The sequence below is a fragment of the Lontra canadensis genome, unplaced genomic scaffold (genome assembly GCF_010015895.1).
Source record: "Lontra canadensis isolate GAN:19392208 unplaced genomic scaffold, GSC_riverotter_1.0 scaffold14, whole genome shotgun sequence".
NCBI lineage: Eukaryota > Metazoa > Chordata > Mammalia > Carnivora > Mustelidae > Lontra > Lontra canadensis.
The window spans coordinates 5,684,922-5,745,869 of record NW_022631008.1 but is presented as its reverse complement, the minus strand read 5'-3'; the positions used below and the strand labels follow the sequence as shown (position 1 = coordinate 5,745,869).

The 60,948-nt window shown below is 40.0% G+C and overlaps 2 protein-coding genes across 3 annotated transcripts; both read right to left on the bottom strand.

Annotated features, from left to right (window-relative positions):
- Positions 1-3,561: 3,561 nt before the first annotated feature.
- Positions 3,562-31,221, bottom strand: CUNH6orf163 (chromosome unknown C6orf163 homolog). 2 transcript variants are annotated; one of them, XM_032858077.1, is made up of 5 exons: positions 30,173-31,221; positions 19,490-19,584; positions 17,999-18,106; positions 11,610-11,812; positions 3,564-4,586 (listed from the first exon to the last, which is right to left on the bottom strand). In XM_032858077.1, the coding sequence occupies exons 1-5, from the start codon at positions 30,318-30,320 to the stop codon at positions 4,151-4,153; spliced, it is 990 nt and encodes a 329-aa protein (XP_032713968.1). In that variant the 5' UTR covers positions 30,321-31,221; the 3' UTR covers positions 3,564-4,150. The 2 variants fall into 2 exon arrangements, with proteins under 2 accessions (XP_032713969.1, XP_032713968.1); XM_032858078.1 differs by lacking the exon at positions 17,999-18,106 and having other exon boundaries at positions 3,562-4,586.
- A 2,603-nt stretch (positions 31,222-33,824) lies between these two features.
- On the bottom strand, positions 33,825-44,232 carry SMIM8 (small integral membrane protein 8). Its single transcript, XM_032858076.1, has 3 exons — positions 44,140-44,232; positions 36,272-36,432; positions 33,825-34,410 (listed from the first exon to the last, which is right to left on the bottom strand). Exons 2-3 carry the CDS (start codon positions 36,404-36,406, stop codon positions 34,252-34,254), a joined length of 294 nt encoding a protein of 97 aa, XP_032713967.1. The 5' UTR covers positions 36,407-36,432; positions 44,140-44,232; the 3' UTR covers positions 33,825-34,251.
- Positions 44,233-60,948: the final 16,716 nt, after the last annotated feature.

Sequence of the window (60,948 nt, the reverse complement as noted above, 5' to 3'; positions counted from 1 at the left end):
TTCACCATCTTTCTATCCATTTGGCTGACCTCTCCAAGATTAAAGACTACCACCTAAGTCATGAACCAAGAACCCAAGCCTCTAACATAGTACCTGGCATCTAGTAGGTTGCTTCCTGATGCATGCTGAATAAACAAAGTAATAATTACTATCCCATTGTCTCTATACGTGTCCCATAAATTTCTAGAGATTGTAGTCTCTACATTGTAGAGATTCTAGAAATATGATATTTTTAATTGAGATTCATAACTCTGTAATTCTATTATGTAATTAAGTGATACTCCTTCAGATGCACAAGTGATAAAATAGCCCTGCTTGGGAACCTGGAGTTGGGAATGAGGGGACAAGAAATACTGGCGCCGTATAAAGTGACAGGTCAAGGATACTGCTTGGCTCTGGAGTTTGTTATGAGAGCTCAGCAGAGAGTCCTCTATGGTCTTTGGTCCAGCGGTGGGAAATAGACACTCAAATAGGTAAGAAGGAAATAGAGCTATGAAAATAGGAAATATCATATATTGTCAAGAATTTTTAAAAAGCAGATTGACAGACTTAGACCCTCAGAAATTTTAAGATCTAACAGGCAGTTGCTATACACAAAGAGGTAATTTTAACTTCATTCAACTCAATAGTAAAGTGTTCATATTGGAACCTAACTAGAGTAAAACCCATTTATTTTCAATCTTGCAATTTGGAATCAGATAGCAATTGGTTGAATGCATCCCAACTTCTCAAATAGGTGACCTTATACAGAATGCCTAACCTCAAAGTGCCTGAAATTCTTCATCCTGTTGCTGTGAGGCAGAAGTGGAATAATGCAGATGAAACACTCACTCACTGCCTGACTTATAATAACTGGACAACAGATGGTGATGTTTCCTCTCCTTTCCTCTTCTGAGTGATCTCAGCCAAGCAAGAAGAGTTTGGTCAAACTCCTCTGATCTGTAAGTGAACCTAAGTTTTGCCAAATAATGTCTACCTGGTGTCCATGTAAATCAGGCCCCCCAAACTAAATACATTTAAACAAACTTTAAATAGGTCGAGTGGAATCCAAGTTAGAGTGACTTCTTTGTAACATCAAGGTCCACTGATCACTAACTAGCCCAACTCCTGTGCTTTGTGACTAAACTGACTGGGGGTTTCTCCACCTCTCCTAGGGGTATTGTACATCTGTTTTCCAGCCTACAGATCTATTTTCTCCAAAAGCAAGATTCTTTTTTTTCTTTCTTTCTTTCTTTTTTTTTTTTTGTGAAATGACTTCTAGAAAATTAAACTGAAGTTACTTCTTAGGATCCCCAGATTAAGTTCCCAGGTGGCCTTCATGAATTAATATATCTTCCTAAATAGCAGAGAACATGGGAATTGCATGCACTTCTTTTTTTTTTTAAGATTTTTTTTTAATTTATTTTATTTGACAGATAGAGATCACAAGTAGGCAGAGAGGCAGGCAGAGAGAGAGAGAGGAGGAGGAAGCAGGCTCCCTGGCAAGCAGAGAGCCCGATGCGGGGCTCAATCCCAGGACCCTGGGATCATGACCTGAGCCGAAGGCAGAGGCTCCAACCCACTGAGCCACCCAGGAGCCCCATGCATGCACTTCTATTGTACAGGTAACATCTAAGACAACTAAGAAAAATGCACTCTTTAATTTCTCCTTAAAAGAATTCTCCAACACTTTTACAATTTCAGTAACTCACATGGGGCTTAGTATCTGAGGTCTATAATGGTCTCTTTAGGGATTGTACTTGAAGTAAATGATACCAGGAGAGTTAAGTGTTCTCAAGTTAAGTTATGCTAAAAAAAAAAAAAAAATTGGTTCACTCAAAGAATCTTTCTTTTTGGAAATAACCCAATTTAGTCTCAATCAAGTTTCCCTAGAAAACCTTGGAGTAAGGCTCCCACTGAGATTTCAAAAACATATCTCACTTCTAATTTTCACTTGACTTGTAGAGTGTCACCTTTGAGCTACGGGCAATTGATCTCTGTCCAGAACCCTAAGGGGAATCTGTCCTTCTTGACTTTGGAATGGTGGGAGGGAGTATGCCCCTCCATAAATTCACCCTTGGGGCTAGTTATCTAGGAAAGCTCATTGAGCACGTTTGGGGAAAGTTGTCCAGTTCTGCTCCCCTTCACTCTTGGCTCCCAAGCATAGCCACTGGAACAGTCAGGGTTCTGCAAAATAATTCAGAATTGCCCTGCTACAATTCAATGTATTTTGAAAGCAACGCATGACTGGTAGCTACTTAGTGTTTCCACAGGCACTAAATTAGGCTGATGTGCTATAATTATGAAAAACACAGAAAAACAATTTTGTGATCTTCAGCAAATGACTTTGTTTCTCTGAGTCGCAGGCTCCTCATTTTCAAAATTGAGGTCCTCATAGGTATCTAACAGAGTTGCTGTGAGATTTCAATAAGACAATGTTTAGTAAGGAGCCTAGTGCACTGTCTGGTGCATAGTGCATGCTCAGAAATGGCTATTGCTATATTTTCCATTGTGTCATTTTTTAATCCATCAGGATCATCCTTATCAGTGTCATAGAAACAAGAGACTACTGAGGGGTCCCACTGAATGTGGCACTACATATATGAGTTACATCTCATTTTTAGTCTGCCATCAGCCTTTCCTTCTTTTTAGGGGAAATTATGCAACCACTTGAACTCTAATTCTCAGGGCTATATTATCTGGGAAACATTCAAACCTGGAAAGAACTATGGGTTGAGCTGATCAAATCAGGTGAAAGATTTAGGAAAGAGCGAAGATGATGTTCCCCCAGTGTGACTCTGGGAGAGGTAAAGCTGAGTGAGAACAAGGGAAGTGAAAGAAGAGCCTCCTGCCATGGTTGGTGCTGACTCCAGACTCTAAAGTAAGTGGCAAATGGGGGCCTGGGATCAGGCAGTCTGTCCTGATAGGATCCCCTGTGATTACTCCTATGACAAGAGGATGATTAGCACTTTGGGGAGTGGAGAGGTAAGTTCTCTGGTGGGTCCAAATTGCTTTAAAAACTCTAAGGAAGCTGTTGTTTGGGATTGGGTTAGGAGAAGGGACAGCAATATTGACAAGGAAAATACTAAAAACACAGCTAATTTAATGTCTTCCAATCTGGTTGAAGACTGAGAAGGTAGGTTCCTTTTTTCAAACCAAAAATACATTGTTGGCTTTCTTTTCATGTTACTCACTACGTCACTGATGCCAAAGTTGTCATGCTGAACTGTGGCCGAAAATCCTTCAGAAGGATCCTTCAGAAGACAGTTTCCTTCTGTTCCCTTATGGTATATACTCAGATTTGAATCTGGTGGGTGACTCCAATAACTCAGATACCACAATCAGGTATAACATCCTTCGACTTCCAGGACACAAAAATGATGCCAGACAGAGAGAACAGACCACGTTCTTCTTGTCCTCATCATAGAATCCACCCAGACACACACTTGCAGAGTACCAACCAGGCATGAAGGCCTTGATGTTCAGGCTGAACAAAATAATGACTAAAAGCGTGGACTCAAGACCCATGCTCTCCAGTTGTGATCATTACAAGCTGTATGACTTTGAGAAAGTGACTTAACCTATCTGTGACTGCGTTACTGGTTTGTACCTTTCACACACTGCTGTGAAAATGAGTTTTAAGTCCTCTTGTGTACCATGTTCAGCGTGCCAGCCCTCTCTGAATTAGCTTGCATAGGGTTCCCAGAATTTAAATTTTATCCTATTGAATTTGAAGGAAATTGCTTTTTTCCCTACAATGCTATTGACTTCACCAAATAACGGTCTTTACTGGAAATTAGCACACCTCCCCACAATAGCAACAATCTAAAAACATATCCCTTTACTTGTTTTTAACTGCAACAAACACTAAAATAGCTACATGTCTGATGTAGGCAAGAATAAAGCCAATTATAGAAATTTATTTGGACTTCTTCCAAGAAACTTTCCCCCTTCTAATTAGTTTTGATCCCTTTCACTGTTTTCTCTCCTCAAAAAGACTTAGAACTCAATGTAGCCTGGCGTGTGCTTTTTGAGTATTTTGGTTTTCCATCAAAATGCCAGCAGCCCAATGGTACCCTCCATATAACTGGGGATCAATAAGTGGTTTTTTAGTTGATTTATTTAGTCTTTGGAACATTGACTTTTGTAGCGAAATTTCAGTCAAAGACTTCTAATCGAGAGTTGTTTCATTCTCCTGAATAACAAGACTGGAAGGTGTTTTCTTTCTTTCTGGTAGAATAAAATCTGCATGTCCTGGGGAAAGCTTAGGAAATGTATAATTGATGTATTTTTGAAATGCTTCCCTTGTTTCCTGTAATTCCTCCTCCAGGAAATCTTTCCAGTTTGTCATAATGCCTAGTTGTTTCGCTATGGACAGCAGCTCCCCCTGAGTGTCAATGAGTTTATCCATCACATTTCCAAGCGTGGTCTTATGTGTCTTCTCTGCTTCTTGAAGCACTTCCTGGACCTCTTCTTGCTTCTGTCTCTGAGCCATGCAATAGTACACGTTCATCTCATGTTCTTTTTCTTTTATCATTTGGTTCAAACTCTTGCTCTGATCTTTTATAGCTGTTATACCAGTATTCAAAATTTCCTCCATGGCTTTTCTAGAAAAGATAGGGATTTAGAAGTTAGATGGGTTAACCACTAAAAACAAAGCGACATCTTTTGCTTCAGATGTATGAGAAATTGTGGCAGTGTTCAGATGAGCCATCAGTCTGAGACAGGTGGGTAGAGATGAGCTTTTGGATTACACTAGCTGTTAGCAATCCAAAAACCTTTTTTACGAAGGGAGATCGCCCACTGTCTTCCCTGCCACGGACTAGGGTGAGGTCTACTAGCCTAGTGTCTGATGGTAATTTTAGGGACCTGAGTCCTTTGTGGCCAGAAAAACATGAATGCAATGTGATTAAAAATGAAGAAATTGGGTCAGAGTTCTAAACCACTAGAGAAAGTATTTCTATCAATCCAGCTACTTCCCTTTAGCCAAAGGGGAGGAAATTATACTCACAGTTTTATCTGAACAATTCTCTACGATAGCCACCTCAGACCTTTTGGTCTCAAAACCTTTCCACTCTTAAAATGACCAAGAAACCCAAACAACTTTTGTTTGTATGGGTGATACCTGGCAAAACTGACAGTATTAGAATTAGAATTAAAAGTGAGACATCAAAAAATATTTACACATTTATGTAAGATATGATTAAATCTATTAAATGTTAAATGTAATTAATTTACCTTTTTATGAAAAATATACTTTCCAAAGTGTATTTCTCACCAAAATTAAGAAAAGTGGCATAATTTCATATTTTTTGCAAAACTCTGCTTGTCTGGCTTAATAGAAAAAAAGATGGATTTTTCATATTGTTTCAATCTGTTGTTATATCACACGTCATAAAATCCTGGAAAATGCTATTCTGTACTCATGAGCTAATGAGAATGAAAAGGCAAATAATATCTTTGTATTATTAAGAAAATAGATTTGAACTCGGGGACCCCCTGATGGTCTCAGGGACACTGAGCATTCTTTGGACCACTCTTGGAGAACCACCACTAATGAGTTCACAGGCCTCTGGTTGTAATGTATGTAACTATATGTAATTCATAGCAGCCAACTGTGTTGAATTTTTACCATGTCCCAGGCAAGTAAGCGGATGAGCAACCCATGCATACATTAGCTCGTTTCCTCAAAACGAGTCCATGAGGTGGGTCTATGAGTCCGCCTGTTTTACTGATGAGGAGACTGAGGCTCGCAAAGGTTAAGTGACTTGCCCTATTTCATTTAATCAGTACAAGGGGCAAAATGAGCAACCCAGGCAGTCTAAGTCCAGGTCAAAAGCTTTTAGCCATTGCATGCATTTTTGGTGGACATCTCTGCTTAACCTAGTTTCAGAAGAACCTTCCAAGATTTGAGAATAAAATAACTTACAAATGTTGATTCAAATATGTACGATTGTTCCTGAAAATCCTCACCCTCTGCCTCTGAGTCTAATACAATCTTCCCAAGACTTAGCACCTTCCCCATCTCCTAACTTCTAACCTCCAAGATGCAATTCTCTCATTGTCTCTGATTCTTTCAACTTGACTTTCAAACGTGACAGACCTCCCCAATCGTGAGGTAAATATCAGTTGTCCTCAGCCTTTGTGGCTGCTATGCACTATTTCTCTCCTCCCTTTTCTCACCAGTTAGGCTACATCTATGATTAATAACAAGGGTTAATATTTACTGAATATGTACTGTGTCCAAGGGACTATGTTAAGCATTTGGCATCCATTACATCTCTTAATTTTCATAATAACTGAAGATTGTACAATTTTTATTTATTACCTCTAATTATTCCCATGTAAGAGGGGAGGAAATTGAGGCTTAAGGAGATTTAGTTATTGTTCAGTGACACAACTGAGCAAGTGGGAGAGCTCCTGCCCTTAATCATGACCTGCTGCAATAGTGTGAGAGAGAATTATAAATTTTTTATCAGGAGGACAACACAAGGAAAGTAACATTTTAGAATTATTATTCTGGTAATAGTGTTTAAACTGAAAAGTAATGGGGTGAAGTAGAGAGATGAACTGGTACTATATTTTGCAACATTCTGGGTGTGCAATGATTAGGGTCTGAATTAATGATAAAAAAGAAAGGGGCAGGAAGAGGGAGAGAAAAGGATAAGTCCAAGAAATATTACAAAGCCGTAAGTGCCAGAGTTTGTGTTGGCAAGGATACAGGGGAGGCAGAAAGAAGAAAAATCCAGACAAACTTCCCGATTCTTAGCCTGGGTCACAGGAGAATGGAGGTGCCATCAAAAGAAGTCACACTGTGGCCAGAGCCAGGAGGGAGCCTCTACACACACCCTGATGATTTAGTCTGATGTTTCATAGAATCTTCAGGATTTTGGAGACGCTATAAAGGTGGCAACTAGGGACCCTGGGGCTTTGATTAGGAAGAACTGGTAGGACGCTTCCTTGAGCCAGGTTCAAATCTCCACAGAGGAAGTGGTATTCCTCAGGAACCACAGCTCTGTCCCATCCAGGTGCGAGCTTCCTGCTGGCTTTGCCTGGTTTTCTCCCGGCCCACACAGGGGATGTATTCATCTATGGGGCCAACTAGAAGGTGCCACCAGAGCTGGTCCTAGGTAAAACTGCTCAAATAAAGTGCATCTTAGATGACTCCAGCTCCCACCCTCCATAGTACCCACCTCACCCCACCCCACCCCACCACCGCCACCCTGGCCTAAAACACCTTGCTCTAGAGATCTCTTCTCACTAAAACGATCTGGTATTTTTTTAAATGTCCTTTCCAACTTCTCTCAGCTTATGTCAGAGCTTGAATTTCTGATCCGGTGGGATTCACTCCTTTTGGTTTAAGGTCAGAGTATCTCTGATCTTAATTCTGATAATTTCCTTGAAAGAATTGAAGCCAGGAGGAAAGTGGGTGCAGGGCATGGAGAGATGGTCTGGAGCACCCATTCAGCTTTCTATCTCCCCTGTCTGGCATGGTGTCTGGTGTGTATACAACAGGTAACCAATAAATGAGTGAAAGAATGGGTAGTATAGACGTAGTTCTCCCCAAAACATATTTTATGCCAAACAATTAATTTAAAAACAGCTAAATTAGAGCATTATTAAAGCTTGAAATAATTCATGCTTAAAAAGGTTTCTTAGCATAAGTAAAATATTCATCATAAAAAGTCAATTCTTGTGGTTTATCTAAAATATTTTTTGATTTATACAAATTACCCACAACATTTTTTTTTTCTCAAAAGAGGGCCTAGAAATCATATTATATGGGGAAGGAGTAAAGGAACTGGCTTAGTACTCTTTGTTTTTTTTTTTTTCTTTTCTCCTCCAAACGAATGCTTGGACAGCCTTTCTCTCTTCTGAAATATCTGGAGGATCACTATGCATTGGGGAGAGGCAGAATTAGAAGCCAAGTGTGGATGTGAGGATGAGACCCAGCACATTCTGGATCCACATTAGGAAGCACATGACAAGTAAGGCATTCAGCATTTTAATCAACCACTTCAACCAACTGTAAAATTCCTGGGACAAAAGGAATCAGGAGGCTCACCAGTGCCTAGTAGGCATCCAGCGGAAGGAATGGCAAGTTCAACTGGATGACCTCCAATGACCCTCCTGACATGACATGAATGTTTATCCTTCTTTCTCTAAGTGGTGAGGTCTATCTGCCTTCTCTCACTTTATGAGGCTCTAATCTTGGGATTTCAAAATGATACACAGTATTTACATGCAGTGCTGGCTAGAAATTGAATAATTTTAGTGTGTGTTCATATATATCTATAGGATTCAGACTGATATTTTATAAAATGGGTTCTCAGAGAAGAAAACTAGATTAGTAAATAAAAATAGAATCTAATATATAATAATCCAACCTCATTAGACTCTTGAGGAAAAAATAAAGCATGGGAAAAACCATACTAGCAGCTGACTTGTGTTTTGCTCTATTTAGGGACTCTCTTAGCTTTCTCTCTGTGTGTTTGGGAGGTTATTGAAATGGTACAAATTATATTGCTCACAGGTTTAAAGAATAATATCAGGCTGTTCCTTCCCTTCTACCTATTAAGTGAAGTTTTCATTTTCCCTATATGTTGCTAAAAGCACTTTTCAATCTCCTCTCTATGTCCATCAGTAAAAGTCTTGGTTCTTAAGACAATAAGGACCAATGTTTCATTTCTCCATTTCTTCAATTCCTAAATTATAAAGGGATTTGTTCCCAAAATTCATTTGTACATCAAGTATTTAGAGTGATACTGAACATTTGCCTGATGAACCCACAACAAACTATTAACCCATTTTTTCACTTGAACTATAGCACGGTTAGCACTATTTTAATCAGTTATAACCATGTGTTTGGAGGAAAATATATTCTAACTTTCCACCTGGGAACTTACTGCACCCTGGTCTTGCAGGAGGACTAGTGATTTCCCCAACCTGAGGTGACAGGCATTGCATAGGTTTAGTGGGGGGACATCTCCAGAGGCCACCCCTTAGTGGCACATCTATTATCTCAGGATTATTCTTAACCTTCCCTTGGTTCTGCCTCATTACACTATCTACCTTCCCTCTACATGTTTGTTGGTGCTGCTCTCACTCTCTCCAGTCTTTCAAAAATGGGATCTCCTTCCCCTTTCTAAGGCCCAACCCAAGACTAACTGCCTCCAACAAAGCTAGCTTACCACATAGCCAACACACTTGATCTTTTCAGGACTTTCCCAGCATTTATGTGTTCTTTCTACCCATCCATCTAGCCTTGGTCTATGGGGTAGCCATGCTTTAGTCACTACACATTTTGAGGAAACACCCTTATTTCCTTGCAGCAGAACTCAGGACCACATCCATAGAAGGCACTTTATAAGCTCTAGTGAAATGAGCAGGGCAGTGTAATGGAAGGTCATAAACTTTGGTATGGGATAGACCAGGGTTCACAACGGGCCCCGTCACCTCTTCTCTATTGACATTTGGCAGGTTGCTCACTCACTCTCTTAAGACTCAGGGACTTCATCTGAAGATATAGAGGATGACAGAATGCCTTGGGAAGGGATATGAGAATTCAGTGAGAAGCACACAAAGGGCCTTGCATGTGCTGCATGTTAACTAAGGGTAGCTATCATTAGCAATTATAGACATGAACACAAAAATTCCTGAGCAGTCCCTTCATTCATGCCTTTGTCCTGGGCTAGAAAACACTTAGAACCTTTCTAAGCAAAACTTGCCTGCTTGCTCTCTTCTCTCCCTCCCTTCTCCTTCCTTCCTTCTTTCCTTCCTTCCTTGATAATCACCGCAGTCCACAAAAAAAGTTTTCTGTGAATTTAGCATATTTATCATAATATGTAAATGTTCTGAATCCTTAATTCTTCAGTGGAAGTTTATAGTCAAATAAAAGATCTACAGTCAAATTCTAAACAGTGGTCCTTCTCCATATATTCATTTCTGCAAATGCTCTAAAGAACACTGGAATCCAGCAATGTCTAGAAATAAGATCTGATGTGCTGCAGAGTGGGTTCAGCTAATTGGAACAAATTCGAAGCTTTGTTTAATAAATATTTAATGCATGTATAGCATGTGCCAGGCTCTCTTCCAGGCATTTGGAATACATCGATGGAAAAAATGGACATTCTAGTTGGATATTCTTAAACAACAGACATGGCCATTCCCTAATTTTAGTCAACTTACTTAATAAAAGGCAGCCATCGAAAATCTTCTATTCAACCCTCACAGAGGAAAGGGCCAGAGGTTGGCAGGGCGGGGGTGGGGGGGGTAGGATGGTGAAAGCAGCAAAGTGGAAGGAGCAGACACTGCAGGTGTGTGAGGAGTAGACCCAGGAGGAATAGACCTTCTACAGGAGAGACAGAGTTCCTGCAGATGGAGGGTGGGGAGAAGGGAGAGGAGGATACAATCTTTCACTGCACTGGACCACAACTCATTTGGGCACCACCACCTTCTCTAACTTTCTCCCAGAATCCTCTTTCACCTTCGTTTTCCATCTCAACAATGATTTATAGCCTGTGCATGAAGGAAGGTACCACTGAAACAGTCACAGCTGCAGCCTTCACTCTTATTTATCTGCAAAATAAACATTCTATAGGATTTGACCTTTGGCCCTATTCTAAACAGTTCTAACAAAGATTTTACCCATTAATCACAGATTTGTTCCTTAAGTCAAAGAGCAAAGCAAAACAGACAAGTCCTAGAATACAAGGCCAAACACAGAGATTTCAGTCTTGGTTCTGTTGCTGAAGCTGCATGATCTTAGGCAGGTCACTTAGTAGCTGCAAACTGTGTTTTTTCTCTTGGTCCCAATAATCACTAGGGATCCTGACTGCTGTTCTGTTGAAAGTGTCCAATTCCATTAAATGTTCGTTGCACACATAAAAATGGTTACTTTGGTATTCTTTAAAAAAAGCGATCTGATTTATGTAGAAATTATTTCTGATTATGTACAAATATAAAGACGTAATGTCAAAAGGGCACAGAAAGACCTGGGCCCCATTATTTAAAATGAATGTCCCTGGGAGACAGGGAGGGTAGTTAAGCAGTGAGTCAGGACTTAGCATGTTTTGCCCTATATATTTCTAAGTGTCAATTCCATTTACAGCATGTATTACTTGTGTAGTAAGGAAAAGACCAAAAGTAACACAATACATGCTGGCATATGATATCAGCTAACAAATGTAAAGATTGACTTTTATGTGTTTATGGGGAAATAGTTCTTGATTCCTCTCCTCAGCCTCTTAAAACTGGAGATACAGAATGCAAAGCACATTATTTAGGATGGTAGTGATCTCTTGAGTGGGGGGAGAGGAAGGAAATGTGATTGAGGAAGAACACATGGGAGCGCCAGAAGTGTTTGCAATTTTCAGTCTCTTCAGAGGAGTGGTATGTCCTTGAATATTCATGCTATTTTTCTTTAAACTACACACACACACACACACACACACACACACATTCTACAATATATTACGTATTGTTCTCTATGTTTGAAATACTCCATAATAAAAATGTTAAAACACAGAACCTGGGAAATATCCACCTATGTGTCTCAACCTAATAGCCCTTGCTCCGAGCTGTTTTGGCCGGAGTAAGATACTGATTTGCAAATGTGTTCTCTGGAATACCTTTTCTGGGCCTGCATTGCTTCTTGGGCCATCTGTCTCTCTTCAGCCCTAGCCTTCTCCACAGCCTGGACCTTCTCCCTGTGGCACTCCATCATAATCCTCTGGATTCTATGCACCATGCGTTGTTCTGCAGCCAAGTGTTCTCTCTGTAGTGTGTCTTCCATGTTTTGGTGCTCCTCTATCTTGGTTTTGGCTGCCATTTCCTTAAGCAACAGTTAAATAGGTTGAGATGTTACAGCTTTGATTTATTTTTATTTTTACTTATTTTTTTAATATTTTTTTTGGTTTTGTTTTAAGTGGGCTCCACAAGAGCCCAATGTGGGGCTTGAACTTATAACCCTGAGATCAAGGGTCGGATGCTTAACTGACTGAGCCACCCAGGTGTCCCTAAAGCTTTGATGTTTAAAAATACACACTATGGGCGCCTGGGTGGCTCAGTGGGTTAAACCGCTGCCTTCGGCTCAGGTCATGATCTCAGGGTCCTGGGATCGAGTCCCGTATCGGGCTCTCTGCTCGGCAGGGAGCCTGCTTCCCTCTCTCTCTCTCTCTGCCTGCCTGTCTACTTGTGATCTCTCTCTGTCAAATAAATAAATAAAATCTTTAAAAAAAAAAATAAAAAATAAAAATACACACTAAAAGGTTATTCAAATCATAGTTCATCAACCTGATGGAATATGCTCCTGTGAACACTGATGATTTAAAAGACTGCAGGGGGCGCCTGGGTGGTTCAGTCGGCTAAGTATCCAACTCTTGATTTCAGCTCAGGTCATGATCGCTCGGTCATGAGATCAAGCCCCGCCTTGGGCTCCACGTTGGGCACAGACTCTCTCTCTCTCCCTCATGCTTTCTCTCACTCTCAAATAAATAAATAAATAAATAGAAGACTGTGTATAATATGGAAACTTTCATTTACACAATGTTAATACCAGAAATGTTGCAAACCATAAAACATAAATATTTTTATAAGTAATATTGGAATATTCCCTAATATGCAAAAAGGAAAATAGATCTTTTTTTCTTTGATTGTCCAAATATAATATCATGTTAGGGATATATAATATGATTCTCCTTTAGGAAGTCAATCCTGGAAAATGACAGAAATAATTACTATGTCTCCCAAGTGTCTCCTGGGTACGAGGGAACCTGAGGGTCAAGCAGCTAACAGTTGCCCATTACTGTAGTCACAGAAGCTTGTCTGCTGGTCCTCTTGCCATCTGAGCATTCTAGCTCATTAGCATTGAGGGGCCCTTTCTCTTTCACCAAGGGAACAGGAACAAGAGCTTCATTGCTCCAGAGTAGAAGGACCTGATGCCTTTGCACAAGTAAAGACAGGAAGCACTAGTCAAACCAGGACTCAAGAAAAACAGATTCTCAAGGAAAACCTTGTAACCATTTTGGAAATGGCTACTAACTGCACTGTATGCCAGGCACTGTGCTAGGCCCATATAGTACAAACACAAGAAGACTGGGATCCTCCTCCTTGAGGACTCCGTGTCTAATGCAGATCTAGAGGAAACCAGCAACTTAATCATGCAGAGTGTTTTAGTAGAAATGCAAGAAAGGAGGAGCAATGAATTCTGTCTAGAGTTTTCAAACTTTCACTTAAAAGTAAATTTTTATCTCTATTTTAAGGATAACGAGAGGGCATAAAGAAGTTATTTCACAGAACTAGGAACAGAAACAGGATTCTCAATGACAATTTCTTGCTTTATTGCTGGCTGTGATGCTAGGGTCTTCCAAGAGATTCATCAATTTATTTTCATTCCAGAAACCCTGTACAATCTTCTAATCACAGTGAGGATGTCTGCTTTCTTTCTTTCTTTTGAACTCTGTGTCTCAATGGAAACTGTAACTACTTTAGCTTTTTAGAAAAAAAGTGTTTCAACAAAATATTTGTTAGATTTTTTTTTAAGATTTCATTTATTTATTTGACAGAGACACAGCAAGAGAGGGAACATAAGCAGGGGGAGTGGGAGAGGGAGAAGCAGGTTTCCTGTTGAGCCAAGAGCCCAATGCAGAGCTCTACCGCTCCCAGGACCCTGGGATCATGACCCGAGCTGGAGGTAGTCACTTAACCAACTGAGCCACCCAGGTGCCCCAAGACTTCAGTTTTTTCAAGAGAAGGAATGTTTTCAACCTCCCACTTTGGCTACTCCAAGGGAGACAATTTTAAAAAAGGAATAAAACAACAAAACAATTTTAAGAATCTCTCCATGGCCTCAGCTCATGGATTTACAAAGAAATGTTAAAGAAAACATTGGCTATTTAGAAATGCCAGCTAGGTTTTCCATATGCAGAAGGCTTTGTCTCTGAGAAGACTAGAACTTTTTGATGATAAAACATTTTACGTGGAAATACTTCTAAATGTCTTTAACATTTATCTTACTTCATAAAAAAGAATATAGTGAACATATTTTAACCCTTCTTGATGACCCAGGCTGGTAGATAAAAGAGAACAACTGTATTGAGCTAAATACTTTATACTATACTTAGTAATTGTTCAAGTTATTGGGCTACTTGTCTCTGTTAGAAATGGTCCCAGACTGCTTTGCTTTTTGAGATCTGATATCTGATTTTTGTAATTTTTTCTTATTCTTCACAGGTTTGTGCTGAGGACCCTCTTTTCATTGCTGTCTGTGAGCTCCTTTTTGTCATTTCTGGTTTTAATCTATTTTGGATTTGTGACACTGAGCAGCCACATCTGCTGGGTTCAGGCTGTCAGGTTAAATGTAAATAACATTTGAGTGGGGAATGGAGAGGTTCTGCTATGAGTAATAAGCCTGAGTTTCTGTCTTGTAGTCGGAGGCTTTATTTAAATTCCTCAGGGATATTTTAAATTATTTCTGGGTTTTCAAGTATATTCTCAGTAATTGAGATTGCTGAATGGTTGAGTTTTAGAGAGATGAAAGAGTACCATAAATTATTTCTATTTGAATCACTGAATTTTAAAATGACACTCCAGCCCTTAATTTTGGCTGTGTTCTGAACTGGGATTCAAAGAATTAAACGAATCCTTCTTTTATGTAATGGTGTATTAAAAGCGAAATCATTTTACTGCCTCACAAAGTATGTGGAATATATATTTAAGGTTACAAAAATAATTCAATGACTGACTGTCTGGCAGTGTTCATATTCAATGGAAAGTCTCCCAGTTAAATTACTTTTACTGAAATGCATTTTGAATAAATCAGCTCATATATTGAGATATTTGTAAGTAACAGCTTCATGAAATCCATCATATTTGCTGCGCTGATGTGTGACAGACATTTATGACACGATGTCTCCCTTAGGAGAAGTTTCTCTCAGCTATCACGTGTAGGAATATCTGGGCCTCTCTGAGTATCTGATTTGGTTTTGCCTAATGGACATGGTGATTCATGGCACTTTCCTCTTTGCACTGACTGCCAGAAAGTTCAAGGCCCAAATAGTAATAATTGCACAGGAACTGATGCATATATACACTTTTAAGTTTTTAATTCACTCCTGACTTCATTATATTTTCTACTCTAATTTTCCCTTAGCTTCCATGTTATCATTTCGTTTTCAATATCATTGTATTTGGAAAACGTTAATATAAACGTCTTTGCAAAGTACTACCTACCTGTCATCCATTGGATAAGATCTTGAAATTTTGTTTAACAGCAAGCACCGAGACTTATGCCAAATTCTTTTTTTTTTTTAAGATTTTATTTATTTATTTGTCAGAGAGAGTGAGCATAGGCAGACAGAGTGGCAGGCAGAGGCAGAGGGAGAAGCAGGCTCCTTACTGAGCAAGGAGACCGATGTGGGACTCGATTCCAGGACCCTGGGATCATGATCTGAGCCAAAGGCAGCCACTTAACCAACTGAGCCGCCCAGGCATCCCAAATTCTTAATATCATAAAAGAGTAATACCTGATGAGATCTACGTATCTGAATTTAATGGCATTTGGTTTTAGAATAGCTTGGTTTTCTGCTCTTCATACTGGCCATCTCAAATTGTAATACATGTGAGAATCATGGGCTGCTGGTTAAAAACCTAGCCCCTGACTGTGTAGGTCAGGTGGGACTTGGAAATCTGCGTGTTAAGCTCCTAGGTGAGTAGACTCTAAAGTAGGTTGTTCATAGACACCACTTGAGAAGCAATAATGATGTGTATGTCTGGGTACCCTAAGTTGAAACAATCTTACGCATCCCTCTAAAGACAAATCACTCCTTTGTTACACTAAAAATATCCTTGGGTGCCCAGATGGCTCAGTTGGTCAAGCATCTGCCTTCAGCTCAGGTCATGATCCCAGGGTCCTAGGATCAAGTACTGTGTCAGGCTTCCTGCTCAGGAGGGAGTCTGCTTCTCCCTCTCCCTTTCCCCCACCCCCACTTGTGTGTGTGTGCACACACTCTCTCTCTCAAATAAATAAATAAAATCTTTAAGAAAATACGTCCCTGGGGCACCTGGGTGGCTCAGTGGGTTGAACCACTGCCTTCGGCTCAGGTCATGATCTCAGGGTCCTGGGATCGAGCCCCACATCAGGCTCCCTGCTGAGCAGAGAGCCTGCTTCCCCCTGCCTCTCTGCCTACTTGTGATCTCTCTCTCTCTCTCTCTGTCAAATAAATAAATAAAATCTTAAAAAAGAAAAGAAAAGAAGATATGTCCCTGAAATGGCAGTATAAATGTGAATTCCCAAACCCTAGACGAATATTTTAGAAAGGTCAACCTCCTTCTAACTTTTCCCCTTCACATCTTCTTAGGAATTCTACTTCAGCACCAAGTGTATCAACTCCAGGCAAAGGCTATATGGGGTACAATCAACATGAGTTCCTTGAAACTGGCATCACAGCTTGGTCATCCTTGTATTTTCACAGCCTAATGCCAAGAGTGATATTCAAAATGTATATTCTCTGACAGCAGCACTGGTGCAGGGGCCTGAAGTTCCCCCACTGTTTTAAAGGGTTGCCCCCTTCATTGCTGGATTGGGGGAGGTCTTGGAGTCTGATGGAGCAGCCAGGGAGACTGGAAGGGGGGGGTCGTTATCAACTGATAGAGAAGTATTTAAATACTTAGAGCCATACCGGCAGATGCCAGTGGTGCAGCAGTCCATGTAGATGTGCTTAAATGCTCTTCATGTTTTGAGCTAAAAGAGCCCACTTCTCAGGGACCACGGCCACCAGAGCCAAGCAGGGAGGATCCTGGGGCAGAGCTCCTTTTCCTGCCAACAAATTTCTTGAGGACAAGGACAGTCTATTTAATCTCATCTAATACCCATCTGATATACAGTAGGTGCTCATTACCGAAACAATGAATAAATGGGCTGGTAGCCCCTGAATTGTTTATTAGTTCTGTTCTTATTAAGTTACGCTGAATCTGGGGCCAGACTTCTGCCACCTTCCCTCCAGCCTCTGCCCATAAATCATCGCATCTACACCACATCCTGTCCTGTCCCTCCCGTGGCTGCCATATGAAAACAGTTCTATATCCTTTTTCTTTGATCAGATTTTGTAACTGAGGTACTTAACTAAATAATGAATTCCTGGACCTCTGCCTGGAAAGCGGGCCAGTTACCTACAGTTGTGTGCTTGAACAAGATCCAGGTTAGAAAGAGGACCCCTCATTTTATGCCCTCTGGTGCTGCAGGAAATACTTCAGTAACAGCTTAGGGTCCCTCTAGGCACTGCAGTAAAAGCAAATTGAGGAGAGAGGAGGCAATCAGAGAGCTTGGGAGAAGGAAGAAAATAGCCTACTTCCTTTGTTTGGCCCCAACTTGAACACCTTGAACATTTGCTAAGTCAAGGCTCTGTGCTAGACACTGGGCTAGAGTGGGAATGAGAGACATGCCTACTGGAGGCTACTGTCATGCGTGGGGCAGAGGTAATCAGGCTATTTAACTGCAATGTTGACGGGTGAGGACCGCTGTAAAAGGGGACAAGGTGTCAAGGCAGTACTGTGGCAGGGAAGAGCTGATCAGGTAAAACTTCCCTCAAGTTTGAGCTAAATCCCATGTTTGAGCTAAATCCCATGAAGTGGGGGAAGAACATTCTGCAAAGACCCTGAGGTGGGAAGGAGGTGGTGCATTCAGGTTTGAGGACCCAAAAAAGGGCAGTGAGAGAGAAGGGCTGGGGCAAGAGATGTGGTGGGTAAAGTAGACGGGGTAGCTCCTTTGGGCCTTGAAACCCCATAAAAGTTTGGATTCATCACATCAGAGACCATGGGATTCTCCCACACCCATCCATCACCGCGGCTCTCATCTGTGAGCTCAGCATCTCTTCTGTAAAAATCCTGGGTCTCCCATCCAACCTCCAGGAAACATCCATCGAGGTTTTACATATTTTGTTTTTTCTCTCATTCGTTTGCCAGAGCTTTTAACTAACCTATGTACCCTTAACAAAGACAACAAACAAGTCATCATAAAAACCTGTAAATCTTTTTGGTGTGCTTCTTTCAGAATCTGAATATCAATTTTGTGTTGGTTATTTGCTTCCTCAAGTGCTTTCTCGACTGCTTGCTTTTGACGCTCATCAGCCTTTGAAAGAAACAGCCCATATGTATTAATGTTTACAATGTATAAACTTACATTAACACAAATTTTTAACGTTCACTGAAAATTAGCAACCACGATGGGGCACCTAATTACTTGTTCTGTTTCCATCTCAAATCTCCCACAGCAAACTGGCTGCCTCAGCCAGAGATGCCTTGCCACATCCCCCAGTTGATGGCTAACATCACTATTCTGTGAACTGTTAAAGAGAGCTTTACTGTAAGCTGCTGAGCTGTCTTTTCTCTGGCACTGTATTTCTTGCTTGACTGACTGTCAAAGGAATGTGTGCTTATTCCAGAAAATCTGGAAAATACAGAGAAGTGTAAAGATGCACAAAGCTAGAACTTGCAGAGAAAGGAGGCTGAGCACCATCCCTGACCTCCATCAGACGTTCAGAAAGAGGTTTTATTATTTTATCTGAAGAGAATGCCTACATCATTAGATATGCTGACGTGCAAACTGGAGATTACTCATAAAAGCATTGCTTTGTATTAGGGTGTATAAGTAACAGGTTGCAACTGATGTGAATTTTACTCTTATTGATAAAGAGAGATGACTACTAAGGCTTTTTATTCATATTAGCCTTTGCACTTGGAACATTTTGCACTTTCAAAGTACTCTAATACAAAGCTTGCGCTGGTACAGATGCTGGACAATTCTAACACTCTTTGTTATGATATCTATGTTATAAAGAAACTGAGAATTAAGGTTCCAAGCACTGTGGCTTGTCCTGGTCTCACAGAGATTCTCTTTGGGAAGTTGTTTGTTATTCTGTCTATGACTGGAAGAAGTAGGGGCTGAAGGATTGAGATTTTGCTTCAGCTAAGTGTCTGGGACCTGACTGTGAGTCCCAACACACTCAAATTACCACTACAACCCTCAGCAGTCACAGGGACAAGGTATCAAGGACTTTGGAGAGAATGGAGCAAGGAGAGCAGACCGTAATGCAGAATTTGGCAAAACTAGGCACTTGGTCAGGGGTGTTACACACCGTACAAATAGGAAGCAATAATAAGCAATTATCAACAAGGATTTGTTTTTTATGTTTTAATCCAGTGAGATTAAAGTAAGCAGGAGTCATCCACACAGAGGGGCAATTCAGAAGGAAGGAAGCTCCTAATGGCGTCTGCTTCTCACTAAACACCTCCTGTGTTCCAGAACATTATTTCATTGAGCTCCGTCAACAATCCTATAGAATCTTACGGTTCCTCTTTTACACGTGAAGAAGCTGAGACTGCAGAGTTGAAGAACTTGCCCAAGGTCCCACAGATAACCAGGATTCAGTCAGTTCTACCAATGGTTTCAGACAAACCCAGAGAGTGAAAGAACCATAAACATGCATTTAGGTTGATATCCAGCTTCTTTTACCTGAACCCATACGTCAGCTTCTGCTTTTGCAATAAGTTCTTTGAGTGCTGCCTCTTGAAATTGCTCTTCTTTACTCAGAATATCTGCCCCGATACCTGTGTATTTGAAGAAAAACAATCACAAGAATCCACAGGCTGTTTTTTCCTTTTCACTATCACCTAGTTATTAGTGTTCTCTAAAAGATATACCTTTTAGATGTCAATCTTTTCTTTAAAGATACCGATGAAAAGGGTAGGTTTTTCCCTAATTAATGAGGAGGGAGCTCACAGCATCGTTGGGTCTGGAGACAGTCTGTTCCCTTCCTCACGCTGAGGCCACACAATAAGCAACTGGGGAAGTAAAGTGGCAGAAAACAGCACATTCTGTGGTCCCAGAGCAGAGCAGTGAGAGATTATTAGAGTGATATTAGCACGTTATCCTGCTCCCCTCTCTCTGCCCTGATCTGGGTGCTGGTGTTACCTCCCTCAGACAAGTGGTAGCACAATGCTCTCTTCACTCTGTTGCAGGCCTTTCTTCATGTGTAGGTCTTCATGGTTTAGCTGCTTCCATTGTGGAGTGAGTAAGCAGGTAGCTGTTTAGTACTTCTCGGTCAATTATCTCATTTAAAGTCCACATGATAATATTCCCATAATAATAGCCTCTCTACTTAGACAAGAAAATAAAAGCCAAAGGGGTTAGAGGATGACATGGTACCAGGTAGCTAGGGACAGAGCTAGACCCGCAGCTGAGCTCTCTCTTCGCCTGCCAGAGCGGACCATCATGTGGCTCAGGACCTGCGTGCAGGTGACCAGCCTTCTCAGTGCTCAAGGCACACACAGCGTCATCTTTTCCTCAGTCTAAACTCTTATCATTCCACTTAACTCTCACATCTTAGATTTACTGAATTATTAACTTTTCATGTGTTTGGGTCTTGACGATCAACTTCTGAAAATTACAAAACATATCTTGTATTACCGTATCTCTCTCCTAATGCCTGGCTTGGTAATAAGTACAGAGAGGGCATTGTGACTTTATGTTCACAAAGTCACTGTGAACATATGTGTTCCTCTTTCACATCAGGTTGTTCAGGGCGGCGGGTGGGGGGACTGCAAATCACAGCAGCCAATCTACTTGACCCATTATATTGTCACCATCTTCCAGGCCACAGTTGGCCCAGGTTTGGGCACACGCTCCAACCTGGACAACCAGGCTCCTCTTTAGGATTTTATGTAAGGATGTGAGGAGAACATAGCTTTTTCCTCTGAGATTTCTAAGCTGGAGGTAATAGGCACTTAGAGCAGTTTGGGACACTTCTACTCTTTTCCCAGCTGCTGGAATAAGTCTGGCTGGTAGTAAATAATTAGGCCAACTCATTGAGAACAAGCGTGGATAGACTGAAAGCCCCGGTACTGGATCCTTCTTGGGTTTCTCTGTTAAAGGGTCAAGGAATTCTCTTTTATGCATAGTTTGAGTTGTGTTTCTGTCACCTGCAGCTGAAAATCCATGTTTGATGGAATTAAGAGTCTTGCTATTAGATTAGTGAATTTAAGCACATAGGGCAGTGACTACTATGGTAGAGATGGGCATATACTACATAGGCTCAACACTGTGTAGGTATGATAATGAAAGATCCAGGGAGAAAGGTGACTAAGCATGGACCATCAATGTACTAAAACTTCATAAAAATGCGATACAACTGTGGGCTATTACTTTTGAATGCTTAAATTTCATTATTATTTTTTTAATTTTATTTTTTATAAACATATATTTTTTTCCCCAGGGGTACAGGTCTGTGAATCGCCAGGTTTACACACATCACCGCACTCACCATAGCACATACCCTCCCCAATGTCCATAATAACACCACCCCCACTCCCAACCCCCCTCCCCCCAGCAACCCTCAGTTTGTTTTGTGAGATTAAGAGTCACTTACGGTTTATCTCCCTCCCAATCCCATCTTGCTTCATTTACTCTTCTCCTATCCCCTTAACCCCCATGTTGCATCTCCTCTCCCTCATATCAGGGAGATCATATGATAGTTGTCTTTCTCCGATTGACTTATTTCACTAAGCATGATACCCTCTAGTTCCATCCACGTCGTCGCAAATGGCAAGATTTCATTTCTTTTGATGGCTGCATAGTATTCCCTGTGTATATATACCACATCTTCTTTATCCATTCATCTGTTGATGGACATCTAGGTTCTTTCCATAGTTTGGCTATTGTAGACATTGCTGCTATAAACATTCGGGTGCACGTGCCCCTTCGGATCACTACGTTTGTATCTTTAGGGTAAATACCGAGCAGTGCAATTGCTGGGTCATAGGGTAGTTCTATTTTCAACATTTTGAGGAACCTCCATGCTGTTTTCCAGAGTGGTTGCACCAGCATGCATTCCCACCACCAGTGTAGGAGGGTTCCCCTTTCTCCGCATCCTCGCCAGCATCTGTCATTTCCTGACTTGTTAATTTTAGCCATTCTGACTGGTGTGAGGTGGTATCTCATTGTGGTTTTGATTTGTATTTCCCTGATGCCGAGTGATATGGAGCACTTTTTCATGTGTCTGTTGGCCATCTGGATGTCTTCTTTGCAGAAATGTCTGTTCATGTCTTCTGCCCATTTCTTGATTGGATTATTTGTTCTTTGGGTGTTGAGTTTGCTAAGTTCTTTATAGATTCTGGACACTAGCCCTTTATCGGATATGTCGTTTGCAAATATCTTCTCCCATTCTGTCAGGTGTCTTTTGGTTTTGTGAACTGTTTCCTTTGCTGTGCAAAAGCTTTTGATCTTGATAAAATCCCAATAGTTCATTTTTGCCCTTGCTTCCCTTGCCTTTGGCGATGTTCCTAGGAAGATGTTGCTGCGGCTGAGGTCGAAGAGGTTGCTGCCTGTGCTCTCCTCAAGGATTTTGATGGATTCCTTTCTCACATTGAGGTCCTTCATCCATTTTGAGTCTATTTTCGTGTGTGGTGTAAGGAAATGATCCAATTTCATTTTTCTGCATGTGGCTGTCCAATTTTCCCAACACCATTTGTTGAAGAGGCTGTCTTTTTTCCATTGGACATTCTTTCCTGCTTTGTCGAAGGTTAGTTGACCATAGAGTTGAGGGTCTATTTCTGGGCTCTCTATTCTGTTCCATTGATCTATGTGTCTGTTTTTGTGCCAGTACCATGCTGTCTTGATGATGACAGCTTTGTAGTAGAGCTTGAAGTCTGGAATTGTGATGCCACCAACTTTGGCTTTCTTTTTCAATATTCCTTTGGCTATTCGTGGTCTTTTCTGGTTCCATATAAATTTTAGGATTATTTGTTCCATTTCTTTGAAAAAAATGGATGGTACTTTGATAGGAATTGCATTAAATGTGTAGATTGCTTTAGGTAGCATAGACATTTTCACAATATTTATTCTTCCAATCCAGGAGCATGGAACAATTTTCCATTTCTTTGTGTCTTCCTCAATTTCTTTCATGAGTACTTTATAGTTTTCTGTGTATAGATTCTTAGTCTCTTTCGTTAGGTTTATTCCTAGGTATCTTATAGTTTTGGGTGCAATTGTAAATGGGATTGACTCCTTAATTTCTCTTTCTTCTGTCTTGTTGTTGGTGTAGAGAAATGCAACTGATTTCTGTGCATTGATTTTATATCCTGACACTTTACTGAATTCCTGTACCAGTTCTAGCAGTTTTGGAGTGGATGGCTTTTGGCTTTTCCACATATAGTATCATATCATCAGCGAAGAGTGATAGTTTGACTTCTTCTTTGCCGATTTGGATGCCTTTAATTTCTTTTTGTTGTCTGATTGCTGAGGCTAGGACTTCTAGTACTATGTTGAATAGCAGTGGTGATAACGGACATCCCTGCCATGTTCCTGACCTTAGCGGAAATGCTTTCAGTTTTTCTCCATTGAGAATGATATTTGTGATGAGTTTTTCATAGATGGCTTTGATAATATTGAAGTATGTGCCCTCTATCCCTACACTTTGAAGAGTTTTGATCAGGAAGGGATGCTGTACTTTGTCAAATGCTTTTTCAGCATCTATGCAGAGTATCATATGGTTCTTGTTCTTTCTTTTATTAATGTGTTGTATCACATTGATTGATTTGCGGATGTTGAACCAAACTTGCAGCCCTGGAATAAATCCCACTTGGTCGTGGTGAATAATCCTTTTAATGTACTGTTGAATCCTATTGGCTAGTATTTTGGTGAGAATTTTTGCATCTGTGTTCATCAAGGATATTGGTCTGTAGTCCTCTTTTTGGATGGGATCCTCGTCTGGTTTTGGGATCAAGGTGATGCTGGCCTCATAAAATGAGTTTGGAAGTTTTCCTTCCATTTCTATGTTTTGGAACAGTTTCAGGAGAATAGGAATTAGTTCTTCCTTAAATGTTTGGTAGAATTCCCCCGGGAAGCCGTCTGGCCCTGGGCTTTTGTTTGTTTGGAGATTTTTGATGACTGTTTCAATCTCCTTACTGGTTATGGGTCTGTTCAGGCTTTCTATTTCTTCCTGGTTCAGTTGTGGTAGTTTATATGTCTCTAGGAATGCATCCATTTCTTCCAGATTGTCAAATTTGTTGGCATAGAGTTGCTCGTAATATGTTCTTATGATTGTCTGTATTTCTTTGGTGTTAGTTGTGATCTCTCCTCTTTCATTCATGGTTTTATTGATTTGGGTCCTTTCTCTTTTCTTTTTGATAAGTCTGGCCAGGGGTTTATCAATCTTATTAATTCTTTCAAAGAAGCAGCTCCTAGTTTCGTTGATTTGTTCTATTGTTTTTTGGTTTCTATTTCATTGATTTCTGCTCTGATCTGTATTATTTCTCTTCTCCTGCTGAGTTTAGGGTTTCTTTCTTGTTCTTTCTCCAGCTCCTTTAGGTGTAGGGTTAGGTTGTGTACCTGAGACCTTTCTTGTTTCTTGAGAAAGGCTTGTACCGCTATATATTTTCCTCTCAGGACTGCCTTTGTTGTGTCCCACAGATTTTGAACCGTTGTGTTTTCATTATCATTTGTTTCCATGAATTTTTTCAATTCTTCTTTAATTTCCTGGTTGACCCATTCATTCTTTAGAAGGATGCTGTTTAGTCTCCATGTATTTGGGTTCTTTCCAAATTTCCTCTTGTGATTGAGTTCTAGCTTCAGAGCATTGTGGTCTGAAAATATGCAGGGAATGATCCCAATCTTTTGATACCGGTTGAGACCTGATTTAGGACCGAGGATGTGATCTATTCTGGAGAATGTTCCATGTGCACTAGAGAAGAATGTGTATTCTGTTGCTTTGGAATGAAATGTTCTGAATATATCTGTGATATCCATCTGGTCTAGTGTGTCATTCAAAGCCTTTATTTCCTTGTTGATCTTTTGCTTGGATGATCTGTCCATTTCAGTGAGGGGAGTGTTAAAGTCCCCTACTATTATTGTATGATTGTTGATGTGTTTCTTTGATTTTGTTATTAATTGGTTTATATAGTTGGCTGCTCCCACGTTAGGGGCATAGATATTTACAATTGTTAGATCTTCTTGTTGGACAGATCCTTTGAGTATGATATAGTGTCCTTCTTCATCTCTTATTATAGTCTTTGGCTTAAAATCTAATTGATCTGATACAAGGATTGCCACTCCTGCTTTCTTCTGATGTCCATTAGCATGGTAAATTCTTTTCCACCCCCTCACTTTAAATCTGAAGGTGTCTTCGGGTTTAAAATGAGTTTCTTGTAGGCAACATATAGATGGGTTTTGTTTTTTTATCCATTCTGATACCCTGTGTCTTTTGATTGGGGCATTTAGTCCATTAACATTCAGGGTAACTATTGAGAGATATGAATTTAGTGCCATTGTATTGCCTGTAAGGTGACTGTTACTGTATCTTGTTTCTGTTCCTTTCTGATCTACTAGTTTTAGGGTCTCTCTTTGCTTAGAGGACCCCTTTCAGTATTTCCTGTAGAGCTGGTTTGGTGTTTGCAAATTCTTTCAGTTTTTGTTTGTCCTGGAAGCTTTTAATCTCTCCTTCTATTTTCAATGATAGCCTAGCTGGATATAGTATTCTTGGCTGCATGTTTTTCTCGTTTAGTACTCTGAATATATCATGCTAGCTCTTTCTGGCCTGCCAGGTCTCTGTGGATAAGTCTGCTGCCAATCTAATATTTTTACCATTGTATGTTACAGACTTCTTTTCCTGGGCTGCTTTCAGGATTTTCTCTTTGTCACTAAGACTTGTAAATTTGACTATTAGGTGACGGGGTGTGGACCTATTCTTATTGATTTTGAGGGGGGTTCTCTGAACCTCCTGGATTTTGATGCTTGTTCCCTTTGCCATATTGGGGAAATTCTCTCCAATAATTCTCTCCAATATACCTTCTGCTCCCCTCTCTCTTTCTTCTTCTTCTGGAATCCCAATTATTCTAATGTTGTTTCGTCTTATGGTGTCACTTATCTCTCGAATTTTGCCCTCGTGGTCCAGTAGCTGTTTGTCCCTCTTTTGCTCAGCTTATTCTCTGTCATTTGGTCTTCTATATCGCTAATTCTTTCTTCTGCCTCATTTATCCTAGCAGTGAGAGCCTCCATTTTTGATTGCACCTCATTAATAGCTTTTTTGATTTCAACTTGATTAGATTTTAGTTCTTTTATTTCTCCAGAAAGGGCTTTTATATCTCCCGAGAGGGTTTCTCTAATATCTTCCATGCCTTTTTCGAGCCCGGCTAGAACCTTGAGAATCGTCATTCTGAAGTCTAGATCTGACATATTACCAATGTCTGTATTGATTAGGTCCCTAGCCTTTGGTACTGCCTCTTGTTCTTTTTTTTGTGGTGAATTTTTCCACCTTGTCATTTTGTCCAGATAAGAGTATGTGAAGGAACAAGTAAAATACTAAAAGGATGGCAACAACCCCAGGAAAATATGCTTTAGCTAAATCAGAAGAGATCCCAAATCGTGAGGGTGGGGGAAGGGGATATAAAGAGGTTCAGAAAGAAAATAAGAAAGAAAGAAAAAAGAAACAAATAAAAAAAGAAAACCAATAATGAAAAAATATAAAACGGAAAAAATATATACATATATATTAGATAAACTAGTTAAAAAACGTTAAAAAAGAAAAGGGTAAAAGTTAAAAAAAAATTAGCAGAAGAAGAGAAAAAAATTGAAAAAGATAAAAAAATTAAATTAACTGCAAGGCTAAAGAATCATGGGGAGAAAGCCATGAGTTCCGTCCTTTGCTTTCTCCTCCTCTGGAATTCCGCTGCTCTCCTTGGTATTGAAACTGCACTCCTTGGTAGGTGAACTTGGTCCTGGCTGGGTTTCTTGTTGATCTTCAGGGGGAGGGGCCTGTTGTAGTGATTCTCAAGTGTCTTTGCCCCAGGCGGAGTCGCACCGCCCTTACCGGGGGCCGGGCTGAGTAATCCGCTCGGGTTTGCTTTCGGGAGCTTTTGTTCCCTGAGCGTTTTCCGTAGAGTTCCGGAGGACGGGAATGAAGATGGCGGCCTCCCAGTCTCCGGCCTGGAGGAGCCGAGAGTCTGGGGCCCCACTCCTCAGTGCACCCTCAGAGAACAGCGCCCAATTGCTCCAGTCACCCTGGCCTCCGGCCGCGCTCCGAGCTGACCGAGCCTGCGACCGGTTCAAGGTAAACCCGAGCTGTGAGCTCACTCCTCGGCTCCATCTCTGTAGCCGGCTTCCCCGTTCTAATACCTGCAAGCTCTGAGACACTCAGACACCCCGATCCTTCTGTGACCCTGCGGGACCTGAGGCCACACTGGCCCCGCGTGGGCTTCACCCCAGTTAAGCCTCTGGAGCGATGTCCCTCAGCGGAACAGACTTTTAAAAGTCCTGATTTTGTGCTCCGTTGCTCCGCCGCTTGCCGGGAGCCGGCCCCTCCCCCCACCGTCTATCTTCCCGTCGCTTTGGATTCACTTCTCTGCCAGTCCTACCTTTCAGAAAGTGGTTGATTTTCTGTTTCTAGAATTGCTGTTCTTCTTCTCTTCGATCTCCCGTTGGATTTGTAGGTGTTTGCAATCTTTAGATAAGCTATCTAGCTGATCTCCCGCAACCTGAAGTAGTCTCAGCCTGCTACTTCTCCGCCATCTTGACTCCTCCCCCAAATTTCATTATTTTATATTAATTGTTCTCAACCCTGATTGTACAAGAGGATTCCCGCATAGCTTAAAAAAAAAAAAAATACCTGGAAAGGAAGACTACTAATACAAAGAACAACTTGGATGGATCTCAAGGGCATAACACTGAGTGAAAAAAGTTAATTTCAAAGATTTACATACTATATGATTCTATTTATATAACATTCTCAAAGGGATAAGATTATAGTGATGGAGAACAGATTAGTGGTTGCCAGTGGCTCAGGGTAGGGTGTGTTAAGGGGTAACACACGGAGTTATTTGTGGTGACAGAGCAGTTCTCTGTCCTGATTGTGGTGATGGTTATGTAAGCCTACACGTGATAAATTTCATAAAGTATACCAAGAAAAAAATAAATGTAAGGTCTGCACCTGAGTTAACAGTATTGTTCCAATACCAATTTCCTGGTTTTGACAATATACTAGCATTATGTAAGATACCAATGAGAGAAACTGGAGGAGTACAAGGGAACTTTGTTCTGTTTTTAAAACTTGTGAGTCTCAATTTCCAAATGAAAACCTATTAAAATATAAAACAAATATAAAAATATAAAAAGGGGCTCTTGGGTGGCTCAGTGGGTTAAGCCTCTGCCTTCAGCTCTGGTCATGATCTCAGGGTCCTGGGATAGAGCCTTGCGTCAGGCTCTCTGCTCAGTGGGGAGCCTGCATCTCGCCCCCGCCCCACCTGCCTGCCTCTCTGCCTACTTGTGATCTCTGTCAAATAAATAAATAAAAATCTTTATTTAAAAAAAAAATTTTAAATAAATAAATAAATAAATAACCAACACATGCTGAAGCCTGATTCTGAAGGTTCTAATTTAGTGAGTCTGTATTAACATTAAGTCCTGTGACTCTGTATTAAGATATCTGTAGTAAAAACAAATGTTTTAAAAGCTGTGTGAACTGGGGCACCAGGGTAGCTCAGTCAGTTAAGCATCTGACTCTTGATCTCAGCTCAGGTCTTGATCTCAGGGTTGTGAGTTCAAACCCCATGTCAGGCGCCACGTTGGGTACAGAGCCTACTTAAACACACACACACACACACACACACACACACACACACACACACGGGGCATCTGGGTGACTCAGTGGGTTAAGCCTCTGCCTTTGGCTCAGGTCATGATCTCAGGATCCTGGGATGGAGCCCCATATCAGGTTCTTTGCTCAGCAGGAAGCCTGCTTCCCCGTCTCTCTCTGCCTGCCTCTCTGCCTACTTGCAATCTCTCTCTCTGTCAAATAAATAAATAAAATCTTTAAAACACACACACACACACACACACACACACACACACAAATAAAAGCTGTGTGCACTGCTATGGTTGAGAACTACTGACCTATGCAATATTTATTTAACATTTATACAGACATTTCTACATGCTCCTGAATTTATTTAAAAAGAACAGAGAATTTTAACTCTTTTGACTTATAATAGTCAATCACAAATAGAGGTCACTGAATATAAAATATTAATTTCTAATTAGTTAGATTTAATTTATCTACTTAATGTTTGGATTCAGATATCTCAGAAGGCATAAGGAATCGATCTATAAACACACATCTAAGAATGGATATCCACTGCCTGGACATAAAAAGTTAAATCATTTTAGATGTTATAATTAATGTACTGAAAGTTAAAATCAGTTTTGGTGTTGACATTTATAGAGGATGATTCCATATCTGATCTCCCCTACACTATAGTGTTTTCAAAAGATTCTCCATTCTTTAGCTTTTCATATTTTCAAAGATCAGGAGTGAAATCAAATCACTAGTTTACCAGGTTACAGGAAGAGAGGATCAGAGAAGTATTTTGAGAGCCCTTAGGAAAACATTTTAAGGCTCAAAGTCAGACTGCAAACTCTGATGGGAAGAAGGAGAGAAGCAAACCTGTGATAACAATCTGATTTGCTTAGACAGTAAATAGTCTCAGGTTATTTCCACGTTATCTACATTTATGTCTCCAGCTACTAGTAAAGGTTATAGTGTCACCCACCACCTATTAAGGTGTTACTTAAAGGTATTTCCTCTCCTATGTGTTAGGAAGGTGCCCAAGTATAGACAAGGGCAAAAAGAACTTTTTTTTTTTTTTAACATTTTATTTATTTATTTGACAGAGATCACAAGCAGGCAGAGAGGCAAGCAGAGAGAGAGAGGAGGAAGCAGGCTCCCCGCTGAGCAGAGAGCCCGATGCGGGGCTCGATCCCAGGACCCTGAGATCACGACCTGAGCCGAAGGCAGCGGCTTAACCCACTGAGCCACCCAGTTGCCCCGCAAAAAGAACTTCTATGTACTATTATGTGTCAACAAATATTTCATCAAAGCCTCATAACCAACCTACAAATAGGTATTAACATCCCTATTTAATATAGGATCCCTAACATCCCTATAACACAGACTGAGAGGCTAAGTGTACTGTCTAAGGCACACAACTGGTCAATGGAGAAGCTAGTTTTCAACCTACACTCTTCTCGTGCCAAACAGACACCCCTGTAAGACAAGCAACTTTCAGAAGACCTGCTAAAAGTCTATACAGCAGAAAGAATGATACATAATGCTATCAAATATTAGAACAAAGTAAAAGAGCATTCACTTACCCAGTATATCTTTGTGAGTATAAAAGCGGGTCTTAAATGGCTTGTATTCATGGATCCGTTTGAAGGTTTCCCCAAAAGGGGCTGGTGGAATTATTTTATTACAAACAGCACAGCAAACAAAGCTTGTGTAATTCGGATTTCTGATCATAATTAAATTTTAGATGTCTTTTACTATGTGCAGTTAAAGTACTCTTATGGTATGAAAAAAAAAGTTTTAAGAAAAGCTAGAAGTTTAAGAAAGCTGTTAGAGGTTCAGGGTTTTAGGACAACGTTAGAGGCTGGTAAGAATAAAATGATTTGCCATGATTAGGTACTGGTTATGTGCCTAATGGCAAAGAATGGTTCTGAAAGTCTTTGCCACATGAGGTATGGGCACTGGATTTGGGAAGATTTAAGCAGTGGCTCTCTTCAGACTCTAGAATTAAATTGTTAAATTTACTTAGCAACTGTTGCTAGGTAAGACAAGCTTTGCTCATAAAAGCAACTAGAAATAATGACCCAAGGAGCATGGTATAGCTATTCATTTCCCAGATACTCTGTACGAGATTCCTTTTGCTGCTGTAACAAATTACCATACATTTAGTGATTTAAAACAACACAAACTTATCCTCTTGCGGTTCTGGAGGTCAGAAATCCAAAATGAATCTTACGAGGCTAAAATTAAGGTATTAACAGGGTTGTTTCCTTCTGGAGGATTTAGGGGAGAGTCTTTCCTTGCCTTTTTCACCTTCTGAGGCAACCAAATTCCCTCGCTCATTATCTCACATCACGTAGCCTTTTCTACCCATGTGCATGATAACATTGCTTCTTCCTCTGATCTTCAGCCTCCTACTTACAAGGATCTCTGTGACTATATCAGGCCCATATCGATAATAAATGTAATTTCCTCATCTCGAAATCCCTAACTTGATCATATCTGCCAAGTCCCTTCTGCCATATAAGGTAACATATTCACAGGTTCTAGGAATTAGGATCTGACCATCTTTGGGGGTGGGGTGGGACAGGGGAATCATTATTCAGCCAACCACACTTTCTTTGTTGTTTTTTCCCTTTCCTTCCTTCCTTTCTATACTTTCTTTTAAATGGTTTATTTAGGGGTGCCTGGGTGGTTCAGTGGGTTAAAGCCTCTGCCTTCAGCTCAGGTCATGATCCCAGGGTCCTGGGATGGAGCCCCACATCGGGCCTCTGCTCAGTGGGGAGCCTGCTTCCTCCTCTCTCTCTGCCTGCTTCTCTGCCTACTTGTGATCTCTGTCAAATAAATAAATAAAATCTTTAAAAAAAAAAAAAAGAAAGGAAGAAAATGCAACTTTTTAAGTTTAAAAAAAATGGTTTATTTAAAGAATTGATTTCTTTTAGGCCAGCAAAGGAGAGAACTTAATTTTTTTTCAGGTTATCTATAAATGTGACGTTTTGGTGTCATGAAGATAAGATGGGGAAACATCACAGTGTCTTAAAGGAAAAATTACTTTCCTTTAGTCAGCACTCAAAATTAATAAGCCTGGTTTTTAAAATCACATAGTTAAGTAATTTGGTGTCCTTGTTTTAAAATGGAAAGTCCTGCATCCCAAGAACCACCTCCATGCCTGAAAAACTAGGAGATTGGTCACCCTGTGGAGGATCAGGCTACAAACCAATCAATAACAACACTGTTTATTCAGGAAATGGCTTGAAAACCAATTTATCAACTGAACAGCTTGCTCCTCTGGGCAAATAGCTCTTCTTTCAGAACAGACTACTTCCCTGGGCAAAAAAGTCACTTACCACTTTTTAACAGTTTACTTACCAAGACTTGCTTCAAGACCTAATCTATTATGTTACTGAGTTTGCCAATCTCAACCAGATTCCCACACTGAAAGACCTTCCTTTTACATGAACCCTGACTCCAAAATGCTGTACATCTCATGCCCAGACCATCCCCTTCTTAGACACAAGTGACTGTGTCAAAGTGGCATTTTCCCCTAGAGAATGAATGAGAACCTCAATACACAGTCAGGCAGCCTTTGACACCGTGTGTACACATGGCCTGTGCCATGTGTAACTTGTAACCACCCTATAAAAAAGTATCATAGTTAGATTACTTGCTCCTAAAATTCAGTGTGATTGTTCCCTCCCGTTATTTTTCATAGCTGTGCACCTTACTGATCCACTGCATAAATGTCAACAAATATTTCATTGTAGCCTCATAACCAACCTGCAAGATAGGGATTATCTATGAGAGAATAACCCAATGCAATTGGAGTTTTTCCTTGGGGGAAAAAAAAGTATATTATACTGAGGTTTGATGTTTTTATTTGATTACAACCAAATGTTATCTAGTTTTTGTAAATCAGTGTCACAACAATATTATAAACATAAAATCAAATTTTCTTATGTTTATTTCCCAATAACCAAAAACAATGACACAATCCTATTTAATATAGGATCCCTAACATCCTTATAAGGAAACAGACTCAGAGGCTAAGTGTACAGTCTAAGGCACACAACTGGTCAGTGCAGAAGCTAGATTTTAACACATATTCTTCTCATGCCAAACAGTCACCCCTGAAAGACAAGCAAGTTTGATAAGAAGAGCTGATAAAAGTCTATATATCAGAAATGACACGAGTATGTATGTGTTCACATACATAGATGTCACATGGCTTAAGGTTGCTCTGTGCATTTTCCACTGCACTTCGCTGCTGCGTTGGTCTCTTGAGAGTTCACCTAACTACTATCTCCCCACCAAATATCAACTTATTTTGTTGAGTAATAGAGGAACTCTAAAAGATAATGGTATGACATTACATGCGTAAGCTGAAAATAGAAAAATTCTAGATTAACAGCCAAAGTACACAGGGAAACCAAAAGCAAAAGATAATACTTTAAATTAAAAGGCATTTTATACCACTTAAGTGCATTTTAAACTGATGAACTGTACTATATAGAGAGACGTAGCAAAGAAATATTTAGGGCTCCGGAATAAAGATTTGATTTAGTTGCATATAGATAACTAGGTAAGCTCTTTAATATCTATAAATAAGACATAATTACATTTTCACATATCTTACAAAACTACAATAAAGTATTATTTGTCATCATAGTAGCTCATACTATGATGACAAACTCTGTCAATGCAGTTATTGTTACTTGGTAATAATAAGTGAAAAAAAATTTCATAAGTGACATTTATTACTGACCCCCCAATTACAGGGATTTGGAAAATAGGGTAAAAATCTATAAATGAAACATGTCCAAAACCCTTGTCAGAAAAATTTAAATTATATAAGGTAAACTCAGGAGAGTAAGAAGACCTCCTCTTCTTATCTGTTGAATAGTTCTAGTTTTAAAATAACCATAAGCAAATTTGGTTTTATGTTTTTAGTATCATTGTAACATTAATTTATAAAAACTAAAATAGGTAACATTTGGTTGTAATCAAATAAAAACATATCTCAGTATACTATACTTTCTTTTTCAAAGAAAAACTCCAATTTCATTGGATTATTCTCCCATTTACTCATGTTAGTAGTTGAATGGGACTACCTTTTCAAAAGAAATAAAATTCTGTACCAAAAATAGCTGAAATAGAATGCCAAAATATTTGAGTCATCTCTGACTCTGTAAAAATTAATCTGTCTTGAATGTGGACTACAGGCTTTACAATAATTTACAATTTTTCTTTCTTTTTCATAAATACAGACGGGTTCTGTGCCAGGAAGAAAATGATCATTGCCTTTGCAAATAGCAAAACAAAACCCTCACAGCAGTTGCAAATACACAATTCACCTTAAAATATTAAAAATACCCTGCAAATCTGACAGCACTGGGTACTTTTATTATACAGAACTTAATAATTAACAAAACGACTTCCATTCTCCTGGCACTTTGATACGAGGACTTAATAAAAGAACAATATTGAGAAGCTCCCTCTATGGAAAAAGAATGAGGTAAGGAATACAGCCTTAAGGCCTGGCTGCAACTGCTACCTTCTTTCCTCATCAACACGTTCTAGAACAAGAAGCTGATACTATGCACTCACAGTCTCTCCTTCAAAGATTTCAGAGACTTTTATGAAGTTCCATCTGCAGTATCCAGCACTATTAATCCCATTTCGATGTTCTCCTCCTCATGTAACTGTGTCCCTCACTATCAACAGCTTCATAGAGGTCCTTGGTATTCTCTTGTGTTGCATGTAGATAACCAATATACGCCACGCAAAGTGAAAGGGTTATCAATCCGAAAGCCATTACAGGTTTGTTCTGCCAAAGAAGAAAAATGATAAATCTTCATTAAGACTAATAATTTGAGGAGACCCAAATCCGTTGCACTTTCCTCTTGACATACCAAGTCTTTATTACCACACTAGCACTGCTATGGTCTTTTCCCTTATAACAATTTACCCAGTTCCTTATCCAATCAATTTAGCTCCTGATAATTCAGAGATTAGAAAAGACTCCTGCTCTCCTCTCCAGTCTTTCTCCTGTGTACAGCCTGATCTCAGGCCTCCACCTTCAGGATGGTGGTGTCTGGGAGAGAGGCTAGGGAAATGAAGCACAGAAATGAGTCTGGTGCTCAGAGTTTTCACTGTTATCTGGGTGACATGAAGAAGTTGCTTAACGTGCCTCAACCCAAGCTTTCCACTGGCAAACCTTCAATTACTTAATCTTGTTAGGAAGTGAGGAATGAAGTATATATGCTATTCCTCTTGCCTAAGTTCATGGATAACTAACAAAAAGCCCTTCATTTTCACGTCATATATTTAGTGCAGTAAAAATGACAATGTATACACTCTTCTCTGGGAACCTACTCTATAACCTCAAGAAATTTAGTGATTGGGGCAGATACTATGTTGTTATAATAATCTTGATTAACTGCTGAAAAATCCAAGACCCTAAGACATTGGGGAGGGTACATGCTATGGTGAGTGCTGTGAAATGTGTAAACCTGGCGATTCACAGACCTGTACCCCTGGGGATAAAAATATATATTTATAAAAAATAAAATTAAAAAAAAAAAATCCAAGACCCTAAGAGACAAAGTGATGTAACTTTGAAATTGGAAAAAAAAAATAGGAAAAGATGTTTACGACTCCGCAGAAATGTTTTGTCCTGTCAAGAGTGTAACTCAAATCTTCCTTTTTGTGTTCACACTCAACAAATTAACGTTTCTTAAGATCAGTGTGAGTGCACAGTAGTGATACAAGTTTAAATTAGTATTCTCTGCTTCTGTCACATCTGTTGTATTACTATTTCAAATCTTAATCAAAAGAATAAAGGTCAAACTTTTCCACTTGGATGTACACATAAGAAGAACCATAAGCTCAAAGAGGTTTAAATCTACAACTCTTGAAACGCACTTGGCAATTAAAATAACACATTTGTTCAAAGGTTTTACAAAATTCTACCTTGACTTAATGATCTGATTGTTAAACTGACCTATTTAACTTTAAAACAGTTTACATTGGCAACTATGTTATTAATATTCTAACCAAATTCAATATATTTAAGTATATTATATAATATTTGATTTTATTTACATTTATTTTTACATAAATTCCTATTTATGTAAAAATAAAACTGGTCAAATATATTCAATAATTTGCAACAAGAATATAAATGATTAGCTAACTCCCTTACATTGTATGTTTAAAACTTTTCATGATATTTGCAATATCCCTTAAGTAAAAATAATACAATTAAAGCTGGAATTGTAGTAAGAATGATCAGATATTCATTTTGTTTTGTTTCAATGGAAGATCTTATTTACTCAATAATACCTGATCAAACAACAAATATTTCTTTAGTGCAAAAAATATTTCAAATTAGTGCAACCATTAAAATAAAATTTTAAATAGGAATTTGAGAAGTTGATCTTTTAATGTGCAACTATACTGTTAAAGTTCTCAAATACCCTTAAAATAATTAGCTTTATATGTGTATTTAGAGAAATAGCATTTAAAGTTTTCCTTCCACCTGCTTTTATTCAGTGAGCTCTTACTAGTCAACACAAAATTTTCATGATAAAATTAAAACTTGCTATTTCATGATAAAATAAAAACTTTCTATTTCTGATAGCCTAGTTAAACTGAACATAATGACTTATCCTGGATATATTTCTTACAGGTTTAATGAAGAGCTCTGGATTCACAGCTCGAAATAAGGTTGTTGTTCGGACCCCTCTGAGCCCTGGGTTTCTAAAGTCTTTCTCTTTGGATGGTTCCTCTTTAAAGCCAGGAGACTCCGGTGCTGAAGACATCTTCTTGACTAATGATGATTTATTACCTAAAAATAAGATAAGAGACCTTTTTTTCCCCTTCATGACCATTTTTTATAATGTTCTTTAAAAAATCATTCTGTACTCATTTTCTTGAATCCCAGTCCAGTTATATGCAAAGTGATTGCCAATTATTTTATTACTTTGTATAACATGTACTTTGTAAACGGTGCTTTAAATTTTGTTTGATAAAACAGTTATTTAATATTTCACCTCTTAGAACAAACTGGTGAAATGGGAAAAAGTTGTTTTACTACTTTCACGGAAGCCTTGGTCTGAGTCACCTTGTACTTGTTATATGAAAGGGGTACGAAGGGAAGGAGGGGGCAGGGAGTAATTCATACCCTTCTTTATTTCCTCCCATTTTCACTATTGCTCACCTTGAAACAGCTGAAGGGCTGCTAGCATTCCTCAGTTTCTCCCACAGCTTCCCCCCTGGCCTGTGCTAAGCATCTGCTGGCCTACCCAAGCATGAGTACCAAGCAGTAAGGGCAGGTAGTTACTTTCACTCCTCGTTGTGTGTCAGCAACTCTCTGGGAAGGACTGCTCTGCTATCTTCTCATCTGAATATCCTTTTTTTCCTCTTAATCACTCTAACTCTGTGTCTTTTTGCTTCCAGTTCTCCCAGCTGGAGTGTCAACATTTTGTGAATATTCTCTTCTAGATACCATTAGGCAAAAGCTTATTCTTATCATTCCTGCCATCTAATGCTGGGGAGGGGTGAGGGAGAGTTGGAAGGGAAAAGGTAGCAAAGAGAGCTTCCAAAGGCTGAAATTATGACAATATTAATAAAATTCTCTGGGGAAATGCTGTAACCCTACCATACGGTAAATGTTATAAAACAAGAGTCAAACATTCACATTCAAACATTCTTTGGGGCTTTGTTCATGTAAAAATTCTTCAAGTCTTCCATTTAATTGACTTTATAAAAGCAATATTTTTGTGCCTTTATTAATTATGGAGAAAATTAGGAGTTCAGTTTTTTTTCTATTTTCTTAAAAAAAAAAGATTTTATTTATTTGAAAGAGAGAGATCGAGAGCATGAGTGGGAGGAGAGAGGCAGAGGGCGAAGTAGACTCTCCTTTGAGCAGGGAGCCGGACAAGGGGCTCGATCCCAGAACCCTGAGATGATGACCTGAACCGAAGGCAGATGCTTAACCAACTGAGCACCCAGGCACTCCAGGAGTTGTTGCTGTTTTTTTTTTCAAAACTGTTTTTTGTTGAAGTGATTACTTCATTTATACCACTTAGTTGGATAAACACCTTGTCAGAAACACTTACTCGAAGGGAAAGGATTCTCAATGCTCCCTATACTTGCCAGGGCTTCTGAAATGTTCTGTTCCCTGTTCCATCATCCACCAGAGGTTACGGTTGCCACTGTCATTATCAATATCATCATCATCATCACTTTCTGGCTCCAGTCTGACATTAGTTAGCACTCCTATAGCAACTTTCAGATTTGCTAACTCTTGGAAAATAGTTCATCTACTATCTCTAGCCACAAAGCCTTTAAAATCAAACTGGTTTGGGAGACTTAGAGAGTTGGCAATTAAGTACCAGAGTATTTCAAATACCACCCTTGGTTTGCAGTCTTCCAGGTTGACCTCAGGGGTTCCACAGCAATCATACCTGCTTTCTGCCAAAATTTCACTATGTGGATGGCTTCTACAGACCACCAGATCTCAGCAATCACATTTTCTGTATTCTCTTCACCACTTAAATTTAGAAAGAGTTGTTTCAGCACTGTGCTTTCACTGTGAAAATTATACCCCCATCTAACAGCTTTAGAATGGCTCCATGCAATTCAATGGGAAAAACTCAACACATGCCTGATCCAAGCATAGGAGTATGTTGTAGGCAGAGCAACTGTCTACCAGCAGGAGGATATGGCATTTTGCTCCTTCCATTCTCTTGCCAGCGTTTCCTGGACATTCATTAAATAAACCTCTCATCCTTCAGATGCGTGTGCTGGCTTTGTAATCACAGGGGAGCAAATGAGCATTTCTGAAGCACTGAGGATAAACCGACTTGCCAATGACAAGTAGTCTCACGTTTCCATCCAAGATGTGTTACAGCAGAATACAGCAATCATCTAGCTTTGTTTACTTCTTCTGCAAAGTCCACCTTGGCCATGAGGTATATGACGTAGCAACTCATAAAACACAAATCATCAGCATTTCAAACATCATTCAAACTGTAACTAGCAATTGTTTTTTTAAATTTCTCCTGTATGCAAGTTACTCATTTTCTCCACTAGGACACTGTTTTTTATTTTGTTTTGTTTTGTTTTTTCCACTACAGACAACTTATGAAACAATTCCGTAAGATGCCTGAAATTTGTTCAGCCAGAATACACTAGCTTGAAACTCATCATGGCCAAGCCTGGCAAAAAATATACTGCTTTCTGCTGACCAAGAGGTCTACTTATATGCCTGTGTCCTGCACTAACTTTAAAAAAAAAATTTTAAGCTTATTTATTTTAAGTAATTTAAGTAATCTCTATACCCAACATGGGGCTCAAACTTAAAACCCTAAGATCAAGAGTTGCCTGCTCTTCTGTCTGAGCCAGCCAGGTGCCCCGTCCTAAACTAACTTCTTGATATCACACAAAAAAATAGCTTTAATAGGGACCCGGCATTTGCTTCTGCTTTAGGCCCAGAATCCCTTTTATATAATCTATTGATTTATATAATCTATTGAATAATACTTTAACTTCCTCTTCATCTACGGCCTAATCTTTCCCAAATGTCAACAAAATGGGGAAGGGATGGTAAATTCCTTTGCTACTCCTCCTTACTTATGGCAACAACCTACTCCTATTGCTTTCATTTCATTCTATGAAAACTGCTGGTATTTCATCTTTCTCTCTCAGCCATGAGAGCAGGGTAGATGGAATGTACCACTAATGCATTTGGAATTTAAGTAACAAATGCTGGTCACCAGATGCCTAAGCTAAGTTCCAGTAATGTTTCTACTTAAGTTAATAACATGATTAACTGTAACACTGGGAAAGAAAATTTAAAAAGAAGCAATCATTTAAGTGGAAGCAACATTATAGAATACAAATCAGCTCTGCCCATTAAAAGAAGTGTGAGGCAGGAAATAGTTAACACAACAGCCACTTTAAGACTAAATCACAGCCTCAGTATACTGCTAATTGAAACTGGGGCATTAGATAAAAATACTAGGAAGGCCTGAAAAAGCAAATACACAAAGGTCATTCATTCTAACCATAAACTGACAAAGTGGCATTTTCCTTCAATTATTGAGAAACTGCTGCATGTAATTAAAACAAAGATATCCAGTAGACTACGGTTTAAAATTGTTCACTGGGAAGAAAAACAAAGTAACGGGGAAGGTGGGTACAGAGGGCACACACTGTAAAGCACAGAAGGGTCCTCAGACCACCGTTAACCACTTACATTCTGTGCTGATAAAAATGTACCAAGAATTGAGGATGGTTAATGCAATCCTTACCTCAAATCCAAAAACAAGAGAGGGAGAAAGAGACATTTCACTATTTTACAATCAAAGGATTGCAAAAAAATTTTTTAAATCAAATCAAAGGGATCTTCAATGTTGAAATTCAACCTATATGAAATGTCTGTAAAAAGTATGGATTAAGAGTGTTCTAACATGGGACGCCTGGGTGGCTCAGTGGGTCAAAGCCTCTGCCTTCGGCTTAGGTCATGATCCCAGGACCCTGGATCCCAAGTCCTGAATTGGGCTCTCTGCTCAGCAGGGAGCCTGCTTCCCCCACTCTCTCTGCCTGCCTCTCTGCCTACTTATGATCTCTCTCTCTCTGTGTCAAATAAATAAATAAATAAAATATTTTTTTTAAAAAAAGAGTGTTCTAACATGAATTGTAATGACTTAATTTTTTTTTTTTTTTTAAAGTAGGCTCCACACCCAGGAGGAAGCCCAATGCAAGGAGCCCAACCCCCAATGTGGGGAGCCCAACTTGGGGCTTGAACTCATAACCCTGAGATCAAGACCTGAGCTGAGATCAAGAATTGAACATAAAACTGACATATAAGGCGTCCCTGTAATGACTTAATTTTATTTGCAAGATTCCTTGGTCTCCTCTTTTCCTTAGCAGAACCTATGTTTTCTTTGTAATGAATGAAGGAAGTAAATAACCAAGGCAGTACTTATTATACTGCTATCTCCAGACATCCATATTCACCTAATAATACACTATTTATTGTAAACTTTTTACCAGAAATGACAAAGAACACCTGAACTGGAAGCTAGCAGAAATGTTTATTAAAGGGACATTTACAAATTAAGGGATTACCTACCACACTATATTTTAAAAGATTTCATATACCACAATTTCCATCATTTGTGGATGGAAAGTATACTTTCTGCAAAGTATATAAGTAACATTTTCCATTATATATCAGTCTTTTACCAGATATGGCATAAGACAGTTCAATTTTATTGCTGTTTTCTTTTTTTTTTTTTTTAAGATTTTATTTATTTGAGAGAGAAAGAGAGAAGGGGCGGGAGGAGGATCAGAAGGAGAGGCACAAACAGACTCTTCACTGAGCATAGAGCCTGACTCAGGGTTCAGTCCCACAACCCCGAGATCATGACCTGAGCTGAAATCAAGAGTCGGATGTTCAACTGACTAAGCAACCCTAACTAACTAACTAATAGGGTGCAACTAACATGCACCCTATTGCTGCATGTTAATAAGTCACAGTCACGGTCACTGGGAGGTTATAGCAGTTCTCCCCAAAATTGCATGAATTTGTTTATATAATCTATTGAACAAAGAAATCTTAACATCATTCTATATTTTAAATAAAAAAATATAGATTATTGAGTACAAAAAGGGCTTTAGTAGCCGAAAATTTGTTACATATGGGGCACCTGGGTGGCTCAAGCATTAAGTGGCTGCCTTCGCCTCAGATCATGAGCCCAGGGTCCTGAGATTGAGCCCGGCATCGGGCTCCTTGCTCAGCGGGAAGCCTGCTTCTCCCTCTCCCACTCCCCACTGCTTCTGTTCCCTCTCTTGCTGTTCACTGTGTCTCTCTGTCAAATAAATATTAAGAAAAAAAATTGTGTTATATACAACTATAAGAAACAATACAACAAAAAATCTTTTCGTGTAGAAAGTTCTTTTGAATCTCTTCACATGCCTGGCCCACAGAGCTACAGATATATGGCTGGAGCAGAAATTCAACTTGTGTTGGTTGTCTAAATAAAGTACATAGAGTGCAAAAACTTAGTTGTTTGTTCACAGATGTGTTCACTGTCAAAACTTTTGGGGAAAACAAATATCTACATCAAAAGTAAACTTTTAATCTAGAAATAAAGCTATTTTCAAGTGCAGAGCTAATGTAAATTCCACTTTTAAAAGCTGCAGAACTAATCATAAAATCAAAGCAGAGCAATAATCTGACATCACCACTCAAATGCATTGTACCTTAGACAAAAACATCTATTTAACATCTAGCACACTTCCCTTAGAACTGCCTGTCCTCCCATTACTTTGTCCAACTTCTCCCCTCACTCTGTTTACCACTGTAAGTAGCAAGCGCTTACTTGTTTGCATATGATACTAATCTCGACTTACACTTGCTTTCAAGATAGGTTTACTTTTAAGCTAGGGAAAAAAAACTCCTCATTTATTGTGTTAAAAAGACACACACACAGTCTGGCAGGGATGACCGAAACCTGGCATTGCACCGCTGCTGGTGAAGCAATTTGGTGATTAGCCTGCGTGTAGGCCCACTTGCAAAATACTCAATAAATTAGGTATCTAAGGGGCCACCCCTGGCTGATGCAATCTATCCAGGAGCCTCTACTTGTATTTCTTCATTTTTCCATCACTCATTTCTTGTTCCCTTACTCACAAATGATATGAAACTGTCGTTTATACGTTTTTTAAAAACAGTAAGATTTTTCATACCTACCCGTAAATAAAAAGGATCTAAATTCAGCTGCATTTATTTCATATGTCCCTCCCCAGTAAAAAGTTCATCTTTTTCTTCTGCCCATCCTCTTGTGAAGGAAATACGTGATTGGAAAAGAAAGCAGCAGAGAGAAAAGATGCCGCCTCACAACAGCATCATGAGTGTCATTCATACCTCAAAGTGTGAGTGAGAATGGTGCCCTCCTGGAACTCATGCACAATGTGTGAGCCTGTACAACATAGTCCTAGACAGTCAGAACTGGTCATTTTTGGATGATTTTCCCTCCCTTACTAAAATTCTTGCTCAGGCAGATGATCAGAGTGTATTTGGCAACTGATATTGAACAATTCACTGGTAGGACTATATAATGTTGTACATGGAAATTAGACCAAGATAAAAAGACTATGAGTTACTTTAGTGAAAAATTTAATCTTCAGATGTTCATTTTTGAAGTCAGCATCTCAACAGAAGATGTCAAAACAAAATCATCAGAATTAGAGAATGTTAGTGAGAACGAACCTTAGCAATAATCAAAGCCCCCCCCCCCTTTTTTTTTAAGATTTAGAGAATTCTATTTAGTGGAGATATAAAATACACTTGTTATTTTAGTTTCACATTTTCTTAAGTATATACTTAATACTTAAGAAAATTATTTGCAGTCAGAGCACTTCAAAAAGAATTTAAATTAGAATAAACAAGTTTGGGATAGAATCAGACGGCTTTGTGTTTTCAGGGGATTTGGCATAGCCTCAAATTCCTTCCAATTTTGCTATGTATAAGCTGGAGGTCTTGGAAGAGGTGACAACCTCTGCAGGCTTCAGTTTCCACCTAAAAGGGTAATGTTATCTATTGCATAGAACAGTTGTGTTCTAGTGAAAAGTGAAACAACACTTTTTAAAGGATGTAACAGATGTTCAATAAATGACAGCTATTGTCATGCTTACCATCTAGTCCAATTCCCTTTTTTAAACACAGAAACCTAGACCCAAAGAGACTGTCTTTGCCAATGAGAGTGAGATAACCCAGGTCTCTCCATTTCCAGCCCACCCCTATTCCGCTTCACCCCCCACTGTACTCTGAAATCGGTAAGTTATCACCAGAATTACGAAACATAAAATTATAATCATTTAAATTTTTTAAATGGATTCTGTATTTGTTGTTTTGATGTTTAAAAAAAAAAAAGTTTAAAAAGTTGCCTTTCCATCTCTTGAATTTACTGTACCTGAGTAAGGGAGAAGGGTTTTCACATTGGCTGTTACAATCTGAGGTAGTAGTGTCTTCTACTTCCCTCCCCATACTGTGGTACCTACACTACAGCGGGCTATTACTCAAAGACAGAGGCATTTAAAGCCTCCAGAAAAAGAAACTGCACTCAATGAAGTTCCAGACACTGTGGTGGGGAACTGCAAGGGGGAACACGTGACAGAAGGAAAGAGGCACTTCAGGTGAAAACAATCACAACACCTCTTCCCTCTGGTGAGCTGGGACACCAAGAAACTGTCCAGGAAGTGGGAGGGGGCCTGACGTGAGGCTGCCCATGACCAGCACCGAAATCTTGGCACGTGAGGGCCGGGAAATGGGCTCTATGAGGCCAAGGATCCCAAAGACGGTTCAGGGCGCCCACAGAGTGGCGACGGTTCGGGGCGCTGGAGAGAACGCCGTCAGGCCCGACGCACCTGGAAGCGACGCCCACAGGACGGCCCCCCCGCCAACGCCAGGGACCAGACAGTGGGGGTGAGGGGGGAGCGCACCCTGTTCCCCCGCCGTCGCCCATCACCCTCCACCCCTCACCTGCTGCGAGGTCACCCACCCTGCGCGTCCTCTCAGCTCCACCTCCTCTCCGCGTGCAGGACAGAGCCGCCCAGAGCGCCCATCAGGTCCATTGCCACAGCGGCCCCTACAGCGTGGAGGCTGCAAACGCAGGGGCGCGTGCGTTGCTGGACTCAGGCCTCTGACCGCTCCTCTAGCTCCCAGGTCGTGGCGCCGCCCGCGGATTCAGCTGTTGGGAGCTTCCAAGAGGCGTTTTTAGTTTCTCCCTTTACTTTTAGTTTTCAGCCTCCCAGCGTTTGATTTTCGTGTGTCTGTGTTTTGTAGAAATGCAAGGAGACAACATCTAGAAATAAAAATGTATTTAATGGAAGGGGAAAGCATTCTGAGGCGGGAAAGAAGGCTATCCTCCAGCCCGGATTTTAGAAGCACAGTGGTTCAAATATACAGTTAATACTCTGTCATTCTCTTAGTGTCTTGACATTCCAAGATGCAAGGTGTGTGTAGCCATGGTTGTGATGAGAATAGATAGGGTTGCTGGTTTGTACATACTTTCTTGATGTTAAAGTTTCTTGGTATGCCTGTTGCATTAAAACAAACAAAACAGGGGTCCCCAGGTGGTTCAATTGGTTGAGGGTCTGACTCGATCGCAGCCCAGGTCTCGATCTCAGGGTTCTAGTTCAAGCCCCATGTTGGGCCCACACTGGGCCTGGAACCTACTTTAAAAAATGATAATACTTTTTAAAAATGATAAAACAAACCAAATAGAATAGCGGGTGCCCAGATTTGGACATGAATTGGTGTAAAGTTTGGGGAAATGAATTTTGAATTTAAAACTCGTTCATTCAAGCAAAATTAACTTTATATTTGACTTGAGTTTTAATTTCCAGAAGTTCATCAGCATCTGGTATTACTAGACAATTTTCTGACAAACTCAGTTAAATTTTAACTAAAAAGCTGTTTGTGACATGAAAAGGTGCTAATTATCACTAATTATTGAGGAAGTACAGATCAAAATCACAATGAGATCACCTCACACCTGTTAGAATGGCTATTGTCAAAAAAGACAAGAGGTACATGTTGACAAGGATGTGAACAAAAGGCAATGCTTCTGCGCTGTTGGTGGGAATATAAATTGGTGCAGCCACTATGAAAAACAGTATGGAGGTTCCTCAAAAAACTAACGATAGAAATACCATATGATCCAGCAATTCCACTTCTGGACATATATCCAAACTAAATGAAATTACTATCTCAAAAAGAGATCTGCACCCTGTAATGTTCATTTGCAGCATTTTTATAATAGCCAAAATATGGAAACAACCTAAGTGTCTGTCAGTGGGTAAATGGATAAAGAAGATGTGGTATATATGTACAATAAATAATTATTCAGCCCTGAGAAAGAAAGACATCTCGCTGTTTGTGACAACATGGATGGATCTTGAGGAAATTATGCTAAGTCCTCAAGAGTAGTAAGTCAGATAGAGAAAGACAAATACTATATATCAAGTACATGCAGAACCTAAAAAAGACAAATTTGTAGAAATAGTGACTAGAATGCCAGTTACCAGGAATTGAGGGCATAGGAGAAATGAGAAGATATTGGTCAAAGATTACAAACTTCCAGTTAGAAGGTGAGTAATTTCTGAAGATCTAAAGCACAGCATAGTGATTACAGTTAATAATACTGTATTTCATACCTGAAAGTTGCTAAAAGAGTAGATCTTAAATATCATCAAAAAAATAATAACTAGTTGATGCTCTGGTGGTTATCATTTGCAATACATATGTGTATTAAATCAAGACATTGGACTCCTCAAACTTGCACAATGTTATATGTCATTTATATCTCTGTAAAGCTGGGGTAGAGGGGAAGTCACCCACAAAATTAGGCAAAGGATCTATATACCAAACACAATACCAAACTTCCAGATGATGTTCAGAATTCTCTCAAAGAAAACAAAAAGCTATTTGTGTAGTAGCCACAGAACAACTGAGGGTTACAAAATGTTCTTGTGCTACATTATCACTGTATTTTCTCCTTATCCCTTGGGGTTCTCCTTCCTAATCAGTAAAATACCAAGTATCACTACGGAAACAAAAGTACTTTTACTGTCACGAATTGTGACTGGTGAAAGAATATGAACCTTAAGAGTGTGGTTTAAAAAAGAGCATAAACTAAAAAGAGGTAAAGACAGTAGAGAAAAGCCTAATGGCCTTACCAATGTCATGGATATGAAAACGATACAAGGGTTGTGAATAAACACAAGTTCTTTCCATTTTATCATGCTTTTAAGAAATTACTTTGAAGAATGAGGCCAGTCTGAAATCAGCTTTTATAATCATTTTAAATAGATCCTTCAATATTTAATGTTTAACAGGAGATTTGGCATTTGCAAGGATTAGAGATTTTATATTTGATGGGATTAGCTGCATAAAACAAAAGTTCATCTGTGTGAAACTGCACTCAAATTTTCAAAATATATATACTTTCATCAGGAGTTCATCAAGTGTGTCCCAGGGACAATACTGGTGGTCTGGGAGCCTTGTCAAGGGAATCTCTGATGTGCTGGTTCTTTTCTTTCCAGACATGAAATAATAGTTGGCTTAAAATATTTAATGAAGAAATCATACATTAATTTGTTGGTGTTTTATCAAAAGCAGCATTTGTTTTACTGTTGCTGCTGTTGTTTTTATAAAATAAATGCTGGCTTCTTTTCCTCAGCATTAAGCCAAGCCAACGTAGGTGACATAATTAATGTGGTCCATGGAATATCTGACTCCATTGAATGAATTATTAGCTGAGATGCTGGAAAAAAAATTAAGCATTTATGGTACAATACAAGAATAATCCCTATTCTCTGCTCCTCCATACCCTCCCCTTCACTTCTGTGTCCACTCCCACTCTGATTCTGGGGTTGGTCTTGTATCTTATTTTGGTTAATATGATATTAACAAATACGACACCAGCAGAGGCTGAAAAGGTGCTTGAACTGGTGAATATGCCCCAACTAGCCCACTGGAGATGAAAAACACATTGAGCTAAACCAAGTCATCCTCATCATTCCTACTGAGGCCATCCTAGGCTGGCCATCCATCAGCTAGCCCCCACACAAGTGAGCAAGCCCAGCCAAGATCAGCAAAGCTACCTACCAAGACCAGACAAGCCTGCGGAGATCAGCTGAACTTAAATAGAGGTGTTGGTTGTTGTGTAACTTTATAATGGATAATTGATACAATGTGGCAATGGATAATGAAACAATGCCCTCTACTGCAAATTCCCTGAAATCAAAGAGCATTCGATTGGCTTGGAGCTTCAGGAGTAATCCAGTTTCAGTGGAAACTGCAAGAAGCCCAAATGTTTGCTATTTGTAAAAGCTATACTGTGGTCTACCATCACAGGAATATCTGTTATGGGAAGGAAATGAAATCTATCACATAGTAGGAAACATAAATGAGTTTAAAAATGAGAATGGGGAACTGATATTTATTTACTGTTTTCCTTCTAGATAATATTTTTTTAGCAAAACTGTCTTTGGCACTTTCCATGTCAGGTCATCTTATACTTACTTTTGTCACATTTCCAAACACTAGAAAAAATAATGATTTATTCTATATTAATTTTTCTAAAGTCTCATAATCTCAAAGCAGCTTAAAAATTAAAAATCAAAGGGGCGCCTGGATGGCTCAGTGGGTTAAAGCCTCTGCCTTTGGCTCAGGTCATGATCCCAGAGTCCTGGGATCAAGCCCTGCATCGGGCTCTCTGCACAGCAGGGAGCCTGCTTCCTCCTCTCTCTCTCTCTCTGTCTGCCTCTCTGCCTACCTGTGATCTCTGTCAAATAAAATAAATAAATAAGTCTTTAAAAATTAATAAATAAAATAAATAAAAATTAAAAACCTTTTTATTGCATTTTTTTAATTGAGTGAAAGAAGCAGGAGTTCATTACCAGTGCAGTTAGGTTCAGTTTAGTGAAAAAATTCTAGTGCCTTTGTACATTCAGTGTGACAGCTACCATACTGGACATTGGGAATTCAAGTATAAGATCTATTCTCTGCCCTTGAGGATCTTAAAGATTTGTGAAGGAGACAAATATAAAAACGAATCATCTCAACAGATCAATAGATCAACATAATGTGATGAGTGATAATGTAACAATGTGCACACATTTCTTTGGAAGCACAGAAAATGGAATGTAACTTGGCCTGCAAGCGCTGAAGGCTGAGCTGACAGAATCAGAAGCATTAACTAAGGCAAGAAAGCTAGAAAGGATGTGTCAGGGCAGGGGAAAGAGAATGAACACAGTCTTCAAAGCATGAAGCCATGCAGTGTGATGGGGTGTGTTACATATTCACCAGAGAGTGAATAATCAAATGGAAAATGGGAAGAAATGAGATTGGAAAAACAGATAGGGGCCAGTCCAGGAGGGCTCACATCTGTGATGAGGGACTGGTACAGTATTCTGAAGGTCATGGGAAGTTACTGAAACCATTTAAACCTGGAGCTATGTGATCGAATGTATGTTTCACATAGATTTCTCTGAGAACAAGATGGGCTAAAGGGCACAGAACTCAGTAAAAAGCCAGTGCAGTATTCCAGGAGAGAGGGAATGAAGGCCTGGATTAGGACAGTAATAGGAATTATAGAGAATGTGGGATGGATTTTGGTGATACTAGTGAGCAAAACTGGAAAGACCAGTGATAGTTTTGGGTTGGGGTAGAAGGGGTAGGAGGTGAGGGGGAAAAGAAACCTAGGTGAATACAGTGGTGCTCTGCGCAGAATGCCTCCTCTTTGGGGCAACGTGGAAGATCTGCTGATGACTGCCCCCAGCTGCTCCTTTGCTGGGCATTCTCAGGGCTTCAGGAAACTGTCTCATCCAGTCCTTCAGGGGTTGGTTGCCTGTGACCAATGACTGGCTGATACGGGGTCTGGGTATATGCGTCTGAAGTTCGGGGGAGATAAACTTTTAAGAATCATGGCAAAACCATGAGAGTAGATGTGAGCATGTGAGGAGAGGAGGCAGGGAAAGAACAGTGGGCCACAAGATCCTGGGAACACAACAGTGAGGGGGTGATCAGACCAAGAGGAGATCAGGAAAGGGTTTGAGAAAATGGTCAGAATGGTGTGAGGAAGAAGAGGATAGGAATACTTTGGAAGCTAAGGGAGCTAAGATGATTGAGAAGAGAATAGATTAATGCACAGGCTTCTTTGCCATCAGCCAAACTCCCCTCCAAACTATTGTCTTTCGAAAATACAAGTCTAATCATGTCACTCTTCTGCTCAACATTTCCTGCTGGGATGCCCTTTCCTGTCCTTGCCCTTTGCCTCTCTCCTTATTCCATAAGGTTAATCAGAGGAGACATGACAACCACAGCTCAGATCCATGCTTGAGGTGTAAAAATTATCTTCCTGGAAGCTGACTCTTGGAGAAAAATCATACCTATCCAGAAGAAAGACTCCCCTTTTCAGATTCTTAGGTAGGGTTAAGAGGCTACATTTATTTTGTTTATTTTATAAGCTGGAAGTCTAGCAGGATAATCTTGAGCCCCTGCAAAGACTGAGCACAAGGAGTCAGCAAACCCTGCCCCCACCCATCTAAAAACTCTGGTGTCTATGTGTAGGAGGTGATAAGTAAGGAGACTGTCTTTCCTGGTTAAGTGGGAAGGATAAGATTTGTGCATCAGATCATAGAGAAGAAATGGAAAGAGCAGGGTTCCTTGTTCCATGACCAATAAGAAACAAGATCTGACCCCCTGGAGACAAGGTAGAAGCAGAAGGGAGCATTTTTTGGATATAAGATCTTGGGAGACTCAGCATACAGCTGTTATTTCCGTTGCAAATCGTTAGCTCAAGTGCAAAAGGATCTGTATTATGTCATGTAATGATAAATACAAGGAGATAATTAGTTTTGGGAACATTGAGTTATGGGACATCCAAACACATCAACAGGGCTTCCTTGTCTCACCTCTTAGATACACTTATTCCATATATTGGGTACATAACTGCTGGCAGTTTTAGGCACCTACCATGTTAAAGTACATTCAACTAGAAAGGGAGCTTTTCTATCCTTCATATATCAAATCTTATAAGAGGGCTCTGATCAGCCTTCATGACTTTTGGATCATGTGCCATTTTTCAGGACAAATTGCGGTGGACAGGAGGAAGGGGTGCCCTGACTGGCCAGGCCTGAGTCCAAGTCATGTTATCACAGTGGTGGAGGAGCAGTTGCCTGGGGGCTGGAATGGGATAGAGGTGCTAGGAGGACAAAATCAGCAGATGTCCACTCAACAGGTAGACCAGCTTTCCAGTTCAGGTTATGCTCAGCTGGGGCAAGGAGTATGCTCCTGGAAAACAGCAGCCAGCAGGGACCATAGAACAGAGCTTTTTTTGCTGAGTGGTGCTGCTGCCATATTATCATATGGTGGTAAAGAGATACCTTCTTCCTATCATGGCTAATGAAACTAATGAAACGAAGCAGCCAGAATGGAAGACATAGGGTGTCTCTATGTCTCAACTGGGTGGCTCAGTTGGTTGAGTGGCTGCCTTTGGCTCAGGTCATGATCCTGGACTCCCAGGATCAAGTCCGGCATCAGGCTCCCTGCTCTCTGCGGGGAGTCTGTTTCTCCCTCTGACCCTCCCCCTTCTCAAGCTCTTTCTCTCTCTCTCTCTCTCAAATAAATACATAAAAATCTTTAAAAAAAGAATGGAAGGGTGCCTGGGTGGCTCAGTGGGTTGGGCCGCTGCCTTCGGCTCAGGTCATGATCTCAGAGTGCTGGGATCGAGTCCCACATCGGGCTCTCTGCTCAGCGGGGAGCCTGCTTCCCTCTCTCTCTCTGCCTGCCTCTCTGTCTACTTGTGATCTCTCTCTGTAAAATAAATAAATAAAATCTTAAAAAAAAAAAAAAAAAAAGAATGGAAGACATAGGTGGCCTGGTGCCAAATGTACATGAGAGAATCCCAAGGCACTTTAAAAGAAAATATTTATATTTTATTCTGTGACTGTCATTTTGCCCCTCTCCATCAGGCTTTTATTCCTTTGCCAACCTGATCCCATCATTGAATAAAAACACAACCCCTCAAACTACTCTTCTCACTCTTCCTCCCTTGCACAAACCCATTTTCCAGAAAAGAGGGAAGGTCTCAAGGTAAAGAAGGGCCCCTGTGAGGCTTTGATTCAAGCCTGTTGTAATTAGCCACACCCTGAGTAGGGAGGGCCTTGGTCCTAAACCTTGCAAATAAGTCAGTGACAGGGCAGTGTCAACGTTCAAGTGACTTACTTTTATCCAAATACTAGAGAAATTTGAGGACATTTCCACTGTATTAGAAACTGCTGTTTGTGACACCATGCCTTTGAAATAAAACAATGTTAATGTACATGTAAAATGTCACACACTAAATTTACAAACTCTTTTTTCTTTTTTCAAATGTAGGCTCCACACTGGGCCCAACACAGGGCTTGAACTCACAACCCTGTGATTGAGAACTGATCAGTCAGCTGCTTTAGGACTGAGCCACTCAGGTGTTCCCAAGTTGACAACCTCTGAGAGTTCCCAATGCCTAACAGATACACCTATAGGATTCCTTAGTGTTTCTGAAGGCTTGTTGGTTGGTCTGACATTCATATGCCATCAGCATTATCCTACATCAAGCGTTCTCAAACTTGAGTATGCCTGCATCAGAATCACCTGGAGGGCTTAGGAAACATAGATTACAGAATCCTAACCCCAGAGTGTCTCATAAAATAGGTCTGGGGTGGGGCCTGAGAAACTCAACTCCAAATCCAGGGGCTGCTGCTGCCCCCCTCCTTGGACCTCACCAAGAGAGCTACTGACGTACATGATGGGTTGCTTTCCTTCTTCTCTTGCCAAATAATACATAATTGTTTTTAATTGGATGGTTTTGAGGTAGGGAAGCTGAAGTAATTCCATTTTAGAAAGGCTCCATCTCTGCTGTTTTTCCGTGAGGCCCTATATACTCATGTTCAATATTTGCCTCTGAATAAGCCAAAGAAGGCAAATTCTCACCTCCAGAGGGAAGCCAGAAAGTTAATCATTCTCTGAATTTTGTACTAGGCCCCAGACACCTAGTAACACCTAAGAAGAGCTGGATTCCAAGCATGTTGCGGGACATTAGCTTTGAGCAAACCTCAGCTCATGCCAGCATCAATACCCCTTACCTTGGGTAATGTATGGAATAACACCTATTGTTGACCTGACACTTGCCTTTGATCAGACCCTACATTGGGTTACTGAAGGAACACATACCCTAGACCCCTTTCCAATATAAACCCCTAACCCCAAGCAATGATGAACCTTATTCTTTTTTCCTTTCTGAGTCTCCCCAACACTCTGTTTGCTATTCTCTGTCACTCGTCCTATGCCAACAAACTGTTCTTCCACTTTCTCCAGCTCACATTCTCTTTCTCTCCTGAATGAAGCCAAGGACTACCTTGACTGATCCTATGCCCTCTCTCCGCCCCCGTGTCCTCTGGCCCAGCCTGCCTGCATTAGTTTCTACTTTGGGGACAGGGATACGTGATATTCTAACTTAAGAAATTCTTCTGAAGGGGCGCCTGTGTGGCTCAGTAGGTTGAAAGCCTCTGCCTTCAGCTTGAGTCATGATCGGGCTCTCTGCTCAGCAGGGAGCCTGCTTCCCTTCCTCTCTCTCTGCCTGCCTCTCTGCCTACTTGTGATCTGTCAAATAAATAAATAAAATCTAAAAAAAAAAAAGGAAATTCCTCTGAAGATTTAAATATCTGACCCAACTGATCAGACTTCAAAAAAGCATATAGAACAACTGTTTCAGATGATGGAGATTTAAGTCTAGTTTGTATTTATCGTAGGTCTGTATGGATTATGATCAGTGAAAAAGGACAATTTCATTTGGGTGCAATGACACTTATCATGAGAAGGTGCTTCCTAAGACTTGAAAAATACAGAGACTTTAGGAAATTTAAAGACTCTCTTCTAATTATTTTTACCCCCATCCTTTTAGAACATAAAGCAAATAATTGAGTTAGTTGGATGTGTAGCCAGGCTACAAGAGCACCTGGCTCCCAGGGTCCCACACAGACCAGGTTCAGCCACTGGCCACTGACAAAATCCAAAGGCAGAGAAATGAGTGGTAGTTGATGGGGTCCATGATCAAAGGAGCAAGACTGATACAAAGCGAAGGTCAAGCAAAGCTTTATTTCGCGCCAGCACCGAGAATCAAACCGACCAGCCAGGGCCATCTCTTTCGGAGAGAGCGACGACCCCCAGCTTCACGGACTAGCTTTTATAGAGTAAAGGCCACATGGTTGAGCCTGGCCAATGAGATTGTCTTCACCTGGCCTGACTCATCCTTGCATTCTGGGCTCTGTTATCTCCACCTGACTTGACCTGTCCTTGTATTTGGGCTCTGTTATCAGGGACTGGTCGACCATTTTTTACTGGTTTCCCAGACTTGCTTTTTTTTTTTCCTTTTTTTTAAAGATTTATTTATTTATTTATTTGACAGAGAGATCACAAGTAGGCAGAGAGGCAGGCAGAGAGAGAGGGAAGCAGGCTCCCCACTGAGCAGAGAGCCTGATACGGGGCTCAATCCCAGGACGCTGAGATCATGACCTGAGCTGAAGGCAGAGGCCTAACCCACTGAGCCACCCAGGTGCACCCCCAGACTTGCTTTTAAGTAAGTTCCCCCGGGGTGGGGGGGAGGCAGGCAGGGTCAGTTTAAGTTTTACTGCATGAACAACAAAATGGCTGTTTAACCAAGATGGAGTCGCTCTGGCTGAGTAGGTCCCTACAGTAGTGAAACAAGAAAAGAATTGATTTCAGTGAGAAAGGGCAGACTAGTGTTTCTAAGACTGTCTCCAAAGTGCTGAAAATACTTCCAGGTTTATATGAGAAAAATGTGGGACAAAGGTGAGTGGGCAGTGAAGGTCAGATGGATCACTGTCATGGGCGGGGTCTTGCTGGCTCTGAGCAGTCATTGCTTAAGGGGATAGTTTTAGTTTCCCTCAGGGGATGCTTTGCCCACTGGGTCTTTTGCCTGAGCTAAGAGATGAGCTGGAAAGAGCTTAATCACTTAGAAAATACAGACTGAGGTCAAAATGGAGGTTGTAGCTGAAGTCCTCTTCCAGATGCATAAAATATAATAAAGTCCTTTTTTGTAATAGTTCCATAGGATGTCTTGCAATGCCATAAACAACAAAAGATCTCTTTAAATTCAAACAAGTAATAAAGATTCCCTTCTCTTCTGTTTTCCTGTCTCTCTCTCTCTCTTTTTTCTTTTCCTGTTTCTTCGTTCTTTCTAAAACACTTGGGCGTTTTCCTCAAGTCACTTGGAAGTTGTTCTACAACAGATGATACACAAGGCAGGGTTATTTGTGTATTACAGTTAAGTGTTTGTACTCACAGTAAAGCTGCAGATGTGCTGAATTAAGGTAACCTGCTGACAAGCTAAGTGCTTTTCTTCCTTAATGATAGCAGTCGTTAAAAACCCACACTAAAAAGACTAAAATCTCCAGAAGACGAGTGTCTCCTATGTTAACAGGAGTTGGGGGTTTCTCTTCTGAGCAAGATGCTCACTCTCTTTTTTAGATCATAAACCTCTACCTCTCACTCCAAGCAGCTAGGAAGGTCTTCCAACCATGTCTCATAAGCATACTTTATGCTTGTTTTTGTTTTTGCAAGAGGCAGGGTTTTGATCAATGCAGTTTGAAAAAGCAGGCAAGGAAACAACGCTCTGCATTAACCCATAAATGCCTGATGGAGTGAGGCAAAACAACAGTCACAGAATAATGGAAAGTGGGTGAATCAAGGCAAACAGGATAACAAGATTTTGTGATTTTGAGGAATTACTTCCTTTTGTTCAAATTTTCTTTAATATTGTTGTTGCATTTATTATTTTTTTAAAGATTTTATTTATTTATTTGACACAGAGAGAGGGAGAGAGATCACAAGTAGGCAGAGAGGTAGGAAGAGAGAGAGGAGCAAGCAGGCTCCCCGCTGAGCAGAGAGCTCGATGCAAGGCTCAATCCCAGGACCCTGAGATTAGGACCTGAGCTGAAGGCAAGGACTTAACCAACTGAGCCACCCAGGCGTCCCATGTTGCATTTATTTTAAATTTCAATCATTTAAGATCAAAACTGTGGCCAGAATTTAGGCCTTTTCTTAGCCCACCTTTATTTTTTAAGTAATCATTTTGTTTAATTGAAGCATAACATAAACAGAAAAGCATATAAGTCCTAAGTGTACAAATTAATGGATTTTCAGAGTGAACCCCCTCAACAACTCAAAATAGAAACTCAACTATCACCAGCACCCCAGAATCCCATTACCCCTCCTCTCAGTTACTACCTCTCCCCTCCATTAACTGCTATTTTGATTTCTATCACCATATTCATTTAAACTTTAGGTCTTAAAATTTATTCATATTGATGCATTTGTCAGTTACTCATTTCCATTGCTGTAGAGTTTTCCACTGTCTTAAGAACTGAGATTATTTGCACCAACATAAACTTAACTGAGGAGACTGATGGCTGAGACTACCTGTGTCAAATTACTGCCTTTAATCCCCAGGGAATTCTTGCCAAAGGAGATACAATAACACATCCATCAAATACTTCAGTGTTTACATCAGGATGACTTTGCAAACCCATTCTTTAAGGAAATAGTTTTCCTATTTGGGTAAACAACTCACTTATCAGGACAATAGTTTGCTCTTCATAAAACTCATCTTCAGACTGTAATCTTGCTACGACCAACAATTCTGAAATATTGTGTCATGAACTTCACCCAGTCCCAAAGAGTTCCCCTACCATGAAAGACCTGCCACAAACCTGAGTTCAGAATCCCCAAACCTACGAATACTCTTCCTTGATGTGCCCTTTTAGAGACAGTACTAATGTCACCAGCTAGACCCTAAGACTTGATCTTTAATGCCCACCTGCTTGTACTCACCCACCTTTTCCCCACATTTTCCCTTAAGCTCTTGTTTCCAGCTTATCTCTTAACTCACGCAAATAGAAAGCAAAACCACCCATGAGTAATAGCGACTGTCCTGACAAGACCTCCAGCCAGCCCAGACCAGCCAGACCCATTTGAGTAAACCCCTGACTCGCACCTGCGCAGATGGCCCATGGAGTGGCCAATGACGACCTTTACCTCATCATAATACTAAAATCTTCACCCTAGGAGGAACCTCAGCTCCATTTACATAACATACAATATGTATATAGGCATGTTTCCTAAAGGCACATAAGCAACCTTTTGTCCCCCTCTACTTAAGAAGACCAGTCTTCCCTATCTAAACATTCCTCTAAGCCCTAAATAAAAGGAATCCATCCTCATCCTTACAATGAGACTCTTTGCCCAAGGAGTCACAGCTTTGGAAGTTATTACCTCTGATCTCCTTATTTGTTGCGAGTAAAGTCTCCTTTGTGCAACAACTGAACTTTGTGCAGTTTCCAACTCACCAAAGAGTGAACTCACATCAGTTCATTTACAATGAGACTCCTTGAGCTTTGCTAAATCAACCTGCTTTTCTGGTGGTCTCCATGAGGAAGTTGACAATATGAATATATCATAATTTATTTACTTATTTTTATGTTGATGGGCATTTGGGCATTTCCAGTTTGACTGTTATGGTCAGTCCTGTTACGAACACTGTATTTTGATGCACATATGTATACAGTTGGGAGTTGGAATTGCAGAGTCCTCAGTGGGTGTATGTTCACTTTTAACAGATTTAATAGTTTCTCAAAGTGAGTGTACCAATTTATACTCTTACCAGCAATGTATGAGAGTTTCACTTGCTACCCATTACAACCAATAGTTGATATGGTCAGCCTTTTTAGTATTAGCTATAATGGTGAGTACGTAGAGGTAGCTCATTATGATTTAACTTGTATTTCCTTGATGACTAATCCCTTTTCATATGCCAATTTTTAAACTTAAAAAAACTGATAGACTCACAAGGAGTTGCAAGAATAGTACAGAGAAATCCTACATATCCATCACCCAGCTTCCCCCAGCAATGACAACATCTTCTACAACCATAGTGTTGTATCAAGTCCAGGAAAAGATCACATAATACAGTTAACTAGACAACAGATATTGATCAAACTTCACCAGTTTTTGGATGCATTCATTCTTTTTGTATGTCACTGTGTATAATTATCTGACATTTTGTTATATGTATAGGTTCCTACAACCACCACCGAAATCAAGATTCAAAACTGTTGCATCATCACAAAGGATCTCCACAGTGCTTTGCTTTCACAGTCACATCCTCCTTCTGCTCCCCTAATGCCTGGCAACCATTTATCTGTTCTAGATCTCTATAAATTTGTTATTTCAAGAGTGTCATATAAATGATGTCATACAGTATGTAATCTTTTGAGATTGGCTTTTTTCCCACTAAGCATCATGTCCTTAAGATCCACTTATACTGTTGTGTAAAGGTTTTGGCTATTTACAAATAAAGCTGCTATAAACATTCATGTGCAGGTTATTGTGTGAACATAAAAGCTCATTTTTTTCTAGGATTAATTTCCAGGAGTGTGATTGCTGAGTCTTACAGGAAGTGTATGTTTAATTTTTTAAAAAACTGTCAGACTGATTTTCAGAGTGGCTGTACCATTTTGCATTCTCACCATCAACGTATGAGAGATTCAATATCTTCACAACTTCATCAGTTTTTGGTATTATCTATATTTTATATTTTAGCCATTCATAGCTCCGTAGTGATATTTCATTGTGCTTTTAATTTGCATTGACCTAATGGTCAGCATTGTTGAACATTTTCTCATATGTTTATTTGCCATTCATATATTTTGTTTGATGATGTATCTGTTCATGTCTTTTCCCATTTTCTCATTGGATTGCTTTTTTATTGTTGAGTTTAGAGAATTCTTTATTTGTTCTGGATACAAGTCCTTTGCCATATATGTAAATATTATCTCCCAATCAATGGCTTGTCTATCTTTTTAACAGGATCTTTTGCAAAGCAGAAGTTTTGAACTTTGATGAAGTACAATTTATCCATTTTTCATTCTTTTTCTTCTCCTCCTCTTCTCTTCTCTTCCCTTTCCTCTTCTTTCTTTCTTTCTTTTTGTTTTGTTTCTGGCCAGAGCTTTTGGTATCATTTCTAAGAACTCTGGCCTATCCCTAGTTTGTGAAGTTTCTCCTGTGTTCCCTTCTAAAAGTTTTATAGTAATATGTTTCACATTTATCTCTACAATCCATTTAAGATAATTTTTGGATAAACTACAAGTTTAGGTGTCTTTGCTTGTTTGCTTGTTGCCTATTGCTGTCCATTTACATGCTTGTTTTTCATTTGGGCATCCTCTTGCAAAAACACCTGTTCTCTTGCCTATTTTTCTAGTGGACTTTCTAATTTGTATTTATTAATTTTCACAAGTTCTATAAAGATATTGGATAGGAGTTTCTTTTTGGATGTATTGCAAATATCTTCTCCCAACATGTGATTGCTTTTTTTCTCTTAGTGGTATCTTCTGAAGTTCTTAATTTTAATGAAATTAAATCTATCAATTTCTTGAAAAGTTGAAAGTCACTTTGTTATGCCCAAGTTTTCGCATCTGAGAGACCACCAAGGAGCCAAGCACCGATGCAATCACATGTGGGTTTATTCAGCAAGCTTAAGCTTGGGCCCAAGTATACCCGACACAGCGGAGTAGGGACTTGGACCCCAAACCAGATTACAGTTAGAGTTTTTAAAGGCAGAGTAGGGGTGGACTTGGCAGTGGGTGAGGACAAAGGGGATATTCAGAAGGGCTATCAGGGTAAAGAAGACTGTCAGGATATTGGAGGCCTGGTTATTATCAAGCCAAGGCCGTTTTTTCCCTCTAATGAGGCACTAACATGAAGACAGTTGAGAGTTTCCTGGTGGAATGTCACATTCCTCCTATCAATCGTCCTTGTTAGTGAGATTTAGGTTTAGAAGAAATTTACCTTTCTTTGTTGTAAATCTCTAGGACATTTGTAAACCGAGGGAGACTTCTGTCTTGCAGGATTGTGATTTCTGCAAGTTAACTATTTGTTCACACGTATTATCGAGGGGAGGGGAGCGGGTGGAGAGGGGGTGCAAGGTGCCAGCTTTTGCTTTGTCAAGATGGCTGTACTTATGCCAGGGCTAGACTCGAGGTGAGTACAGTCTTGTTTTTCTTGGCCTCCACACTTTATTAACCCTTCTGATTAGTCCTTTTTATATCATGTTAAGAAATTTTTTCCTACATCAAGGCCATGAAAATATTTTTCTTTATTACCTTCTAGAATCCTAGAGTCTTTATTGTTTTCTCTCTCTCTCTCTCTTTTTTTTTTTTTGGATCTACAACTCTACAGTTACATTTGTATATTTTATGAGGTATAAATAAGATGTGGTTTTTTTTTTTAATGGATTTCTAATTGACCAGCACTATTTATTGAAAGATCATTCTTTCTCCATTGTGCTACAGTACTATCACTGTACGAAGTTAAGGGCTGTATATGTATGAGTCTGTTTGAACTTTCAGGGAATTGGGGGAGCTGGTTAAGCAGACTCTGTAAGGCTGTTATCTCCTTCTCTGACGTTGGAGTTTGAAGTCCACAGCATAGGCAGTCAGGAAGAGAAGATCATGAAGCAGCCTGGAACTCACAAGCATGAGTTGGAAACCCACAAGGATCACTGAGACCTTTGTTCTTGTTGCCTCCGACTTTGGTGTCAGGGGCATCCTGCAGAAGCTTCAGCCCCCAGTTGAAGAGATAAACACGTACCTGGCCCAAGTCAGGGAAGTTGAAGGCTGATCCTGGAGAAGCTGAGCTGATTGCAAGGCCCCCTGCAGCTTCACAACAGCAGGGTGAATCAGCATATCAGCGACAATGTGCATCAGCTACAGTAGCTGCTGCTTCCCTTTTACCTTGCAAATCTCCCAAGTATCTCCCTAGTAGCACACCTTAACCAGGAACATACAAGATAGAGAATTCTGGAAAATGTAGTTCAAACTAGGCAAACGGACACATTACAAAGCATCTCAGAGTTATTTCAGTATCTTTGTTTTTCCTTTGAGAAAAGGAGATGTCTCCTTCACTGTCTAACACACATTTCTAACAACAGAGGTGTGGTTTTCCCCACAAAGCAGTTCTTTGCGACACCAGCTGAGTGCCCTACAATGCAGTTAAATGCTGACATTTCATACCTGGAGATAGTGTCAGATCCCACAGGTTAAAGATTCAGTCCCATGGGACTGCTCTCACCTGGCCTCAGGTGTCATTCTCAAGTCCAGGTTGTCACCTATGCTTCTGACTAGCTAGGGTCTCACAAACTCCTCCTTGGATTTGATTAATTTGCTAGAGTGGCTCCCAGAACTCAGGCAATAATTTACTTATGTTTACTAGTTTATTAAAGGATGTGATAAAGGATACAGATGAAGAGATACCTAGGGTGAGATCTGAGAACTGAGAGGGTCCCAAGCGCTGGACCTTCTGTTCCTGTGGAGGTAGAGTACATCACCCTCCTGGTATGTGGATGTGTTCACCAACCTGGAAGCTCCCAAACTCTGTACTAAGGATTTTTATGGAGGCTTCCTCATATGGGCATGATTAATTATTAACTTCATGTCTAAGCTTTTCCCCTCTCTGAAGAATGGGGAGTTAGAGCTGAAATTTTCAAGCTACAAATCACAGCTTGATCTCTGTGGTGATCAGCCCCATTCAGGAGCTCACCCAGCATCACGCCATTAGGAAAAAAACTCTTCCTAGTGTCTTATAACTTAAAAATTTACAAGGGTTTCAGATGCTCTGTGCCAGGAACTTGGGGCAGAGATACACACACACACACACACACACACACACACA

What these genes read in the sequence shown, in the direction of transcription:
- SMIM8 (XM_032858076.1), bottom strand. Translation starts at nt 36,406, where the DNA reads ATGTCTTCAGCACCGGAGTCTCCTGGCTTTAAAGAGGAACCATCCAAA. An exon ending in CAGAGCTCTTCATTAAACCT is followed by an intron (nt 34,411 to 36,271) that starts GTAAGAAATATA and finishes CTTCTTTGGCAG; the next exon opens with AACAAACCTGTAATGGCTTT.
- CUNH6orf163 (XM_032858077.1), bottom strand. Translation starts at nt 30,320, where the DNA reads ATGATCAGAAATCCGAATTACACAAGCTTTGTTTGCTGTGCTGTTTGT. An exon ending in TACTCACAAAGATATACTGG is followed by an intron (nt 19,585 to 30,172) that starts GTAAGTGAATGC and finishes TCAAATACACAG; the next exon opens with GTATCGGGGCAGATATTCTG. An exon ending in CACACCAAAAAGATTTACAG is followed by an intron (nt 11,813 to 17,998) that starts GTTTTTATGATG and finishes CTGTTGCTTAAG; the next exon opens with GAAATGGCAGCCAAAACCAA.